The sequence below is a fragment of the Hevea brasiliensis genome, chromosome 12 (genome assembly GCF_030052815.1).
Source record: "Hevea brasiliensis isolate MT/VB/25A 57/8 chromosome 12, ASM3005281v1, whole genome shotgun sequence".
Classification (NCBI taxonomy): Eukaryota; Viridiplantae; Streptophyta; class Magnoliopsida; order Malpighiales; family Euphorbiaceae; genus Hevea; species Hevea brasiliensis.
This window is the reverse complement of record NC_079504.1, coordinates 3,481,020-3,553,108: the sequence shown is the minus strand read 5'-3', so window position 1 is coordinate 3,553,108 and position 72,089 is coordinate 3,481,020. Positions and strand designations below refer to the sequence as shown.

The 72,089-nt window shown below is 32.4% G+C and overlaps 5 protein-coding genes across 13 annotated transcripts; all 5 read left to right on the top strand.

Annotated features, from left to right (window-relative positions):
* The first annotated feature begins 14,740 nt into the window (after nucleotides 1-14,740).
* LOC110648232 (cytochrome P450 CYP82D47) lies at nucleotides 14,741-16,877 on the top strand. Its single transcript, XM_021802400.2, has 2 exons — nucleotides 14,741-15,743; nucleotides 16,075-16,877. Exons 1-2 carry the CDS (start codon nucleotides 14,799-14,801, stop codon nucleotides 16,693-16,695), a joined length of 1,566 nt encoding a protein of 521 aa, XP_021658092.2. The 5' UTR covers nucleotides 14,741-14,798; the 3' UTR covers nucleotides 16,696-16,877.
* A 4,263-nt stretch (nucleotides 16,878-21,140) lies between these two features.
* On the top strand, nucleotides 21,141-28,444 carry LOC110648233 (transcriptional adapter ADA2). Of its 4 annotated transcripts, none has more exons than XM_021802403.2 (13): nucleotides 21,141-21,414; nucleotides 22,172-22,227; nucleotides 22,314-22,495; nucleotides 22,742-22,807; nucleotides 22,945-23,070; nucleotides 23,180-23,255; nucleotides 24,052-24,112; nucleotides 24,201-24,256; nucleotides 24,397-24,498; nucleotides 24,601-24,823; nucleotides 25,207-25,417; nucleotides 27,155-27,424; nucleotides 28,100-28,444. In XM_021802403.2, exons 1-13 carry the CDS (start codon nucleotides 21,362-21,364, stop codon nucleotides 28,289-28,291), a joined length of 1,674 nt encoding a protein of 557 aa, XP_021658095.2. In that variant the 5' UTR covers nucleotides 21,141-21,361; the 3' UTR covers nucleotides 28,292-28,444. The 4 variants fall into 4 exon arrangements, with proteins under 4 accessions (XP_021658095.2, XP_057986830.1, XP_021658094.2 ...); XM_058130847.1 differs by having other exon boundaries at nucleotides 21,147-21,414; nucleotides 24,613-24,823; XM_021802402.2 differs by having other exon boundaries at nucleotides 21,147-21,414; nucleotides 24,034-24,112; nucleotides 24,613-24,823.
* An 8,032-nt stretch (nucleotides 28,445-36,476) lies between these two features.
* On the top strand, nucleotides 36,477-38,351 carry LOC131171288 (cytochrome P450 CYP82D47-like). Its single transcript, XM_058130846.1, has 2 exons — nucleotides 36,477-37,547; nucleotides 37,672-38,351. The coding sequence occupies exons 1-2, from the start codon at nucleotides 36,594-36,596 to the stop codon at nucleotides 38,290-38,292; spliced, it is 1,575 nt and encodes a 524-aa protein (XP_057986829.1). The 5' UTR covers nucleotides 36,477-36,593; the 3' UTR covers nucleotides 38,293-38,351.
* Nucleotides 38,352-62,278: 23,927 nt separating this feature from the next.
* Nucleotides 62,279-62,668, top strand: LOC131171468 (cytochrome P450 82A1-like). Its single transcript, XM_058131609.1, has one exon. It carries the CDS (start codon nucleotides 62,279-62,281, stop codon nucleotides 62,666-62,668), a length of 390 nt encoding a protein of 129 aa, XP_057987592.1.
* A 2,381-nt stretch (nucleotides 62,669-65,049) lies between these two features.
* On the top strand, nucleotides 65,050-70,612 carry LOC110648230 (inactive protein kinase SELMODRAFT_444075). 6 transcript variants are annotated; one of them, XM_021802396.2, is made up of 9 exons: nucleotides 65,056-65,320; nucleotides 65,431-65,564; nucleotides 66,480-66,574; nucleotides 67,655-67,719; nucleotides 67,804-68,691; nucleotides 68,851-69,011; nucleotides 69,423-69,499; nucleotides 69,679-70,000; nucleotides 70,155-70,612. In XM_021802396.2, exons 1-9 carry the CDS (start codon nucleotides 65,134-65,136, stop codon nucleotides 70,296-70,298), a joined length of 2,073 nt encoding a protein of 690 aa, XP_021658088.2. In that variant the 5' UTR covers nucleotides 65,056-65,133; the 3' UTR covers nucleotides 70,299-70,612. The 6 variants fall into 6 exon arrangements, with proteins under 6 accessions (XP_021658086.2, XP_021658088.2, XP_021658087.2 ...); XM_021802394.2 differs by having other exon boundaries at nucleotides 65,050-65,320; nucleotides 67,655-68,691; XM_021802395.2 differs by having other exon boundaries at nucleotides 65,056-65,275; nucleotides 67,655-68,691.
* Nucleotides 70,613-72,089: the final 1,477 nt, after the last annotated feature.

Genomic DNA, 72,089 nt, shown 5'->3' with positions numbered 1-72,089 from the left:
GACTTCCTGCAGGTGTTTCAAGAGTTGCCCCGTTTGCCACCGTAAAGGGAAGTTGAATTTGCTATTGAGACACCGCCGGCACAAAGACCCATTTCCATTGATCCTTATAGTATGGCAACAAATCAATTGAGGGAGTTGAAAACTCAGTTGCAAGAGTTGCTTGATAAGGTGTTCATACTGCCGAGTGTGTCACCATGGGGAGCTCAAAGGTGTTTGTGAAAAAGAAGGATGGGACTTGAGGCTATGCATCAATTAATGTGCTTGAATAAAGTGACTGTGAAGAACAAATATCCGTTGCCTAGAATTGATGATCCGCTTGATCACTTGAAGGAGCAGGAGTATTTTCTAAGATTGATCTCGCATCAGGTATCATCACCGAGGGTAAAGGATGCAGATGTGCCCAAGATCGCATTCAGACCCTGTATGGGCATTATGAGTTTCTCGTGATGCCTTTGGCTTAACAAATGCACCATGCATTCATGGACCTTATGAACTGTGATCTTCCATCCACACTTAGATCGGTTCGTAGTGGTCTTTATTGATGATATTTTGGTGTATTCCAACAATTGGGAAGAACATGATGAGCATTTGAGAATTGTTCTGCAAACCCCGAGAGAAAAGAAGTCAGATGCTAAGTTGTCCAAGTGTGACTTCGTTGGATGAGATTGTATTCCTGGACACATAGTGTCACCGATGGGATTAGGTGGATCCCAAGAAAATAGAAGGTTGATGGAATGGAAGCCTCCCAGAATACAATCGAGGTCAAGCTTCTTGGGGCTAGCTGGTATTACAGAGATTTGTGAAGGGATTTTCCCTAATAGCCGCTCCAATGACCAAGTTGTTACACAAGAATGTCAAATTTGACTGGAATGACAAGTGTCGCATCAGCTTTGAGAAATTGAAGGCTATGTTGACAGAGGCACCAGGTTAACACACCAGGTCGTGAAGGACTTTGTGGTCTAACGTGATTCCTCACATAATGTGCTAGAGTGTGTATTGATGCAAGAGGGGAACGTGGTCGCCTATGCTTCCAGGCAGCTATGGCCACATTAAAAAAATTACCCTACCCTTGATCTAGAGCTGCAGCAATTATCTTCGCATCAAGATATGGAGGCATTACTTATATGGTGAAAAGTGTTACATTTACACTGACCACAAAAGCTCAAATACTTGCCAACCTGTATGAGCTCAACCTCGCATGCAGGCGATGGATTGAGTTCCCAAGGATTATGACTGTAATTGACTACCATCCCGGGAAGGCAAATGTAGTTGCCGATGCTTTGAGCAGAAAATCCATGACAAACCTTGAGATCATTGAATGCACGTCTATCTTTGGTTCGAGATGGAGCTATTTTGGCCGAGGTGCAGTGAGGCCAAACTCATACAAGCAGATACTAGATGGGCAAAAGGCAGATGAGAAGTTAATGGCTATTATGAGCAAGATCTCAGAGGGAAAAGCAACTGACTATGGGGTGAAAGCAGATGGGTGTCTCAGATTACAAAGGAAGACTGTGTACCAGATGATGGGAATTGAAGACCAAGATTCTAAAAGAGGCACACACTAGTGTATATGCTATGCACCTGTGAAGTACAAAGATGTATCATGATCCAAGCTTCAGATTGGTGGCTGGTATGAAGAGGACATAGCCGACTATGTGACTAAATGCTTGACATGTCGCCAAGTCAAGGCGTAACATCAAGTTCCATCGTTTGCTACACCTATACGCATACCGAATGGAAATGGATCGGTCACCATGGATTTTGTAAGTGGTCTACCTCTCACCCGTAAGAAACATGATGCAAGATGGGTAATAGTGGATAGATTGACAAAGTCAAGACACTTTCTCGCGCTTAGGACTGACTGCTCACTGGAGAAGTTAGCAGAATTGTATATCAATGAGATAGTTAGACTGCATGGAATTCCACTTTCCATCATATTTGATCGAGACCCAAGGTGACATCGAGATTCTGGAAGAAGTTGCATGAATCCTTGGGTACACAACTCCACTTTAGCACAGCTTTCCATCCTCAGACGGATGGGCAATCAGAAAGAGTAATCCAGGTAAACAATTGAAACCAACGAAATAGATACAAATATTGAATTGAAATGATAGTAATGACATGAAAAATTTGTCAGGTCCTTGAGGATATGCTGAGGAGTTGTGTTATTGAGTTTGAGGGAAGTTGGGATAGATACCTCCCACTGGCAGAATTTGCATACAACAATAGCTACCAAGCTAGTATCCAAATGGCCCCGTATGAAGCACTGTATGGGAGAAAATGTAGAACTCAGCAGCCGGACTGAATTGGGCGAAGACAAATCAGTAGGGCCGCACTGTGAAACAGCCGAGGAGAAGGTGAAATCAATCAAAGCCAACTTAAAGGTTGCCTCGCATGCATGTAAATCTTATGCCGACCTGAAGAGAAAAGAAATAGAATATGTGGTTGGCGACAAAGTGTTCCTCAAGGTGTCACCGTGGAAGAAAGTGTTGAGGTTTGGAAGAAAAGGTAAGTTAAGCCCTAGGTTCATTGGCCCATATGAAGTCATTGAACGTGTGGGTCCAGTGGCCTATAGGCTAGCTTTACCACCAGAGCTGGACAAGATCCATAATGTGTTCCACGTGTCCATGCTCTGGAGATACCGCTCAGATCCTTCACATGTCATCTCCAGAGAAGAAATTGAAATACAGCCGGATTTGACATATGAAGAAGAACCTCTACGGATCCTGGCTTGGGAAGTAAAAGAATTGAGGAACAAGCAGATTCCACTGGTGAAAGTGCTTTGGAGGCACCACAACACCGAGGAGGCAACTTGGGAAAGTGAGGAGACGATGAGGCAACAGTTCCCTCAACTTTTGCATCAGGTAAATTTCGAGGACGAAATTTAAATTAGAGGGGAAGAGTTGTAACACCCTCCCGGTAACCATTCCGTACATTCTACTGTTCCGGTGACCGATGTCGGTCCGGACAGTTAGAACGTCCGGAAAAATAATTAAACTTAAGTGAGGGACCATAATTAACTCAAATATTAATAAGAAACACTTAGTAAAAATTTTAGAAATAAAATACAACCAAGTTAAACGAGCCGGTGCCCTAGCGAGGGGTAACCGGAGGGAAGTTGCGTTCGCAACTAGGAGCCCTAAACCAGGGTGAAATATTATAAAATATTTTTTGGGTCTCCAGAGAAGGGTCATTGAGGTTCCTATGGCATTATAATGCCAAGAAAATACCTAGAAAAATTTTTCAATCGGTACAGACGATTTTGGCCCGTTGAGCCAAACGGAGGGCATTTTGGTCATTTCGCCTTCAGAGGTGATTTTTGGCCGACTTGTCCAGTTAAGTAAATAATTAATATGACATAAAATATGAAGAAACATTACTAAAAATGAAATTTGAAATGAGTAGTGGAAAAAAGAGAAGAAAAATAAAAAAAAAATGCAAATTATGACATCAAAGTGATGCCATTTAAAATGTTCAACCAATCATAATTAATCTACCATTTGACTAACTAATAAAGAGACAAAATGAAGACTAAATAACCACAAATTGCAGCAGCCATCCTCCCCAAAAGAAACAAGCAAACCCTAGTCCCATAGCCACCCTCCATGAAAGCTCTTTCAAGCTTCAAATTTCCATGCTTCCTCACCCTAAAACCCATAAGTCCCTTCATCAAAAATTAATCTCACATCTTAACCAAGCTCTTGGCAGCCAACAAGAGGAAGGAAATTGAAGTTTAGGGCTTGGAAAAATTCTGCCACTTGAGGTTAGTGCATATATACACTTAAAACTTTTAATTTCTATGTTAAGGACTTGAAACCAACAAGTATTTGTGAATGAAATGAACCAAACTCATGTGTATGTCCAATATAGAATTCAGCCCTATTGTATGTATATTAATTAGTTTTTTGTTTGTATTAAAGTGGAATAAAAATTATTTTGAGTATATATATATATATATATATATATATATATATATATATATATATATATATATATATATATATATATATATATATATATAGGTGATGAATTGGTATGCTAACTAAGGCATCTTTGTAGAAATTATATTGTGAAGCTAGGGTTTTGGGGAGTAAAAATTAGCTTGGCTTATGAAAATTGTTAAAGTACATCCAAATGGTCAATTAGTGACCATTTGAAGGAATTTGACCTTAATTGGGACTGGAATAAAGCATGGCAAAGGGAAGGTGTGTGCTGCCTAGAGGCGTAATGGTGACTAAAAATTCAGTCCCTTTGCACTGCCATAACTTGCTGTGTTAGTCCAATTGGTGTTTGGCCAATTGGACATGGAACTAGGCTTATAATGGCACATTTTTGCTGAAGAAACCATGCCCAAAAGACAAAAGCAATATGACCAAAACTTGGACCCAAATCCTGATACCCTGCACTGATTCTGCAGAATTGACCAAATGAACAGTAAATGTTCATTTGGCCATAACTCACTGTAGATTTGGTCAATTGACCTGAAATTTTTACAGCAACAAGTTAAGACATAGATAAACAACTTTAATGGAGGAACCTACCCAAATTATGGCCAGAACCTATCCAACCAAGTGGCTCTAGTTACTGTTCATGTTATCAGATATGGTAATTCTGCAGATTTGGCAATCCGGCCAGCTTGGGTTTTGGGCCATATCTAGAGCTATAAAACTCCAAATGGAGTGATTCAAAAGGAAATTCAACTAGACAAAATAAGGAACAACTTTCATGTTTTACATTTCTTCAAATTCCCACAGTAACAGTGTCCAATGGAACAGTGAAGTTGACTCACCAAAACTGAAAATTTTGCTTGTGTTGAGTTACACTTTGGAATGGTATTAACACTTAATGCCAACAAGTTTTAAACACCAAATGTGCTGTGTTGGGAGTGCCAAAGTCAATGTATACATTTTTATTCTAAAAGTCAACATTTTTGTTGACCAATGATGAATAGTGACACCAAAAACATGAAATTCACAAATTGAAGAATTTAAAAGTTTCAAATGCCCTAGTATACCTAACAAGATTGGTTTTGATAGTTTGGCATGCCAATAGGGTTCAGCTTAGCAAGATCGCACATGGCAATATGCCATTCCGTGATTTCATGGCTTTTAGCCATTCTGACTTTGTATTGAGACTTGGCCTTGTGCCTGATATTATTTACAGCTTGTTAGCTGTTCGGTTGCACACCGGGAGATGCATATGTGACCGATGGTGTGACGGCCCGAGGTACTAGGTACCCAAAGTGCTTTACCCAAGTTATCCATCCAGTCATCTAGTGTAGGTTACTTGGGGCAACCAAATGAATAAAAGTGAACAAAGTTAATGAATATACCAACACCAAACAAAGAAAGCATACACATTCTATACACATTTATTTTCTTGCTATTTTGTTTTATTATATTATTGCACCACTAAGCATCATTGCTTAGCGCGTTGCTTTTGCCACGCGTAGGTACTGTAGATCCTGATCGTGAGCCCGCTTGACCGCAGATCGGGTGAGTTCATCCCGTAGATCTCGCATGTTGTCCGTGTCACCTCACCACTGCATTGCATTGGTAGGGCACTAGGTTTCATTTTGTCATTTTGATATTTTGTAGCAGATTTTTACTTTCTCATATGTATTTGAACTCATGTAATATATTTTGATGTTCATGTAAATAATGAAAGTTATGACTATGAATGCAAAATTTGAGCATATATTTATCGCTTGTATATGAGAAATGGATGTTGAGAAATGAAAAGATTATTGAGAATTGAAATTGAGAAATATTGTTGAGATTGTGGATATTGGAGTTTGAGATGATGGAATAAAAATATTGGAAGTGTTTTTAACAGTTCAAGAACGGTTTTCTCCATTTTTAGCCAGTACTCACGATTTTCTTTAAAATTTTGAACCTTAAATGAATAATACTTTGATAAATGGTTTAAATAAATTGTATTTCATAAATTATATGCAAAAGCATTGTATAAATTAATTGAGGAATATTACAGCAGTGTCTTGCACACGTGTGGCATTACTTACTCTGCATATCTGTACCGGTAAGGTGTCACAATAGATAAGAAAAAAAAATGATGAATAACATAGATGAAAAAAAATAATGAGGAAAATAGGTGAGAAATAAAAAATAATGAAGAAAATATATTAAAAAAGAAAAGATGGTAAATAAAAAAGACGAGAATAGAAAAAAAATTAAAAAAAAATTTAGAGAAAAGGGAATAAAAAGAAACAAAATGAGTAGTGGAAAGAAAATGAGCAAAAGCTTATATAAGTGAATTAGCAATCGATTGTCGGCTACTAATTTTTTAAAAATTGAACGGAATTATTTTGAGGAAAATTTTGTAATCAATTCACAATTGATTACTAATAGTAATCGATTGCAATCGGTTGCTGTTCGCAACTAATTTGCAAATCAGTTGCAAATTAAAATAAAATAAAAAATTAAAAAAAAATGGACGAGAATTTTTTAAGGGAAAAAAATTAGTTGCAAAATAGGTTTTCAAAAATCATTTGCTTTGCTGTTAGCAATCAATTTACAAACTTGTATAACTAGAGCCTCCGTATATCTACGTTTTACATGATCAAATCACCACATGACAAAAAAAAAATGAAAGAACAAATTTATTAAAATATTTTAAATTCAAAAAATAAATTTTATTATGAATATTTTATAAAAGAAATATATCTCTTTACTCTAAAAATGAACCCAGCTAAGTGCTTATCCTTTTTCCCAATTATTGCACCAATATGTTTGGTGGATATCATTTTCATAACACTAGTGCTTCAATTCAATTCAAAATTGTAACATCCTTAATTTTTAAATAATTATTTTATATATATGTATATTTTATTTTAATTATGGTATTGTGAACTTCACGTATGTACTTTCATTTCGTGGAAATTCGATCGTCACCCGGATCTGTAATTTCGGGCCGAGCAGATAAACTCATGGAACCATTTCAGAACCAGGTCAAGATTATATGCTACTCCACCGCTTTTAGACGTTCTGGACCAGTTGTCAGATTTGGCATATGTAAACTCGAACTCTATATTACTCAATTTTTGCCTTGTACTGGGTTAGAATAAAATTTATAAAATATTCGTGGATAATAAGAAAATTAAGATTCCTATTGCAATAGCCTTATAATATTGTTAAGGACTGCGGGACAGGTTTATAGAATTTTTAAAGTTAGTTTGGATAGTCTTTGAAAAATATTAGTTTTGAAGTCTTATAATTGAGTTGTTTGATGTTGTGCTTATTGCTTGGTTTGGAGGGCCCAAGAGGAGCCATATAATGATGATGAGATATAGGTTGGGTTTAGAAGTATTATTTAAACCATTTTGCAGGTTGGGTTGGTTATAGGTATAGGGGAGATTTTGTCGAATTTTCAGCACAACTTAGGGTGTTTTTGGTCTTTTCTAAACTTGTATTGAGTCAAATATATTAAATAATTGCAATGAAATTATCAGGTGAGCCGGGATAGCCTTCCTCCTTTGCTCAGCCGCCGCAGTGACCTCGGTTCAAGTTTGTGAGTAAAATATTAATTTTAATTGTAATTTCGGTACTATTATATGTTCAAGTATGCCCATGCATCACTTATAAATATGTATCTATGTAGTTAAACACTATATACATTTTATATTGCATTTATAATTATTGAAGTGACATGGATATTGTTTGTGGTAATTTTGAGCACTGTGTGTGCGTGGCGTGCATGTGGTTTGGTATTGGATATGGACAGGACGGGTAGACACGGCTTGAGAGACACTCGTTGGGACCCCACATTTGGTTTATTAAGCAAAAGTTCGGCTTGAGAGACACTCGCTGGCAGATGTTGGATTAAGAGGGCTGTATAGGGATCAAATCCCATATATGTATTGTTTGACAGTGTTGGGTGTGTGAGTGCTCCAAATTATCTTTTTGCTGTTATGATATGATTTGTATGAAAATTATGAGGATGTTGCATATCATTCCACATGGTGTATTAGCTTTAGATAGCTATAGAGATTACGACTAAAATTGGTATTTTACTCTTTGAGTCGAATGCTCACTTCTGTTCATCTATTTTTTCAGGCTACAGAAGGATTATTTGTTGTGGCTAACCTGTTATTCTTCTTCGCAGGTTCATTGATAGTATTTAATATATTTTATACAATTGAGTTAAATTTTTAGACTCTACATGTATTAGAAGCATTTATTTTATTTGTGCTTGTATTATAAAAGTTATGTTGTACCTGTAAGATCATTAACTGTATGCATGATGGTATTGAATGAGGGAGTTGAGCTCCCATTTGAGTTATGACCTTTTGATTATGTGGAGGTTGAGTTGATCTCCTGAATTTATTACATATTGTGTTTACAGGTCGGTCAAGTCAAAAACTCCCCGTTAAATTATCAATTTTATGACTAGACTCTGTCCGGTTGAATTCTTGAAATTGAGCTCAAATGGGCCTTAGAGTTGGGTTAAGGAATAGTTAGACTTACTAAGGACTTGGGACTTTAGGTGCTCAGTCCTAGTGCTGGTCCGGTCCATAGGTTGGATCATGACAAAATTATCAATTTTGTTGTACTTTTACAACGCATGTAATAAGTTATAAATATGAACAGTTAAATCTTAATTCAAATTAAAATAATAATAATAATAAATGGGACAGAGTTGAAATATGTATAATTACACTATTTAGCAATTTCCTATAGCCCAATTGAAGGGTGTGACTTCATAAAAGTGACATCATTTTTCACTTTCATTTAATGGGTGTGAATTCATTCATTTGATGTCATTGTTTACTTTTATTTTTTATTAAATTGAAATTTCACATATACAAATTTAATTTCTATTATTTAAAAATTTTTTTAATTAAAAATTGAATACCTTGTCAATTAAACTGAATTAATATTTTAATTTTTAAATAAAGGATTAAAGTTAAATAAGAAATTTATATTAAAAAAAAAAAACTAATTGATGGCTGTGACTTCATATACGTGACATAATTTTCCACTTTCATGGTGTGAATTCATTTACGTGACATCATTTTTGAAAATCATTCTTCTTAATGAATAGCCAATAATTAGTCTCATCCTATGATAAGAGCAGTAGCATTAAAAATAATAATAATAATAAAGAAACGATAAGATTACTCTTATTTAACTCTAAGTGGAATAATCACTTTTTTTTTTCTTCAATCTTCTTTTGTAATTTTATATTCTTAATAATTGATTTTCACATCTTACATAATTAATTATGTAATAAAAAATTTTCAAAAAACACTTAATTATAAATAAATAGTTTCATCATAGATATTCTTATAATAAAATAAAATTATGATTATTTTATTTCTTTTAAAATGACAAATATTTTATTTTTCTAAATATATAAAAATAATTTTTAATGGAAATAATAATATATTATTATAAGTTGAACGGGTCAAGAAATTTTGATTTTTAAATGCAGCAATCTAGTCCAACAATTACCATAATTAAAATCAGTCTTCTTTCCAAATTATTTATTAAAAAAAAAAATCTACAGCGCGAACGTGTTACACGTGAAAATTTTGGAGTATTATCAGATTATGTTTCCCCTCCCTCTATTGGAAGGGTGGCGTGGAGGCTATTGCTGATTGGCTGCTCATGATAATGTAATTGTGTGATGACTACACGCGTAACAGCTAAATTTGTTAATTATAGGTAATAGATGCTTCCTTCTAGCAAATTGTAATACTATAATTAATTATAATTGAAATTTAAAATTTTATAATTTTAAATTTATTGATTATAATTATTGGCATCTGGCAGATTGTTTCCGCGTAATTACCAATTCAATAGTATAATATATATATATATATATATATATATATATATATATATTCTTTTAATGTTTGCCAATCAAATGCTAGGATAATGGTTGTTGAGATTTTCTTTATATATATATTTTATTTTTTTGGCAATTGGGAAATTTTTTATTCTATAGAGATTTTTTTTTTCATTTTATAAATCAAATATAAAACAAGAATCCAGTCGGTGAGGGTTGAATGTTCTTTTTCTTCCTTTTATAAATAATCATGTAACGTTTATTTATTTTTTATTTTGATGATAAATTTTAAATTTTATATTTTATAAATTATACTATAAAATTTAGCTAATTAGATAATTCTTAATTAATTGTATTAAATATAATATAAATTTATAGTTAAATTTTTAATAATTATATATCTATTAAAATAAATTATATTTTTTATTTTTTAAATAATATTAACTATTTTTAATATTCTTTAATAAGAATGTAATAAGATAATATTTTTATAGTGTAATTACATTTTAAAAAACTATATATTATTAAAAATTTATCGACAATAGCAAATCACAATTATTAATAAATAAATTATTTTATAATAATTAATTTAAATATTAAATTTAATAACACTTTAAATAATAATTATTAATAAATAAATTATTTAATAATCATAATTAATTATTTAATAACAATTATTTAATTTTAAATTTTTGACAATTAGTAGATTTTTTATTTTTTTTTAAATTAATTTATATATATCAAGCAAGGAATAAAAAAGCAAGATAGAAAAAGATAATCTAAGTTTTAAAAATTAAAAAAAAAAAGGAATAAACTGAATTTTGGAGTAATCCATACGTAAGAGCGAGGTGGATGTTATTCTTGAGGCAGAGAGAATCATGGGCATAGTTGTTGTGTCATCGAATGATTTTGATCGAGGAACCCCTATCGTCCTCACGCGTAAGATTCTTCTTTTCCTCGTCTTCTACAACTCGTGCCGGCAAATTTCAGCTCGAAAATGATACCAATTGTTAAGGGAAAATTACTGTTTGATTTTTATATTTTAATATAATTAATTAATTAATTTTTATATTTTAAAAAATATTTTATTTTTTCTTATGAAATTTATCGTTAAATTACTTAATTTCTTTATTAAATTTTTTTATTCATATTATTTATATTATTTTTTATTTTAAAGAAACTAATTATTTAATATATATATATGTATATATTTTAAAAAATATTATTATTTAGTCTTTTTATTTTAATAAAATTAATTAGTTGTTTAATATATTTTAAAAAATATATTATTAGATAAAAATATAAAATTTGCTATGAAAATTCAATTTTAATTTATATTTTTTTAATTTTTAATTCTTTGAATATTATTTTTATGTTTTATTTAATTAGAAATAAATTTCTTTAATTATTTAGAAATTTTTAAAAATTATAACTTACACTATTTTTATTAACAGATTAAAATAAAAAAAATAAGGAAAATGAGTGATTATAGTGGAAAAAAATTAAAAAAAAAAGGATAATAAAGGAATAAGGAGGAGAGAATTATGGTAGTTTAGGTGTAAAAAATAATTATGCAACTAAATATTTAATAGAGTCAAATTATATGGACTAACTAATATATATATTTTTTTAAATATAAGAACTAATTAATTAGTTTTATTAAAATATATAAACTAAATAGTAAATTGACTAATATTGACTAACGAAAAATTTGACAGAGAAACTAAATAGTTTAATCAAACTTTTTACATAGATTAAACATTATATTTTTTTAAATACAAAGATCAAATAGTCAATTTTATTAAAATATATAAACTAAATTTGATCATTTTCATTTTGGATGATTAAATAAAATTTTAGAATATTATCATTTTGAAACCTTGATATTTTTGTGGTCACATAAGAGATTAAACCTCTGAATATTAATGAAAGAACAAGTAATGCTAATAAACTCAATTGATAAAAAAATTATTATTTATACTTGAAAATTTTAATTCTTCAACAAATTAAAGAAATCAATAATCCATGATATATTTATAACTATCAAAAAATTCATTCAAATACTAAAAAAATAAAATAAAACTCCTACTAAAATAAAACCCTAGTAATAAGAAGAATATGACCATTATTAAGGAGAAAACCTTAAATTTAATCCTAATGAATATAAATATTTGAAGAAAAACTGAAATATATTTCAAACAAAATGGATGCAAATTTAAGAGTTTATAAAAAGAAAACTAAAAAAAAAACAAATAATGAAAAGTGGTATGGGGTAGCTGCTAACAGAAAGTCACAAGTGGTCGCTCAAGAAAGAGATTTCAAAAAGAAAAAGTAAAAGAGAAGATGAGAGGAGAGAGTGAATTAAATTAATGTGTACGACTCAACAAAATCTAATACATCAAAAGTTATAAAATAAAAAATATATATTATTATTATTAATACTATTAAATATATATAATCTGGTATAAACAATTAAAAGTTATTTCTCAATTTATCACATATATAATTATATTATTTTATTTTGATAAAATTTACTATTAAAAAAGTTACAGTATAATTATAAAGTTAAATAAATTTTTGAATGCATAATATGCCTTTTCCCTCAATTAATTTTATATTTTATAAAAACAATAATTCAATAATTAAATTTATGAAAATTAATATATCCAAAGAATATTTAGAATCTAATTCAATAATAATTTAATGTAAATTTAAATTTAATATATTTCAGTGTAATAAATTTGAAAAACAAAATAATCATTTCTTATCATTTTTTAAATATTAAATAAAATAATTTTAAATCAATTTTTTAAAAACAAGCAATTTCCCTTGTATAAAACAAAATTAATTAAATTTAATTTCACCTTAAAAATTAATTTATGAGAAATTTATATAAATTTTATATATAATATATATATATATATAATATAAATATTTTATTTTAAATTAATACAAGATAATATATTTATCATATATTTAAATATAAATATTTAAAATATAAAATTTATAAATAAATATATATTGAAGCAATGTGAACTCCAATATCATATTAAAAATATATATATATATATATAATACAAACCCCACATCCAAATAAAGGTAGAATAAAATGTTGCCATATTGGAACCACGGCTTTCTGTGCTGCACGTCATGAACAACGTCATGCGATTTTTTATTTTTTTCAGAACGTGGTAAAAATAAAAAATATTAAAGAGTGCCATAAACATTCAAAACGTCTCTCCATAAACCATAAGAATAATTTATAAGCCAAATTTATTCAAAGATGGACCACTGTAGCTACATCAATTATTTAACCAATATTTAAAATTTTATTTTATTTAATTAAATATTTCTATATATTGATTAATTAAAATTTTCTTCGAAATAGTAAATAACAATTTTAACCAGGTAAAAAAATAATTTTATTGTCTGACATTTTATTATATATTTATAGCTTTCAATTTTATTTAAATTATAAAATAAGTGTTATAAACTTTTTAATTTTAATTCCATAATAAGATAAAATTTTTCTTAACATTTTATATATAATTTTATATTAAAAGAATATGATTTTTTTAAAAATAAAATTTTTTATTTGGAAATAATATTTATAAATAAATATGACAGATGGTTTTTTAATATAATATTAATAAATAATAGTAGCATAGCATAAAAAATTAATAAAGCGTTGACTAAGTGTTGAAGTCACCTTTGTGTTCATTTTATGCTTTTACTATTAGATTAATTTATTAAATAATAATAATTATTATTAAAATAAAATATATTTTATAAAAAAAAACACTCTCCAATATTATAATTGATAAGAGTTATCTTATTGTCCCGTGTCCACCACGTGACTAATGTTTTGTTTTTTTAAGGATGGGCAACATTGCTGCATCGTTGGCCATGAAATCAGCTGCACGAGGCGATTAATGAATTTTAATTAGTAATATAATCGATTTTCACAATTATAATATATTAATTAATTAAATCAAAATCAATGAAGAAAAATTGTCTGTCACGTGATTTTTTCCAAGACTAACCGCCAACCCAAATTTTATCTTTAAATTTATCTAAAAATAATTATAAATAATTAATAAATTAATCCAATAGTATTTTGACATGGAATGATATTATTGATATATTATATAAATAAGAAAATGAATTAAGTTGTTTAGCTTAACTTAATCTAATATAATTAAAGTATATTATTTAATTTCTCATTTAGCAGATGTGTGATATGCTAAATTTATCCAATTTTCATATACCATATTTTTTGATAATTTTATTTTTTGTACCGTATTTTAAAAAAATCCTCCTCATTTGTTTGTTTTTTTTAAAACAAAACTGGATATAAAAAATCAAATAGTTGAATAATTTATAATTATAATTAAACGTGCTGATTTTAAATTAAAATTTTATATAATTATAATCAAAATCAATAATTAATTTAAGAAAATTTAAATTTTATTTACTAAATTTATAATTATGATAATCAAACATCACAAATTTTAAATTTTATTACTCAAATTCATAAAAAAATCTATTTATATATATTTTAAAAGAGTTGTTTTTATTTTTTTTATTAATGTGATAATAATTTTTAAAATAATCAAATAGCTTAATTATTAAAGTGTAAAATATTTTTAGAGTATTTAATTATATGATTATAAATTTAATAAATAAAATTTAAATTTATCTAAATTAATTTTAAGTTTTGCCTATAATTATATCCAATCTCGTTAGTTGAGATTTATGATCTAAAATTAAAACATTTTAACCTTTTACGTTTATTTAAAAAAAAATATATATAATTTCTTTCTACCATGCTAAAAATACATTCGCCGGTAACTTTATTAATTAGATATTAAGAACATGGATCACGTTGGCATCCACGATTTTGATACTCTATATATGTGGGCAACTTAAGCTTCTTTCTGCACTCAATCTCAAAACAAAATCCACCCTCCCTCCACCAAAATCTTTGTAGAATGGATTATATATCTCCATATTTTAACACCACCATAGCAGCAGCAGGCGTCTTTGCCTTGCTTATCCTCCCCTACTATCTACTAAGAAAATGGAAGTCTAGAGCTTCCAAGGGCATACTAGCACCCCAACCACGAGGCGCATGGCCTTTAACTGGTCATTTGTCTCTGTTATCAGGATCCCACCCTCCTCATGTAACATTGGGTGCACTCGCTGACAAATATGGTCCAGTCTTCACTATACGAGTCGGGGTTCACCCTGTTCTCGTGGTGAATAGTTCGGAGGTGGCTAAGGAATTATTCACGGGTGCTAATGACGTGATTGTGACCTTCCGTCCAGCACTGGTAGCCGCAGAACTTATGGGCTACAACTATGGTTTGTTTCCTTTCACCCCTGGTGGTCCATATTGGAGCGAAACGCGCAAGATATCCACCTTTGAACTTCTCTCCAACAGGCGGCTTGAGCTTCTCAAGCACATTAGAATCCAGGAAGTGGAAACTTCCATAAAAGAGTTGCACAAAGCATGGGAGGACAAAAAGGTTGTTGATATGAAGCAATGGTTCAGTGACTTAAATTTGAACGTCCTTCTTAGGATGATTATAGGCAAGAAATATTTTGGTGGTGGTGCTGTTGGTGACGAGAAAGAAGGTCGACTGTTCCAGAAGGGGATAACGATACTTTTTCATTATCTAGGTACGCTTGTTTTAAGGGACGCTGTTCCATTTCTTGGATGGATGGATGTGGGTGGACATGAGAAGGTAATGAAGAAAACTGCTAAAGAACTAGACGATGCTCTGGAGAAATGGCTACAAGAGCATAAACGGAATAGGTATTTGGGTGAAAAATCTAAAGGAGATCAAGATTTTATGGACGTTATGCTTTCATTTCTTGATGGCAAAAGCCTTGAAGGTTATGATGCTGATACAATCAACAAAGCTACATCCTTGGTAACCTATAATTCGATGCTATATATATATATATATATATATATATATATATATATATATATTCTCTGAATACATAAAATTATAAAATTTTCTATTTTAAAAATTAGTTTATTATCCACAAAATGACTTCTAAAGGTGAAAATGACCATCTGTTTGAAAAAAACTTAATTAGCCCTTGATTGAAACAATCTTTCATACTAATTCTACTCCAAAAGATATTAAAATACAAAAAATTATTTAGAGAAATTATTCCAATGAAATAAGAGTAGTATAATAGAATTATGGCTAGATTTTGATTGTTATGAAATTGACAGGCCAAAATTATTTGCAGAGTATGATTGCTGGGAATGAGACCGTTACAGTAGCTATGACATGGGCACTCGCACTGTTGCTGAACAACCAGCCTGTATTGAAAAAGGCGCAGGAAGAACTCGACAAAATTGTTGGCAGGGAAAGACTAGTAAATGATAAAGACATCAGCAAGCTTGTTTATCTCCAAGCCATAGTTAAAGAAACACTACGCCTCTACCCACCAGCTTTTATCCCTGGACCTCGTCAATTCACTCAGGACTGTAATATAGGTGGCTATTACGTCCCAAAAAACACTTGGCTGATGGTGAACGTTTGGAAGATCCAAAGGGACCCTCGTGTGTGGCCAGACCCAACAGAGTTCAAGCCAGAAAGGTTTCTCACAACCCATAAGAACGTTGATGTCAGGAGTCAAAATTTTGAGTTGCTTCCATTTGGAGGTGGCAGAAGAGCTTGCCCTGCAGCATCTTATGGACTTCACATTGTGCATTTGACATTGGCCACCTTACTGCAGGCTTTTGAGATTTCTACTCCTACAGATGCTGCTGTTGATATGACTCCTGGCGTTGGACTAACAAATATGAAAACAACCCCTCTGGAAGCTGTAGTCTCGCCTCGCCTGCCTCCATGTTGTTATGAATAGTGAATGGGAATCCTGTTGTTATGAATAATAAAAGGGAACCATTGTAGAAGGAGCAATATATACGTCTCTTGCCACTCCCAATATTTGTATGCTTAAATATTTGCCACTTAGCATATATAGGTTGTCCTTTTCTGTAATAATTCCTCTAAATATATATGGTAAGTTTCCTAGTTGACAAGTTATTTTATTAACTTTTTTTTTTTTTATAAGTGATTCAAATCTTATTAAAATCAAACCAGCAAAAACTTAGTATAAACAGATTCAATTAAACCTAAATTAATAGGCTTTTTTCAAAAACACCCAACCTAAAATCTGAAGTGTTAGGTGAAAAAAAATTAAAAAGTACTACACTAAGATAAAAATCAAACTGTCATACAATAACCACGATCCTATTGCAACACAAAAACAAAAACAGAAAGCTTTTGATTTTGCAGAAGTCTATTGGGATTTGCATTCTTGAAGTGGAAATAGTTAGGTTGTTGTTTTAAAACATTTAATGCCGTTTTCGATTATTTATTCAACAAATAAGGAAAGAAAAAGAAAGAGATATATTATCAATTTATTAATATATTGCAGCCTCTGATTTTTCTAATTAATTGTTTGCTTCTCTTTGTATCTTTAGCGAACAATCGTTGAATTTAATTTGCTCATGTGTTCCTTTATCTTAAAGACTGAGATAAAAAATATACTGAAAGCTAATTATCACCTGTCCTCATCAGATTTAGGTTATTTCTTGCTGGATTATTGTAGTTTTTGCTTTCTCATCTGATTACTTTATACTATGTCAATTGATGCAATTAATCTTAATTTATGAGAAATTATTCAATTTTTTTAGCTTTTTTTTTTCTCTTAAATCAATGTAAGACTCACTTTGCATATTTTAATCAACAATTGAAAATTTTATAAGAGACGCGTTACTTTTTAATGTATTTCGAATATTTTATAAATTTCCTTTGTTCGTAGAAATAACTACTTGGATAAAAAAAAAAAGGTATTGTATAATATATTAGTTTATAAATATTTTTTTATTTAAAAGTGCTTTAATTAACCAAGCTATAAATAAACTGTAAAAGGTCACATTTTTCTTATATTATAGAAGTAGCACATGACAAGCTGAAATTGTGTATGACTATACATAAGACCATCACCTAAAATTCAACTGGTTTTGAATTGAATTTACATCTATTTAGTCACCAAATTAAGTCAAGTTAGACAATAATTCTCATTCATGCATGCTTGTATTTATTATTGTCTATTTTATTTTGCAGATATGTTCTCAAATACGGCATATAAGAAGAAATTACTTTCAAAATTTGACATTTCCAATTAATTTCATGAGATTGCTTAGTATTTGAGTGGTGTTCTTTACTTATAACGTGATTGACGATGAATCCTTGAAATCGATCAAATAGATAAATTTTGAGAGAAGTAGCTGGAAGTGTCTTCTGGCAGAAAAAGAATTAATTTATTTTATTTTGTTGAGTTATTTGTACAGCGATAGTTTGTTGAATTTTGTAGAGTTAGTGCAAGTGTATTACATTCTTTAAACATTTATGTAATCTTCCTATAATTAAGGAATGATAATCAATCGTTCAATTTTTCTTCAAATTCAAATACTTATATATATCAGAGTAAATTATAATTTGAGATAAAAAAAAAAACAGGTTGATTAATACAATAACTAGTTAAATTTAGATATATTAAGGGTTAATTTAAAAAAATTAGATTAGAAGTATAAAATCAAAATAAGATGCGAAATAATAAATGGACCATCTCCATGTCATTTAAGTGACGATTGAATTTATAAACTTAATTTCAATCAAGTGTAAGGGGTAGTTTTGAAGTCCCAAGAATTAAAGAATTGAAGAAGAATATAGCTAAGAAAATAATTATATAAATGATCGTTATTGATTAATAATAGTTGTTGGTAGTTGCTGTACCGAGTTGATGGTGAACTAATGGATATATGTTTAAGTCATATATTTATCAGTTTATTTATATTTAAATTTAATTGATAGTAATATATAAATTAAAAGTTTTAATAACATTTTTAAAATTTAAAGAATAATTAATTTTTTAAAATAACTTAATTTTATTTAAATTTTTTATTAATTAATTTTTCTAAACGCCTCATATGTTAAAAATGCATATGAAAATGTTTTCATGAAATCAATGCAATTTTTTTCTAAGTAATGGTTAAAGAAACATACTCTCTTTCTTTTTTCTCTCTCATTCTTTCCTTGTAGGTTTTTTAGGGTAACCATTGATGAGCGCTTTCATTATTGGTCCTTTCCATTTTCCTTTTTTTTTGTTATTTTTTTAATAATTTTTAGATTTGTATTATTTTATAATATATTTGTATTTATCATTTTAATAAATCAGTTTTGTTATCTTATTTGGAAAGATCTAATGTCTCTTCTCATATGAGAATTTGATTTTTTCTACTTTTCAGAATTTATTATTTTTTTTTATTGCAAGTTATTTTTTTTATTATTATGAAATTAGGTATTTTACTTTTATTATTTAAGTAAGAGTGTAATAATAAGAGAGTCATATTTTTCTCTTGATGAGTATTTCAAAATTTGATAGTTTTAATCGAACTTGTAAAAAGAACGTGAAATTAAATAGTGATAAATTATAATAAAATATAATTCATACAAATGGTCAAATTAAATATTTTATTAATAAAATTTGATCATTTAAATTAATATAATTATTATTATATTTTATATAAATATTTTATTTTAAAATTTTTTATTCAAAATTATAATAACGTTATTGCATCCACAAGCCCATCGTTATTTATTTTTTTTATTTTATTTCTAGCTAGCTTATAAATAAAAATTTTAAAAATATTAATTATTTTAATTTTAATTTAATAGAAATTAGTCGAATTTAACTGTTTAATGAAACTACTTTTCTTTCCTAAAAAATAAAGTGCTAGGTTGATTATTTAATGGTAGAATTGAAAAAAAAAAGCTTAAAAATATATCTTATATTTTAATGATTTCTTTTAGGGTTGTGCACGATTTTCAAGAGTTTCGAATTAAATAATCATACCAAACTAACAAGAATCATACTAAATTGAAATTATTATGATATTTTAATTCGGTTCTAATTTTTTATAAAGAATGAATTAGAATTATATTGAAACTAAACTATAATCATATCGAACAGAAAATTGAATTCATACATATATTTTTTTCTATTTTTTTAGATATATTATATACTTTTAATATAATTATATATATATATAAATACATAGTTATGAATTAAATACAATCATGAATTAAATACAATATAATATTATATTTTATTTTTATATTTTTTAATAATATTAATTATAAATACATTAAATTACTCTGTAATTCTTAATTATGAATGTACTATTATATATGTTAATTTATAATTATATTTATATCTTATACTTAAATATTATATAATTAATAAATATTTAAAATATATATTATATAATATATCTGTACTATTATAGTATATAATACATATATTATATATACACTTTGTAGTTAATGATGGTATAATTTAGAAACAATTAAAAAATATATTATACGATATATTATGTATTAATAATCTAATTTAAAACTTAGATGTTAATTCAAATATGATTTTTTTAAAATAATTAATTATATAAAATCATTTCAAGAACTGAGAATCAAATCAAAATTGAAATTGAAAAATTAAGAATCATGTTGAATCGAAATCAAAACAATAAAAAACCAAATTGAAACTTTATCGAAATTTTAATTTAAATATGATTTTTTTTAAATAAATAATTACATAAAATTATTTCAAAAATTGAGAATCAAATCAAAATTGAAACTAAAATATTAAGAATTATATTGAATTGAAATCGAAACAATAAAAAATTAAATTGAAACTTTATCGAAATTTTAATTCAAATATATATATTTTTTAAATAAATAATTACATAAAATCATTTCAAGAACTAAGAATCAAATCAAAATTGAAACTGAAAAATTAAGAATTATATTGAATTGAAATCAAAATAATCAAAAATCAAATTGAAACTTTATTAAAATTTTAATTTAATTTCAATTTTTAAGTAAATCCAAAATCGAATCAGAAGTGCACTTTTTTTAATATAACAAAATTATACTTTCCGAATTTATCTATTCTAATAAAGTGGCTAATTTAAATAGGATTGAGCATAAAATTGTTAAAAAAAAAAAATCTCTAGCATAGAAAATAGACAATCTTTAGAAATTTCACCTAAAAAATCGATAAATATACAATAAAATAAGAAGCAATTTTAAAATAATAAAAATTGTTTCAACATTATCATCCCCTTTAGCAATTTATGAAATGATATTGAAAATTTTAAGAAAAGAAAGAAAAAAAAAGGAAAATAAACAGGAAATTATTCCACCTCCTGCACCTTAGTCTTTAATTTTTTTAACCGTTGGATCCAAGTAGGTCGACGTGGCATATATCAACCGCCTCACCTGGAACAGCGGACCTCGACGTTTCTACGCCGGAAGAAACGAATTAGGACTTAAGCCTAAAGAAGCTCCGATCAAGCTGAGCTTTTCGATAGTTTTTGGCATCTGATTTTCTGATAGTAATTTATCTGTTCCCAGCGATTAGAGGATTTGTTCTTTGAGTCTCTTCCTCAAGTTAGTCGACCATGGGCCGCTCGCGAGCAGTGTCCCATTCTGTTCTTGAAGACGTCAACCAAAGGTCTGTACCGTAAATTATTTATTCTTTTATATTTCGAAATTGCTGCAGAAAATATCAATTTTATCCGACATTGATTGATTGGTTTGTTGCTGAGAAATTCACAAAAAATGGGAACACTTGCTGCCCTTCTGAATGAATTTCTAGTTTTTATTTCAGTGATACTCTATTAAACAGTGCCTAATCGTGACTAGCTGCAAAATCGGAGATCATTTTCAATTCCCTTTTCGTTTTTGGTTCAGTTACAAGGTTATGCACAATTAATTTGCTTGCTTAGTTTTTCTGTTGAAAAAAGAATTCGATTGTGTTTTTTATAGGCTATATTGCAAATAATCTGATTTTTTTGTGAGCGTTTATGAGGATTATTCACTTTTTAATGTCCAACTCATTAGCAAGGGTTGTTTTCAGTTCCCAGAACTCATTCTGGAAGTCATAAGTGGCGGAAAAGATAAAAGAAAATTCATTTAAAACTATTACTTTGAGGTCAAGCACTCGAGTTCAGCATTTAAAGGACTGCTCTTTTAGTTCCAATGAAAAATGAAATACAAGAAGTGCTTAATGTTTGTCCTGAGAACCCGTGCAATTGCAACCTTATGGATTCTCTGATTCATACTTGGTTTTGGAGTATTGGATAGCCTTTTGTAGCTGTTTTGGTGTTGGATCATGGCATTAGATTTGGCTTCTAGACTGTGGTGTTTTATCTTCGGCATTGCCCCACTGGATATGATATCTGTCTCTGTCCCCTTTGTTTTTTGAGCAGATCAAAGAGAAAAAAGACAGCTTCCAGTCTAGAGAGTGCACAGACTGCATCTACAGGTATATTTTTGTTGCCCTTCCTTACAATTGCAAGAGCAAGCATACATTCTTAGTTGCATTCATGTCTCTTGTCTCATAAAATGCAGTATGCCAAGAAATGAGTGAAGGGAAAGCAGCACTGTATCACTGTAATTATTGCAATAAAGATATCTCTGGAATGGTTCGCATTAAGTGTGCAGTGTGTCCAGATTTTGACCTTTGCATAGAGTGCTTTTCTGTTGGAGCTGAGGTTACTCCTCATAAAAGCAGTCATCCGTACAGGGTTATGGTAAGACATCCCTTGAACATATTTAGTTTGGTGTGACTATAATCGTGTGTGTACTGTGCTTCTGTTGATGTTTAGACTAACATGTATGAGGAGTCTTCTCGTCAATATTTGTATATGTAAAATCACATGTAGAAGAACATATTCCTCATTCCTCTATTCTATGGTCCACTATGAAATAAAATTGAAATTATGGATCAAATGTCATTTACCTAAGCTGGTATACGATTGAATTATTTCTTTTCACAGGACAATTTGTCTTTTCCTCTCATTTGTCCAGACTGGAATGCAGATGAAGAGATTTTACTTCTTGAGGTATTTCTTTTATGAATCAATTTAGATTTACTTCATGTTTTTTAAGTATTCGTCTAATCTCTCTTAAATGCTGCTAACAGTAAATGTGAATCTGCATGTTTTACACATGATGTTTGGCTGAACATTTCTTATTTTAGGGCATTGAAATGTATGGATTTGGAAATTGGACTGAAGTTGCAGAACATGTTGGAACCAAGAGCAAGTTGCAATGTATTGATCATTATAATGCTGTTTACATGAATTCTCCATGCTTTCCTCTTCCAGTAAGATTTAATATCATAGTATATGTCATTCAGCCTAATAGATAAAAGTATAAAAATATGCATGCATATCAAATGGTAATAATTATAATACTATATTTTATTTGCCTAGGACATGTCTCATGTTATGGGAAAGAGCAGAGAGGAGCTCCTTGCAATGGCTAAAGAAAACTGTATAATCAAGAAAGGTTAGATTCCCATTGATTTGATTTTTACTTGGAGACATTTTGAGGCTATAAGTGATGTGGAAATTGAATAACCAGTTTTTTAATAACAATTTTGACTAGTTGGCAATGGTATATTCTTTGGAAATTGGATAAACTATTTGCATTGATATATTCTTTGGAAATTGGATAAACTATGTGGTTGTGACAAACCATTAAGAAAATTCATAGGTTGTTGATATGAGTTTGCATTATATATGGGGGCTATTTCCTTTGGGCAAATTTAATTGAAGGGACAATTAGTTATATGTTTTTGTTAGTTGTGTCTTATATTTTAAAGCTCTGCATACATATTTTAAATCGATTCTCTTGCATTAATCTAAAGTTTTTCAATTCACCCTTTCTTTATATGGGGAGTCTACTTGTGTTCATTCTCCTAATGTTCTGTTGCACATTGCTATTGAGAAAAACACCTTGAAACTTTTTATTGAAAGCAACTAAAGTTTGCTACCTTCGGAAAGAGTGCCAGACAAATTACGTATTAATTCATTTTAATGTAGGCTTATATAAGTGATTGAGTTATTTTATATATCAAAATGATTAGCTGATTCAATGTTGCAATCCAACCACTTATATTTACCTTTTTATTCTTGTTCACTCCCGTTGTGGGACTTAGATTTTCAACAAAATGCAATGCTGAATGGGCCTTGAGTCTATTTGTTGGTATTCCTATTTTCCTTTATTTTTTTTTATTGGCATGGTATTTTGGATATATATGTGAGATAAGATGCTATATTGACAGGTAGTTTTATTGCCACAGAGTTTCCTGCCCTTGGGGAGCTTACACCGAAAGATGAGTCTCATTTATCTGCAAGAATCAAGTATATCCATCTTCTCCATTATAGAATTACGTAATTCCATTTGCACTGTAATATTAATTTGCTGGTCATCATCAATGTGCTTGATCAGAAGTGAAGAACAAAACAAAGATGTAGCTTGTCAATTGTCATCAAGCTTAAAAGCAGGTACGGATTGGCTATTGATGGTCTTGACTCTCGAGTCTTGACACACATTTTTTTTTTCTGTTGGCTGTCTTGAAGGTTTCCTTTTGTGGATGAATATGCAAGTAAATCCATGTGTTTATGTCCTTTTCTTTTTGCATCAGAATTCGGTTCTTTTATGAGTTCAAGCAGTGGTAACACTTCCACAGGTGCAGTCAAGAAGGCCTCCAATATGGCCCAGATTAAGGATGGCATTAAAGTGGAAGGTATGCTTTCTACAGTTTATTGTATATCAGAATCATTGCTGTTTGAGAACTGCATTCTTCAAGGGACTGTTCTTATTTGACAATTGGCTGAATAATTGCCAGATTCTCTGGCAGACAGGAGTATTGGAGAGAAAAAACTTAGGATTTCAGGGGAGGAAGGGCCTTCCATGACAGAGTTGAGTGGCTACAATTTCAAGAGGCAGGAATTTGAGATTGAATATGATAATGATGCAGAGCAGTTGTTGGCAGATATGGAGTTCAAGGATACTGACACTGATGCTGAACGTGAGCTGAAACTACGAGTTCTGCATATATACTCAAAAAGGTACATGGACTTGCATAAATATGCACATAAGAAATATTTAGGCAAACTGATAAACAGTCTACACTTTTATTTATTTCAGAATGAGATAAATCAGGAAATTTTATTTGGCATTAGGGCCAGAACTATCAGCATATTTTAATCCAGTCCACAAGCAAATGATGGTTTTGGTCTTGGTCTGTTGTAGTCCTTCAATAGCAAATCCACTACCCCACAATGTGATATCATGAATTTATTGATCCCTATTTTTACTGCAGTAGACTTTGGGCATTTAATGCTCAAGCTTGAAAGATCTTAAGAAAGTAGGTGTTAGACTAGAACTCAATTTCATGAAATTTTAGCTTCAAATTTGACCACTAACCTTATACTTTTGGAATTGTTGACAGGCTGGATGAGAGGAAGCGTAGGAAAGATTTCATACTAGAAAGAAATTTACTTTACCCAGATGCATTTGAGAATACCCTTTCACGTGAAGAGAGAGAAATATATCAACGTTACAAGGTCTTCATGAGGTTCCACTCAAAAGAAGAGCATGAAGAATTGATGAAGTGTGTTATTGAGGAACATCGGATTGTTAAAAGAATACAGGATCTCCAGGTTTGATGCATGCCTCACACTTGACCTTGTTAGCGAAAACACTATTGAACACACAGAGATTAGAAAATATAGAGAGAAAAATGAACACAAGCATTCAGCCCCTCATCGCAGAGCTCCTTCCCTTTGCTGGGGGCCTTAGTGAACAGTAATTTCCCTCTAAAAAAAATAACTCAACAGACCTCCATATGCTTATCTAGTTTATCATATCTCAGTAAATTTTGGCCATTGTTATAGTGCTAGTGCTATCAATAGTAACTGGCTGTTTGAGAATAAAATGATACTTTATCAAACTATTTTTCACTGCCCAAATGCTAGGATTTATATCTGTTTCTTCTTAACCAATTCAAAAAAAATTTTTTTTTTCCTTATTCATTAAATTATTATGTTAGACTTTTATGGGATGGATATATATAAATTTTTTTTTTTTTTTTTTTTGCATTCTCACTTGCTGTTTACCAGGGTTTCTTTGATGAATAATCAGTATGATTGTACATCTCTTTTGTATTAATATTAGTTTTTTCTTTCTTTTCTTAATTCCATGTTACTTTGGAGTGAACTGCAAACCTGTTCTGCCCTTTTGCAATTGCATTTCCCGTTTATGTTGTTATAAGAAAATATACATTTTCTAGGAAAAAGAGCCAGGACAACCACCCCCACCCCCACCCCTTTTAAAAAAAAAAAAAGAAGAAGAAGATGAAAACATGCAAAAAAAGCCAATTATGAAAGTACTGTTCTCCAAATCATACTGAATGACACTATAAACTCCTGTAAAAGTCCCTGAAGCATAAGCCTGTCAAAAAGCCAGGAAAACTACCTTATCCTGCAATAGATTAGGAAATGCGACCCTATCCTTGAAAATCTGGACATTTTTTCCATCATAAAACTCTTCCGAAAGCACAACTCCGGCGGTATTTGGCATAGTTTCTACCACCAAATCTTCTCATTTTTAAAGCAACAAACATCTTGAGTTACCTATACAAACCCTATGAAAAATCCAATTCCAAATAGTACAAGCTGCATCATTGTGTAATAGCAAGTGAGAAAAAACTCACAATGCTTACAACACATTTCTCTTCCATCAAAATACAATTTTGTCTTTTATGAATGATAATAATTGAAAAATATTAAAAAATGTATTCTCAACAAAATAGTAAACATATATATGCGCCATGCCGTAATAAAAGGCCTAAAGAAAACAAAAGAAGCTGTTTGCTCTTCTTGGAATTTGTAATTGAGCAATCTATTAGGGTAAGCAGAATTCAATTCAAAACCGAAAATACTGGCTAAACTGATCTAATTTGGAAATTTGATTTGGGCTTTTATTTTAAGGAATTAGGTCCATTTGGATCGGTTCGGTCTTTTGAGGAAAAAATTGATAAAACCGAACTGAATAGTTTTTAGTTTTGAATTAATTTTTATTGGGTCTCAAATTAGAATTAAAATGAGAAAATATAACTTTGATTAGTTGTGAAATAAGTCCAAAATAAGGCAAAAAAAAAGACCAATCTGAGGCCCAAACTGAAAAACACTTTTGAACTGGTTCAGTTTGGTTTGCTACAAATTTCGATTTATTTTGTTTTTCGGTTTTCCAAACTGAACCAACCAATGGTCACCCCTAATTCCTATGACAAGATATTGCTTCTAAAAACACTTTTGGTAACTGACTTGAGCCCATTTTGTACTCATACCAAATAAGATGTGGTCTCTCTGTAATGTTTGAGAAAAATAATTGTGCAGGAAGCTCGAGCTGCTGGCTGTCAAACAGCTGCTGAGGTGAATAGATTTATCGAGCAGAAGCAACAGAAGGAATCTGATGAAAGTGCCCAAAGAGTGAAAGAAAGTACAATAGCTGGTCCAGGTGCTAAAGTGTTGCAGAGGCCTAGTAATGTTAAAGGAGATGTTGATGGAAGCCCCTGTGGAGTTGTTAGGGGGTCCGCTTATATCTCAAGCCCCCTAGATGATTGGGATATCTCTGGATTCCTTGGGGCGGATTTGCTCTCTGAATCAGTAAGATGCTGTTTCAACTTATTGATAATTTTGTTATGGTTAATCAACAAAAGACTCCACCTTTGTCCAATTTGCAATGATAACTAGTTCTTTAGTCAATTATATACACAGTTTTAAATCAGTGTCCATTACAGTTAAACTTCAAAGGACATGCCAAACTCCAAAATGCTGATGTGGCACATATTTTTCATTAAAATCATGACAGTATATTTAACAGTGAAGGGTAAACTAAAGAGAAAGCATGACGTGAATTATCTTTATTTTCCCTATTTTTATTTGTGTTAAAAATAATTAATCATTTTAAAATATAGCATTAGTGTTTTTTCTTTCTGTGGGTCTTACACGACCATCTCATATTTTTGTATGAATCTTTTTTGAGTTGAATGTATGCCACGTTAGCAATTTGAGAGTTTAATGCCCGTGCAAGTTTGGTAACAATTTACAAGATTAAAAGGATTGATTGTACTTGAAATTGGATAATCTTTGGAATTTTCTAATCTTTAACTCTTAGTTGTCAGATGATGTTTATATTTTCCACTGTGCCCTTACAATTTTTAGTTCTCAGTTAATTTTGGAAGCCACCACCCAAACTGCTTGATCTAAAATATATGTGTGCACAAATTGTGTTCAAAGCTTGAGGTTTTTTTACTTCTTGTGTGGTATTCTTGCACACAGGAGAAACGTCTTTGTGGTGAGCTGAGAATACTACCTTCACATTATCTCAGCATGCTTCAGAAAATGTCATTGGAGATTATGAAGGGCACTGTTAGCAAGAAATCTGATGCACATATCCTGTTCAAAGTGGAGCCAAGCAAAGTGGATAAAGTTTATGATATGCTGGTGAAAAAGGGGATTGCTCAAGCATGACTAAGTATTTTATCCCCATTCTTGTTTACCAACTTTGTACAAATTTTGTTTGTGAAATGCCTTTGTGCTTCATGCATCTTGTACATTAAATTTCTTGTCAGCAAATGTTTATATAAGGAAATATAGAGCACAGTAATCTTTTATGGGGTCTAATTTCTGTGATCAATGGTAAAGTGGTCTAGTATTTGCTGATCTAAGGATAAGAAATCGTGGATTCTGAGCACTGGATACGTACTCAAATTGCGTTTGGCTCTAGAAAACATTACAAATGGTTAAGAGCCACAGATGGGAATGCTTCTATGATGCTCTTACAAAGAACAGGATAAACCCATCAGTTCTCCCATGATATTTTACGCACCTTAGACATGAATTAATTTAGTTATTTTTTGCAAATCTTGGCCAATTTAGGCCTTGCTTAGTTGTAGAAAATGAGGTCTGTTCTGTTTCCTAGAAAACTATTCCAAGGAAAATGTAAGTAGGAGTTTGGTGTTCAATTATATAATTTTCCCAAGTGGAAGCCTGGGAATCAATTTCTCAAGTTTTCCAAATTTATGCTAACGTTTGAAAAGAGTGATAACTCTAATTTGTTTTTCAATAAATTCGGTGCTCTACTGTGAATGTCGCAAAAATTTGTCATTAACTTTATTCCAGCAGTCAGATGCCTTGACGTGACGATATTAATAACAATTAAGCTTTAATTTTAAATTAATTAAAATTGATTATATGAATTAATTTTTTCATTTAACTCTAATACAAAGCATACCGAATGAAGAGAATGTTCATTGGTGGAGATTTGAATGGACATGTAGGAAGTAATAGGCAAGGTTATGAGAATGTTCATTGAAGTTTTGGTTTTGGCAGTCGAAATGAAGAGGAAAAAAGCATCCTGAATTTTGCTATAACATATGACCTAATATTAGCAAATACCTACTTTATAAAAAAAGCGTCACATTTAGTGACTTTTAAAAGTGGGAAACATAGAAGCCAAATTGACTTCCTCTTAACCAGGAAGACAAATAAAACTCTATGCAAAGATTGTAAGGTCATTCCAGGAGAGGTTTTAACAAGTCAACATCGGTTAGTGGTCTTGGATATCAAGTTTAGGAACAATTCAAGTAAGGTTAAAAAAAATAGTGTGGCTCGAACTAGGGGTGGCCACGGTCCGGTTTTGAACCGGAACCGGTTCGATTAAAATCGATCAAAATCGAAACCGGCTTCGAACCGGACCGAAACTGTCATTCTGCGGTTTGGTTCAGGTTCATATTTTTTAAGAACCGTGAACCGGCGATTCCGAACTGGATTGAATCGACGATTTCGAACCGGATTAAATCTGCGATTTTAATATAAAAAAATTCAATAAATATGTTACCTCACTCCTAATTCATTTATATATATCATTAATTCTCTACACAATTATTCTCTGCATTTTTTTCAATTCTTAATATTTTTTCAATTTTTTTCAAATTCTCTAAATAATTATTTTCTACACTCATTTTAATTTTCAATACTCTCTCAATTTTCCTACTTTATTATTTTATATACTTACTGAAATTTTCAATACTATCTCAATTACTTTGTTATTACTTTAAATCCTCAATAAAATTTTCAATACCCTCTATTTTAATTTTTTTTTTCTTTTATGCCTTTTAATTATCAATTATTATATAATTTTTAAAAAAAGGCAAGTAATAGAACTAAAAATTTTTATTCCTCTAAATCCTAAAGGGATATTTAGGCAAAATTAAGTTCATACACTTTTTGCTAATTTCTTTTAAAAAAATTAATTTCATCTCTAGTTTTTTAATCAGGTTCAAGTCTTTATTTATTAAATTTTTCTTAAAGATAAATTATTTTCTTTCTTTTTTTTTCTTATTTTATTTTGATTGAATAATTTCTAAGAAAAATTAAAATATTTTTACAAATATAACTTAAATTTTGAATCAATAAAATTTTTCATTAATTTTTTTTGTCTAAACTACTCTTAAACCATCTCTAAACCGCTTCCAAACTATCCTCCAAACTGTCTTAAACAGTTCTTTTTCGAACTGTCTTTCAAACTGTTATAAACCGGGGCTTAAACCGAAACCAGCGGAGTTGGAACCGTCTTCTAAACCGTCCCCTGGCGGTTTAGTTCAGGTTCATGATTTCATTGAACCTAAACCGGCGGTTCAAGAACCGTAATCGGTAGTTCCTGAACCGTGACTACCCCTAGCTCGAACAAAGTGGTGGGAGTTGAAAAGAGTAAAGCAAGTGAAGTTCAAAAATGAGCTTCTGGAGTCCGAAGCATGGAAGCTGAATGTGGAGGCCGATGATATGTGGATACAGATGGCATCAAAGATTAGAGAAGTAGCTAGAAAAGTACTTAGAGTCTAGAGGACATAGACCACCCTCAAAAGAGAGATGGTGATGGAATGAGGAAGTACAAAAGGCGGTGAAGAGAAAGAAGAAATGGTAAAAGAAATTATCTAAGTATGATAATAATGAGGCATATGAACAGTACAAGATAGCAAAGAAAGAGGCAAAAAAGATAGTTAGTTAAGCAAGAGCGCAGACCTTTGAAAAGTTATATGAGAAACTTGAAACTAAAGAATGGGAGAAAGATATTTATAAATTAGCAAGGAGGAGAGAAAAGAAATGTCAAGATTTTAATCAAGTTAGGTGCATTAAGGATAAAGAAGGAAAGTGTTGGTGAAAGATGAGGACATTGAAGAAAGATGAAGAAATTATTTTGATGATCTCTTTAACAATAGTCAAAGTGGTAATAGCGTAAATATAGACTACAGAGCAATAAAAAGAAATGTGAATTATACTAGAAGGATTAGATCTTTAGAAGTAAAGAAAGCACTTAAAAGAATGAAAGTGGGTAAAACCTGCGGACCCGATTGAATACCAATTGTAGTGTGGAAGTGTTTGGGAGATATGGGAGTGACATGGTTAACTAAATTGTTTAATAAGATTTTAAACTCAAAGAAAACGCCTGATGAACGGAGGAGGAGTATTTTAGTATCTATTTTTAAAAAATAAGGAGACATATAGAGTTGCTCAAACTACAGCGGAATTAAACTCATGAGCCATACTATGAAGTTGTGGGAGAGAGTTGTGAAACATCTACTACGTGATGACACTTCTATTTCTCCCAATCAATTTGGCTTAATGCCCGGTCGTTCAACTATGGAAGCGATCTTTCTCATTAGAAGCTTGATGGAGAAATATAGAGATATGAAGAAAGATCTATACATGATTTTTATCGATTTGGAGAAGGCTTATGATAGTATTCCAAGAGATGTCTTATAGAGAGTGTTAGAATAAAAGAGGGTATCTATTAGGTACATACAAATGTTGAAAGATATGTATAATGGAGCAACTACTATTGTGCGCACAGTGGGAGGGAACACAAGAAATTTTCCTATCTCAATTGGATTACACCAAGGTTCAATTGTAAGCCCTCTGTAAGCCCTTACCTTTTTACATTAGTTTTATATGAATTGACGAAACATATACAAGAGAGTATCTTTTGGTGCATGATGTTCGCGAATGATACAGTTTTGATAGATGAGATGCGAGAATGAGTCAATAGAAAGTTGGAGCTTTGGAGAAGTACTCTAGAGTCAAAGGGTTTTAAGTTAAGTAGAACGAAAATAGAATACATGCATTGCAAGTTCAGTGAAGGCCGAACTGGTGATAGGGAAGGAGTTAGTTTGGATGGAGTAGTACTGCCCCAAAGTAATCACTTTAAATATCTAGGCTCAATCCTTCAAGTAGATAGGGGATGTGAAGAGGATATTAGTTATAGGATTAAAGCCAGATGGTTAAAGTGGAGAAATGCTATGAGAGTTTTACGTAATTGCAAAATTCCCAATAAGTTGAAAGAAAAATTTTACCGTACAATCATACGACCCACCATGTTATATGGTATTGAGTGTTGGGCATTGAAGTAGTCATATATGTCTAAGATAAGAGTTGCGGGGAAAAGAATGTTAAGGTGGATGAGTAGTCATACTAGACTAGATAAAGTCCGTAATGAGAGTATTAAAGAAAATGTAGTAGTGCCAATTGAGGATAAGTTGATAGAAGGAAGATTGAGGTAGTTTGGTCATATGAAGCGTAGACATACGAAGGCTCCAGTTAGATAAGTAGAGCACATTAGGTTAGAGGATAGAAAGAAAAGAAGGGATAGACCTAAACTTACTTGGAGAAAAGTAGTACAACATGACCTAGAAGCATTATACATTTTCGATGATTTAATCCAAAATTATTTAGAATGGAGAAAGATAATCCATATAGCTGACCCCAAATTATTGGAATAAAAGTTTAATTGAGTTGAGTTGAGTTGTATCCCTATGAATGTTTAAAAAATTTATCAAGATTCAACTTTCAAGCATGTGGTTGGACCCTTCTGAGTTTTGGGATGTCGAGGCTAAGGGTTAAAATTTTGAGCCAATACCACTTAGCTCTGTATACCATTTGGCAACGAAAGGGCTTAGGTGATGAACTTTTATTTTTTAGTCTCTGACTAATCCTCGTCACAATATGTGATTAGCAACAGAGCTTAAGGCGACAATTTTACAATTTCTAATGACGAAAATATGGTTAGCCAAATACCAAAATTTGTTGCATCAACTTGCAAATAGTAAAACGTATATAAGGATTTGTTTGTAATTTTATGTGAATTAATATTGTTTAGCTACCTAGCTGTATATATATATATATTCAATCTAATAATATAATATTTGTCAATGAATTATTAGCACCAAACACTGATTTGTATCATATTTTAATTAATGTCACACATCAAAGATTATAAATTTTAATTTGATTGATCATTTATGTATATTATATTTAACCTGATATTTGAAGAAAAACAAGTAAAATAATAATAATATGGAACATTGATGTCTTAATTTTTGACTTCCAGCAGGAACAGATATAATGGAAAGCGATGGCCACATATTCAAAGCTACATGGTAAATTATGGCGGCTTCGGAGCAATCAAGTTAAGTGGGCTGGCAGCAATCCATTCGGGGTTTGAGAAATTTCAAAAAGCTTCACTTGTAAAGCAAAGAATATCTTATATGGAAAACTTTTTCATAAAATTATTTTTTAATTATAATTTAAAATTTATAATATATATTTATATTTTATATATGTAAATATTTTTAAATTTTAATAATATTATTAAAATTTAAAAATTATTTTTTCTTTTTATCAAAAAAATTTTTCATTGATTTATATTTTGAATGTTTTAAATATTAAAAAATATAAAAATATTTTTTACAAAACAAATAGTGCCTAAACCTCAATTTTCTTTGAAATTGAAGATATAAAAAATAAAAATACTAAAAATAAAAAATTGAATCCGTCTCAACAGAATGGTTATTATATATATATATTCTTTCATTTTATAATTATATCAAAATTAAAAGTTTTTGCTAAATTATTTCCTATAACATATATTAAAATTATATTTTACTAATCAATATAACATAATTAATAATTATTAAATAGAATTGTATTTCTATTGAGAGTCGATCCCGTAATAATTATAAATTAAACAAAAATAAATTTTCCTTCACCTGGCTAACTTTAGTTTGATTAATGAATAGTGTTAATGAATTATATAATTATTTCTTCTTATTATCTTTTATAATTTAAAAATACATGTGTAAAATTTTTGTTTATTATAATTATAAAATTTTTTTAATTATCGAAATTTATTTATTTCATTATCAAAATTTATTTTTTTATTAATATTATAAAAAATTTTCTGAATACCTTTTTACTATAAAATATTATTGTCGAAAAACTTAAATTTTAATTAAAAAAATATGTGTACAAAACATACATATTAAAATTTAACTATATTTATTTAAATATTAATTATAAAATATATCAAATTACTATTTACGATTATGTATTATTTTTATATTATTATTAATAATATAACTTATATAACATGATCGTACAATTTATAGTTGTTATTATTATTATTATTATTATTATTATTATTATTATTATTATTATTATTATTATTATTATTATTATTACTTAATTTTATCACTTAGTAGATTTAATATTAACATGTGTTTATGATTTTTAATAATCATTATATAATAATTAGAATATTTAATAATTAATAAATGCTATAATTTACTGTCAATTATAATTATGCATAAAATAATACAAAGTTTAAATAATTTTTTTTAAAGAGATTTAATTAAAATTGTTATATATTACATATAAGTGTGTGTGTGTATATATATATATATATATATTTTTTTTTTTTTTTCTTTTTACCATTTGTCAACGAAATGATATGGATAATTTATAAGAAATGATATTGGATCATTTATAAGAAATGAAATGGATCATTTATAAGAAATGAAATGATACTCAAATTATAAGAAAAACAAGTAAAATAATAATAATATAGATCATTGATATCTTAATTTTTGACTTCCAGCAAAGAACAGATCTAAATAGAAAGCGATGCGATTATTGATTAGGCCACATATTCAAAGCTGCATGGTAAATAATGGCGGCTTCGGAACAATCAAGTTAAGTAGGGGAGGCTGCATTCCATTCGGGGTTTGAGAAATTTCAAAAAGCTTCACCTGTAAAACAAAGAATAACTTATACGGAAAAATTTATCATAAAATTATTTTTTAATTATAATATTAAATTCATAATATATACTTATATTAAATATGTTTAAATATTTTTAAATTTTACTGTGTATTAATTTAATTAAATGCAGAACATGACCTGTTAAACTTTAAAATATATAGCTCTCTAAAGAGAGGAAAATTAACATCCAAAATTAATAATCATTTTGTGATGTGATTGATTATTTGTCTATAGATATGGATGAGTATAAACTGTATAATGTTTACTGTTGAATGTGTAATCAGTTTGTCTATAATATAAAAAAAAAAAAAACATTATAATTCATTTGTGATGTCGTTGATTACTTCGCTTTGTAATAAATTAATGATTAGTGGTATTTAATCCTACGAAGTAAGACAAAATAATGGACCCTTTATATATATATATATATATAATATCTTTGAAAATAAATAAAATCTTTCACTTTTAAAAATAGATAAAAAATGACTGAATTATAATGTACTTTTAATATAAATCCAACTAAAATTATGCATAAAGTATGCTAATGTATAAGGTACTTATCAATAATATTGTGTATTTGACTTACAACATTTGGTTGATACTTATTATATTTGAAGTAAATTGATAAATTATTTTTTATCGAATAGTTTGAAAAGTTTTTTTATAAAAACTATGGCAAAAATAATGAACTCATAAAGAAGTTTTTGAAATTATTCAGCAAATAACAACTTATCAATCTGCTTCAAAATATAATAAATAATTACAAGAATTTGCAAATCACATTCAGAAATTACTGAGATGAATTATGCGCACTAAAAGATTTTCATGTACATTACCTCAATTTATATTAAAGATAAATTATGACATATTCATCCAAAAAGGATAAAAAAATTTATTTGATTTTTTTTTTAATTTGAAGATTTATTTATACCTCAAAATACTTGACATATTTTAAGGCCAAAAAAAAAACATTTTATTGGGTTTATTTAACTTACACAATGAAAAAAAAATTAAAATAATTAATCAAAAATACAAAAATTAATTTTAATTATATATTTTTTTAATTATCTTGTCTCGTTTTATTATATATTTTCCACTTGATTGATCATTGGTGACATATTCAATGTAATAAAAATCACTGAATCCTCTTATACATTATTTTCCACTGCATTAAAAAAAATAATATAAGAGATTTGGTGTTATTTATATCACAAATAATAAAAATTATATTTTTAGTAAAAATTATATTGAAATACTAAGATTTGAAGTAAAAGATTTAAATTTAATTTTAATATAAATTATTAATGAATTATGAATTTTAAATAATTAAAAACTAATTTTTCAAGTAGACTTAGATTTCAAATAATAATATTTCATAAATTATTTTAAATAAGACATTTTCACATTTATAATTATAAATTTTAACTAATTAAACAAATTTATGACTTATCAAATTTAAATTTCACATTTTAAATTCTCCGTAAAAAAGTTAATGTATTTAATATATTTTTTTTCATTGCATACCTTGAGAAAAAAGAAAACCTCATTCTCTCTTGAGGGAAATTGGATTTCATTTTCCTTCCTCACTCTTGCTTAGACGCAGGAATTTCCCCACTCTATAAATGGTCCCCTTTTTTGTTTAATGCCAAACATCCTCCCAATTTTTTAAGCTAGCCACATGGAGTCTGTTTCTCCCTTCTCAGCAAGTGTTATGCTCACCATACTCGCCCTTGTAACTTGGTTCATCTACTCTTCGTTTTGGACTTCGACTAAGGCATGTAAGAAGAGAGTACCGCCAGAACCCACTGGTGCTTGGCCTGTTATTGGCCACCTTCATCTCCTAGCAGGCCCACAGCCACCTCACATAATCCTTGGAAAATTGGCTGACAAGTACGGTCCCATTTTCACCATCAAGATTGGCGTCCATCGAACAGTGGTCATAAGTAATTGGCAGATTGCTAAGGAATGTTTCACTACCAATGACAAAGCTTTGGCAAATCGTCCAAAGGCACTTGCCATGGAAATCTTAGGCTACGATTATTCCATGCTTGGCTTCAGTCCTTACGGAGAATACTGGCGCCAAATTCGTAAGATAGTCACTCTTGAGCTTCTGTCCAATCATCGGCTTGAGATGCTAAAGCATGTGAGGGAAGCTGAGGTGAAAGCTGCCATAAAAGGGTTATATCAGGAATGGATCAAGAACAAAAGTAATTTCGATAAGCTTACGGTAGATATGAAGAGATGGTTTTGGGACATAACTTTAAATGTGATATTAAAGATAATTGTAGGGAAGCGATATGTGGAGTATACAAATAGTAGCGAGAGTCAAGAGAGTGACGAATGGCGAGATGCTCTGAGGGAATTTATGGATTTGTCAGGGGAATTTGCGGTATCAGATGCGCTTCCATATTTAAGGTGGTTGGATTTTGGGGGAGTCGAGAGGAAGATGAAGAAGACCCTCAAAAGCCTAGACCATGTTGTTGTACAGTGGTTAGAAGAACGCAAGCAGAAGAAAGGAACCACCATAGCAAAGGGAGAGGAAGATTTCATGGGGGCTCTGTTGTCCATTCTGAATGACGCAAAAGAGCTTTACAGACAAGATGTTGACACTATCAACAAAGCTACGTGCCTGGTACGCCTCTCTTAGTATTTTCGGAACTATAGATTTGATTCTCCACTCTCCTACTGAAAAAATTCTTAAAGACGATCTGAGTTTTATTTATTTGTCCTGTTATTAATTGCTTGAATTCACGCAGAGTCTTATTTTAGCAGCCTCGGACACCACAACAATTACAATGACTTGGGCTTTGTCTTTACTACTAAATAATCCTGATGTCTTGAAGAGGGCCCAAAATGAATTAGACGTTCATGTTGGTCGAGAAAGGCAAGTGAAGGAGTCCGACACACAGAATTTGATTTATCTCCAAGCTATTATCAAGGAAACCTTCAGATTATATCCTGCTGCACCACTATTAGTGCCACATGAATCCATGGAAGAGTGTGTTGTAGATGGCTACCATATTCCACCAGAGACACGCCTAATCGTAAATGCTTCAAAAATTCAGAAAGACCCAAGCGTGTGGTTGGACCCTGAGAAATTTCAACCAGAGAGATTTCTTACCACCAATAAGGACGTTGATTTCAAAGGCCAAAACTTCGAATTGATACCATTTGGCAGTGGAAGGAGAATTTGCCCTGGAATCTCATTTGCTCTTCAAATTTTGAACCTGACGCTGGCAACTCTGCTACATGCATTTGAAATTGAAACTTCGTCAGACAGTCCTATTGATATGAGTGAGTCAGCTGGTTTAACCAACGCCAAGGTCACCCCGGTGGAAGTTGTTCTTACTCCTCGCCTTCCTGCTAACCTGTACTAGCTAGAACCTACCTGATATGTAACATCAAACTTATTATTAAGTTTTCCCATTTGAAAAATGTTGCTCCATCCCTTTCTTTTACCTAATATTTGTAACTTATACCTATCATGGACCTATACTAATTCGAGTATCGTATAATTTGTGCACAAGTTCTAGATTTTCAATTACCCAAAATAGGTATAGGCCAAAAGCAATTCCAAATATGTGCATAAATTCCTCAAGATAATCAAAAATTTTTCTTACTTGAGTAGATTCAAAATATAAAATATATAATGAAATTCATTTATTAAACATATAAATTTGATATATATTTATATTTTATATTTATAATGAATTAAATTCATACATTTACACAAATATATTACATTAAATTAATAAATAAATATGAAATACCGATAAATATATACATATATCAAATGAGTACATAATTTTAAATATTTATTTATTAATAAAATATTAAAATTAGAGGTTAAAAGGATAATTTTTTTTATTAAATCTAGACCATGATTTATGATGACCAAAGTAATGGAATATTATTACCTAAAAGTTGGAGTAGATTTTTTTTGGGCTAAAAAATTTTGGTGAACTTTTGTCTCTCTAATCTTGATATTAATTATTTAATCTACTATAATACTATATCATTAATGATATTATAGTTATTACGACAAAAATGTCACATTTTTTAAAATATTAACCTTTCATTCGCTTGGTTGATCCATGAACATAGACAATAATTTAATTTTCATACGTGATTTTACGCAGTAATAACTACTTATAATTTTTTTTTCTTAAAAAAAAATTGATAATAGTCTCTACATATATATATATATATATATATAAAGGGATCAATTGCCAGCAAAAGAATAATGCATTGGCTAACGTGGTTGCTTCATGTAGCGCCATACCCTTCCCTGCTCTAAGGTTTCCTGATAGCTACACCGTTTTCTAGACTAGAGAACCATTATTATTAATTTCTGAATATTATTATTATTATTATTATTATTGTTAATTTCTGTTGTTTAGATGCTAAAAAATTACATTAATAAATTCTATTTAGTTTCATTGTTTAATGTTATAAAAAAATTATTATCTTTTATTGGTTTCATCAATTTAAATTATAAAAAATAAAAATTTAAATTTCCAATAATAGAAACTAAAAATTAAAAAAAAAAAAATTGATACCAAATACTAATTCTTTAAACGTTCTTCCTCAATCTTGCCACACGTGATTAAAGCCACTCTCACACCACTCCAGAGACCAGACTGAATCCCAAGGGAGACTGCGCAACAGCACCGTCATTATGTAAAACAACGAAGTCCAACGTTAGGCACACCTACTAAAGTACTTGAAATTGTGTGTATTAATTAAATTAAAAGTCGATGTGCAAACACTGGGGACGGGCTGTTCTCGGTCTGATTTTGAATTGAAATTATTGGTTTGATCGCTTTTACGGTTTAGATTGATTTCAATTTGAAATTGTTTTGATTGAAGAGGATTTTGTGTCTTTTTTTATTCCACTCATGGAATTATCAAATTATAGTAAATTTTTAAATATTATTTATTTAGTTTTTAATATAAAATAATTAAAAAATTTTAATATAAACTTAATATAAATTAAAAAAATAATTTTTTTTTTGAGTTGGACTGATTCTAATTTAAAATCCCCTATTCAAATTGATAATTCTAAATCGATTCTGATTTAAATTCATGGAAGAGGACTACAACAGGCCCCTATATCGATTTCTTGGTCGGTTCATGAATTAGGAGCATTGACTCTAGCCAATTTCGAATTTGACCCATTTGGATCCCAATTCAATTTATAATTTGAACCGCCCGTGTCCGGGTCTATGCATAAACAATTAACATTATGATATGTCCTTTGCTTTCGTGAGATTTCAAATTTCTACGACACTTAATCTGACTTCAAGAAACAGACCCCACACTTCAAGTAATTGGAAAAAACAAGCTAGGACAGGTTCTACTAATCAAAATATATTTATCAATATATATACTAGATCTGTCTCACCTGTCTTACTTATATATATATATATATATATATATATATAATTTAACCTCAAAATTTTTAGACTCTAAAATTTCAAAACATTAAACCTTAAAATCTAAATTAATTTTAAAAATCTAAACCCTAAATTCTAATATTCTAAATCCTCAATCCTAAATTTTAAATTTTAGAATTCTAAATTTTAAACTTGACAATTTAAAATTTAAATCTTAATTTTAAAATTCTAAATTTAAACAGCTAAATCTAAACCTAAAGGTGGAACAAAGTTGAAACATATATAATTGGGTGATTTAGTATTTTCTTTATTTTTTTAAAAATAAAAAATACTACTTCTGTCTAATTTCAAGTGCTCTTTAAAATTTTAACACAATAATTAAAAAAAATATTTAGATAGTCTCATTACAAAAAATATTTAAAAAATTTTCATCAACGTATATTTTGTTTTTAGAATAAGAACACGTATATTTGAGTGATTAATCCATGTCGAATTACAAAAGCCTTTGCCAGTCGTCCTAAGGCCCCTTCCATAGAAATCTTGGGCCACGACTATTCCACGATCATTGCCCATTCTGAAATCTAAATGACGCCAAAAGAGCTTTCTATGCAAGTGAAGGAGAGTCAGACAGCAGAAGAATTTGATTTACCTCAGAGCCCTTATCAAGGAATCCCTTTGATTATATCCTGTTGTGCCACTATTTTCTGCCACATGAATCCATCGAGGAGTGTGTTGTAGATGCATGGTTACCTTATTTCACCAAAGGTATAGATAATCCTAGATGCTCCAGAATTTCTCAAAGACCCCGCATGTGTTTGGATCTTGAACAGAGATGTTTCTTCTGACCCATAAGAATGTGAATTTCAGGGGCCAAAATTTTCTAATGGATACCATTTAATAAACAGTGGAAGAAAAATGTACCTACAATCTCATTTGCTTTTCAAGTTTTGAATCTAACAATAGCTACTTTGCTAATACGTGCGTTTCAAACTGAAATCAGACAATCGGATTGATATGAGTGTGTTCACAACCATGCCGTCATAGAGTTGATGAGTGGTCTGAGAAGTCATCTGACCGAGCTTATATCTGGTCTAGCAGCACAAGATTCGGCTCGAATGTAGTGATCATGGGTTTGTCACATAACCTATCTTCATACAAACTAAATTTCAGTCATATGAATTGGATGTGAACCATGTTGCTAATATTATCACCTGCTACTGCCTTTTTTTTTTCTTTTATTTAATAAAAAAAATTTGCATGCGTTGGTGTTGAAATCAGTTCATCTATATAATCCATTGGTATGAGAAAAGCTGAATTTTTTTTTTTAAATATTAATTTAGTAATCTAAGGCTTATTGGAGAATTAAAACTGAGTTCCCTTTATTGTTAGGGGTTTTTAATTTGTTTGCTTTCCTCCTTCTTTACACGTGTTTCATTTCTGATGGGAAATATATTTTTGGTCGCTTGAATATGCGAATCTTATGGCATGTTTTGATTGAAAATGGTCTAGATTTGATTTGTGTAGCATGGAAACTTAAATTTTGTGGATTGTAGTTACTTTTTTTGCATCTATTTTTTGTAGTTTCACTAATTATAGCTTAATACAGAGCTTGGCTTCCTCTCCAGAGCTGCCCAGAGTAATCAGCAACAAGTGGACCCATTTAATATATTTTTTTTAATAGGTCACAAGCATAATTTCATGCTTCATGCTGATAAGGTCAAATTTAATTTATATATTAAAAAAAAAGTAAGGTGTGTGATAATTTTAAAAAATTGAGGGATATAATAAGTGAATTCCAAATAAGTTAGGTGTCTAAAAATATGTGTTTAGCTTGGTTTTTAATTACTCTATTCGTTCATTTTTATTTATTATTTAGGCTTTTATTTAGTAATTAAAAAAATAATTAAATCACATAAATTATAATAAAATATTTATTAATTTGATTAAATTACTCTTTATCTCATCTAATTAAGAGAGAGGAAAAGCAAATGTTAAAATGAGTTTTAAGAAATCATACAAATAATTATCATATTTAGTAAATATAAAGATAAAATTAGAAAAAAAAATGTAATTTATACTTCTTCATCTACCAAAATAAGTTAGGGAGTAAATATGCATTTAGCCTAATTTTTTTTTTTATCACCTGATTGTTTTTTTTTTTTTTTTTTTGTGTGTTCTAGAGAAATGTCTGCTAAATTGTCCAAAGAAGAAAAAAATCCATTTGCTACAAAAAGCTGATACAATTATAGTTAACATGACAGCTAATTATTGCATATATATCAGAAATATAAAAAATAATAATTTTTTAAATAAAAAAAATTAAATTTTTTTAGTTTTAAAAAGATAAAAACCATATTTTTTAGAAAAAAAGCTGTGCTTTTGCATGAGTACGCTTAATAATTTCTTATGTATAACTTTATTTTCAATTACCAAAATTATGTCGTCATCTTTTTTCATGATGCCAAAGTCCCAGACAAATAATTACGAGGCTACATGATTTGAAATTTAATTTGGAGTCTTATTTTGTCTTTAAAGTAAAAAATGAGATGCTAATAAACCATGCAGAATCTTGCATTCTTTTGGCTTATTGCTGCAAGAAGCATCCAATGCTAAAGCCAGTTCTTGAAATATAAACTACAGCCATGAACTTCTCGATAAGGAGCCCTTAACTATACTTAATTACAATTGGAAAATTCTCTATTAATTAGAAGTCTTGGAAAACTTCCTTGATTGATTCCCAGCTAAAGCTGTTATGGTTAGCTTGTTTGCATTCCTCCTATTGCTCTACTGTTCATTACAGATTTTGAAAGGAAAAATATCTAAGAAAAGAATCCCACCACAACATAATGGCGCATGCCCTGTTGTTGGCCACCTTCCTCTTCTCATAGGAAAGCAGCAGCCCCACATAATCTTGGGCAACGTGCCTGACGGGTATGGTGCCATTTTTACTATTAAGATTGGAGTGCATCGGTCTCTTGTTATAAGTACTTGGGAGTTGGCTAAGGATTGCTTCACTACAAATGACAAAATATTCGCCAGCCGTCCAAATTTTCTTGCGGCAGATCTCATGGGCTATAACAGTGCCATGTTTGGATTTAGGCCATACCGCCAGTACTGGGGCCTGATGCGCAAGATAGCCATGCCTGAGCCCCGCTCCAGATGTTCAGGCACGTAAGAGAATCAGAGATACAAGCAGCTATAAAGGGCATATATCATCTATGGGAGAAGAATAAAGCAGAGAATAGGGAACTGATGGTAAAAATGAAGCAATGGTTTGGAGACATAACCCTAAATTTTGTTTTAGGATTATTTTTGGGAAGCGATATGCTAATTATAAAACATTTCAGCAAGATGGAGAGCGATGAGTGGCGAGAAGCCATGAAGAAGTTCTTCAATTTGTCTGGGAAGTTTGCGGTGTCTGATGCGCTTCCATATTTGAGGTGGCTGGACTTGGGGGGGATATGAGAAATCCATGAAGAAAAGGGCTAACTGGATATTGTCGTTCAAGGTTGGTTAGATGAGCACAAGAGTAAAAGAAAACTCGGCAGCAACGTGAAAGGTGAAGGATGTAAAATAAATCTTAATAAATCATAACAATCATAAATATAATGTGAATCATAAACGTAAGATTCAATTGTAACACCCCAAAATTTTAAATTTTATGAGCATTTTTGGTATTTTAATTTTATTTAAATTTTAGGAATTTTTTTGAGATTTTTCGGATTTTAAAAATCGGATTCGATTTTCCGAAAATATAAACTTTGATGAATTTTAAAAATTTATTTAAAGACCACGTGGCAAAACTAAAATATATTTGGAGTCTACGTATTTTTCTGAGTTTTCTGAAATTTTTTCGGAATTTTTGGACCTCGAAAATTCAAAATTTTGTATTTCAATCGAACCGAATCAAACCGGACCGGATCGGACCGTCGAATCGGTCTTCTTCCCTTTTTCTTCCTCCCTCTCCCTTTTCTCTCTTTTCTCTCTCCTCCCCTCCCCCCACCACCCCTCCTCCCCCACCCCCCACCTGCGGCGCCGCCCCCACGACCGCCCACGCCCCCCCCCCGCCTTGGGCCGCCGCGCACGGCTCCCCCTCTGCCGCGCTTGTTTCGCCGCTAAAATCCGCCGATCCGGCCACCAATTGGACCGGTCTTGTGTCTAAAATCATCTACTCGAGAGCTTTCCATAGACACTAAGAACGCCAAAATCCATCGAGCGGTTTGTCCAATTTTTACTCGGGAAGTTTTTAGCCCATTTTGACTTTTGGGCTAGATTTCTCGAAAACCGTGAATCCCACAAGAAAACCGAGGCTACCAGCACGCTCCACTCGTCGAGAGCTTCGCAACGACATAAATTTTGAATTTTTCCGACACCGCTTTTTGGGGGTCCTAACTCTTAGTGTTTTTCCGAGCATTAAATGAGCTTAGAAAATTCTGAAAAATTTATGTAATAACCCCTGTGATGTGGGCTTCGTGTAGGTATCCTCAATTCGCGGAAATTCCGTGAATTTCAAAAGTCTTCGAATTGGACCGAGGTTTTGGCTACCCCACCATTGTCAGACGTCCCGAGTGCGTCCTCGAAGTCGGAATCGGCAAAGGTAAACCCGAACCTTGCTTTTTCGTAATTTTCTAGTGCTTAAATAGGATTAAAAATCCATAAAATATTCGTGGTAGCTTAGATAATTATGATTCTTTGCAATAGCTTAATAATATTGCTAAGGACGCAAAGTTTTAGAATTTTTAGAGCTGATTTTTGCAAATATGGTCAATTATAAGGACTAAATTAAAATTTTACATATTGTGATGGATGATTGATTTGATGGGCCGTGTGATGGGATTGAGTTGTGGACATATGGATTGTGAATATAGAAGTGTGTTTTGAGCCCTTTGGTTGGGTTGGTCCTAGGTATAGGGAGACTCATTTTCGCACGACTTAGGACATATTGGTCTTTTCTTTGTTTGTATTGAGTCAAATTTATTAAATGATTGTAATAAAATTGTCAGTGAGCTCTTCCTCCGGACCATCAGTAAAATATTAATTTTAATTGTAATTTCGATATTATTATATGTTCAAGATGCCCATGCATCACTTATATGCATATAATTATGTAGTAAAAACTCTAAGCACGATTTATGTTGCATTGATAATCATTAAAGTGCCATGAATGTTGTTGCGGTAATTTGGAGCAGTGATGAGGTGTTGACTATTGATAGGACGGGTAGACACGGTTTGAGTTCTTCACGACCCGATCCTTTGAGGGGTAGTCACGGCTTGAGTTCTTCCCTCGATTTGGTTATTAAGTGGAAGTCCGAAATGAGTTCTTTTGGATTTAAGAGAGTCAGTAGGATCGGCCCATATATTATGATTGATGCTACAGGTGCGTGAGTGCTCCAAATTACCTTTTGATGCTATGATGTGAATTTATTGATGTTGCATTTCATTCCACAGGTTGCATTAGTTTTAGATAGTTATAGAGGATTATGGTTAAAATTGATATTTTACTCTCTGAGTCGAATGCTCACTCCTATTCAATATTTTTCCAGGCCACAGGAGGATATTTTTGAGGTTAACCTGCTTCCTTTCCTCGCAGGTTGTTTATCAATATTTGTGTAATTTTATTTACTCTTAGAATTTCCGCATGTGTTAGAAATGTTTATTTGATTTGGGTCTGTAAACTAAATTATTATTGTGGACCTGTAAAATTATTATATGCATGTTTGATGGACTGGATGAGGGAGCTGAGCTCCCATTTATTTTTATGATGATATGAGTATGTGGTGGGTGAGCTGAGCTCCCTAATGGATTGTTTATTGTGTTTACAGGTCGGGTGAGTCAAAAACTCCCCGTTGGTAGGTCCATTTTATGGCCGGACTCTGTCCGGTTGGTTTCTTGAAATTGGGCCCAAATGGGCCTTAGAGTTGGGTAAATGAATAGTTAAGGCTTACTACGGGCCTCGGGGGCTTTAGGCTGGCCCAGGTCCTAGTGCCGGTCCGGCCCATGGGTTGGGTCGTGACAGATGTGGTATCAGAGCCAAGGCTCCAGATTCTTAGGGAATGTTTGTCTAAAATATCGTGAAGAGTCTAATAGGAGTCACATGCGGAAAAATAGGGTCCACATTCGTCTTGCATTGTCGTCTTTGCTTCTAGTTTCTGCTTCATATATTGTGTATAAATATGAGTCTATAGAGTGTAATGTGCGCTTTAAATTTTGTGGGCTAATGCTGAATTTCGTGAAAATGCGTAGAAGGTGAGAGCCGCCATCGCACGATGTGCTCGACGAGGTGTCAAGACAGATGAGGCGCCTACCTCGAGGAGGCGGGGTAGAGGCCTAGAGTCGCCAAGTAAGAGCAGCTACCACCAAGACAGATCGCTTTTATGGCATAGGGTCCCATGGACCCCATGGCGACTAGCCCAGAGAACCATCGATATGATAGCGCAATATATGGTACACCCTCCACACGCACCAAGAGGGGAACCTTATAAACAGATAATTAATTTCAAGAAGTTGGTGCCTGGAACTTATGATGTGTCAGACGATGCATATCGGTTTTTGGATTCTTGCAAACAGAAATGATTGGATGATAGGAGACTGATAGAGTGTATGCAGCATGTCATGGGGCCTATGCCTAGACAATGGATGAATGACTACGTGTTACCTCGGATGGAGGGTTTGTCATGGGCTCGCTTGTTGAACTGCTTATCAATCGGTTTGTGCGAAAGCTTCAGAGATCGGTGGGCCTTTGAGGCCTTAAGAATGGCAGTGCAGCAGATGAATATGCGAATTGAGCATATATGCCCCTACGGCGCATCTACAGAGACTATGAAGGTGAAAAGATTCCTAAAGGGGCTTGACAGAGGTATGCAAACTGCCATGATGTCCGATCACTTTTCATGTGGTGGTTGATCGAGATTGAGATTAGCTATGCTGTGGATGACAGCGGAAGAGCAAAGAAAAACAGAGCAGAGGGTTCTTCAGGTGTTCCCCAAATGGGTACTCCGGATAGTGGTGGCCCGAGTAATTACAGAGGAAAGGGTAGGAGCAAGAGAAGTGGTTTTAGACACGCATCACGAGGGATTGCATCGTGATACTCATCCAAAGAAGGGGTCACGCCTCAGGGTCAGCAGCGGTTCAGATCCTCCTTGGCACCTTGTGCTGGAAGAGGACATTCAGGACCTGGTTGACTGGGATCAGGAGTATGCTTCAGGTGTGGCCAACCAGGTCACTTTGCTAGAGAATGCCCCGTGTTCAGCGAGCCACAGATGGGGTCACAAGGTTCTGTTGCGAATGTTCCTCGACAATTGTATCCGGGTGCTTCCAACATGGCAGGCAGTCAGTTCAGTGGCCAACAGGGCCGAGGACAAGGGGGACGTGGAATTGGAGGCAGATCAGGAGGTAGAAGTCAGTATCAGGGTTCTGCCACTCAGGGTAGGGGTCAAGCTCGAGTTTTCACCCTGACCCACCAGGATGCTCAAGCTTCAAATGCGTATTCTTCTCTTATGAGGCTCGTGTTTTGGTAGATCCGGGTGCTACGCACTCATTTGTCTCCCCTGTGTTTGCCATGAGGTTGGGTAGAAACCCTACAACTTTAGAATGCCCTTTGTCGGTAGCCACCCCACTTAGTGACAACATAGATGTAGATATGGTTTTTCCGGGTAGCCCAGTATTAGTGGATGGAAAGATCCTCCCACAGACTTGGTTCCTCTACCAAGAATGGACTTTGATGTAATTTTGGGGATGGATTGGTTGGCAACTCACTATGCCACTTTAGACGAACAAAAGGTGTATTTCCACATACCTGGTGTTGAAGAGTTTAGCTTTGATGGTGACAGGAGCGTGGCTCCATATAATTTGGTGTCAGCAATTAGTGCTAGAAAAATGTTGAGGCGTGGAGGCCAAGGGTATTTGGCATTGGTGAGAGATACATCCGTAGAAGGTGTCGGCATGGAAAATGTTCTGTTGTCGAGAATTAATGGATATCTTCCTGCAGGAGCTTCGGGGTTGCCACCAGAAGGGAAATAGAGTTTTGCATTGACGTTGTGTACAAACCCCATATCGATGCCACCTTATGGCACCAGAATTGAAAGAGAAGGAGCAACTACAGGAGCTTTTGGACAAGGGTTTTATACGTCCGAGCACTTCACCGTGCTCTGCTCTATTCGTGAGAAAGAAGGATGGGTCGTTGAGGTTGTGTATTGACTACGCATACCGAACAAGGTGATGTTGATGAACAAGTATCCACTTCCTGATCGATGATCTGTTGATCACCCAAGGAGCTAGATTCTTTTCCAAGATAGACTTGCGATCGTGCTACCATCGGTTGAGAATCGGGAATGAGGACGTGTCCAAAAGGCTTTCAGACAAGATATGGTCATTATGAGTTCTTGGTGATGTCTTTTGGACTCACTAATGCACCTTCATGGACTTGATGAACAGGTGTTCAAGTCATTTTTAGACCGCTTTGTCATCGTATTCATAGATGACATTCGTATACTCTCGGACCGAGGAAGAACACGTGGCACTTGAGGATGGTGTTGCAGACGTTGAGGGAGCACCGTTTATATGCCAAATTTTCAAAATGTGAATTTTGGCTAGAAAGCATCTCATTCTTGGGACACGTGGTTTCTAGTGACGGCATTCAAGTGGATCCCAAGAAAATTGAAGTCAGAATCGATTGGCTTAGGCCTACAAATACCGAGGTGCGAAGTTTTCTGGTTTAGACTATAGGCGTTGTACAATATTTCTCCGGGATAGCGGCTCCCTAACTAAGTTGACCAGAAGAATGTTCCATTCATTTGGACAGATGAGGTGAGTTTCTAGAAGCTTAAGGAGTGTCTAACCATGTTGACACTAGAGTGGTGAAGGATACACTGTATTGTGACGCCTCGAGTTGGCCTAGGGTGTGTCTTGATGCAGAATGGAAAGGTAGTGGCTTATGCTTCAAGGCACCAAGAGGCATGAGCAACTACCCCACCCATGATTTGGAAATGGCGGCTGTAGTCTTTGCACTAAAAATCTGGAGACACTACCTGTATGGTAAAGTGTGCGAGATATACACCGACCATAAGAGTTTGAAGTACATCTTCCAACAAAGGGACTTGAACTTGAGACAGAGGAGATGGATGGAGCTTCTGAAAGACTATGATTGCACCATCCAGTACCACCCTGGAAAGGCCAATGTTGTGGCAGATGCCTTGAGCAGAAAATCTTCCATTTGAGAGAAGAGACCATTGATTCAGAGGTACATGAGTTGATGGACCAAGGTTTAATCCTAGATCTTTCGGATGAGGGGGTATTGTTGGCTCACTTTTCAGTGAGGCCAGACTTGAGGGACAGAGTTAGAGTTTCCCAGCATAGAGACCAACAATTGATGAAGATCATAGAAAGAGTACAACAAGATGAAGGTGGTGAGTTTGGATTTGCCAATGATGGTGCCCTAGTACAAGGTTCTAGGATATGTGTGCCCGATGTAGACAACCTCAGGAATGAAATCATGCGAGAGGCACACTACACAGCATGTGTTGTCACCTGTGTTCCACCAAGATGTACCATGATGTGAAGGATAGCTATTGGTGGAATGGCATGAAGAGAGACATAGGACTTTGTGTCCAAGTGCTTGACTTGTCGAAGGTGAAGTTTGAACACGAGACCGTCAGAGCTCCCTATCCCGAATGGAAGTGGGAAATGATCACTATGGATTTTGTGTTGCCTCGTACCACGCGAGGATATGATTCGATATGGGTAATTGTAGACCGCTTGACCAAATCACCACTTCTTACCCGTGAAGACTACATATTCGACGCTCGACTCTATATTCGAGAAATAGTCGATTGCATGGAGTTCCGCCCATAATATTCACTTCTCGGTTTTGGAGAAAGTTACAGGAGGCACTTGGCACGAACTTCCTTTCCACCCTCGATTGAAGGACAATCCAAACATCAAAGACATGCTTCGCATGAGTGTTTTGGATTTTGGAGGTCAATGGGATGAGCTAGCTTTGGTGGAATTTGCCTACAACAACGATTACCATTCCAAAGATAGGATGGCACCCTATGAGGCACTATATGGAAGAAAGTGTAGGTCTCCTCGTGTTGGACAAATGGGGAAGCGAAGGTGCATGATGTAGACCTAGTGCAAGACACTTGAGGTAGTTCCTTTAATCAGGAACGACTTTCGAGGCGTAAGAGTTATGCAGAGGGATGTGGAGTTTGCGCGACTATGTATTCTGAAGGTTTCTCCAATGAAGGAGTCATGAGATTTGGAAAGAAGGGCAAGTTGGCACCTCGGTATATTGGACCTTTGAGGTTACCGATAGAGTTGGAGCAGCTTGCCTCGCTGAGCTACCACCCAACCTCTCTCACGTTCATCCGTGTTTCACATCTCCATGCTCAGAAATACATTCCGATCCTTCTCATGTATGTGATAGAGCTAAAAGAGAACTTGACATTTAAGGAGCGCCATAGTGGACTACCAAGTGAGACAAATGAGATCCAAACAGATCCCTATGGTTAAGGTTTTGTGGAGGAGTCGGAAGAGTGCACCTGGGAGTTAGAACGGGACATGCGTAGCAAGTACCCTTATCTGTTCAATGTATAATCATGTGCTTTATTCTGCCTTGTGTAAAATTCAAGGACGAATTTTCTGTAAGGGGGGAAGAATGTAACACCTCAAAATTTTAATTTTTATGAGCATTTTTGGTATTTTAATTTTATTTATATTTTAGGAAATTTTTTGTGATTTTTCGGTTTTTTAATATTGGATTCGTTTTTCCTAATATATAAACTTTGATGAATTTTAAAATTTTATTTTAAGACCACGTGGAAAAACTAAAAATATATTTGTAGTCTACGTATTTTTCTGAGTTTTCGAATTTTTGAATTTTGGACCTCGTTTTCCGGTCCAGTAAAAATTCAAAATTTTGTATTCGAATCGAAGAATCGAACGGATCGGGCCGAATCGGACCACTTCTTCCCTTTTTCTTCCTCCGCGCGACGTTCCTCTCCCTCTTCTCTCTCCTCCTCCCCGCCTCCCCTGCGTCCCCACCTCGGCCTCCCGAACGCACGCGAACGCCCCTCCCTGGCGCTTCTCCGGCCAAAATTCGGCCGATCCGCCACGAATTGGACCGGGTCTTGTGTCTAAAATCATCTACTCGAGAGCTTTCCATAGACACCAAGAACGCCAAATCCATCGAGCGGTTTGTCCAATTTTTGCTCGAAGTTTTAGCCCATTTCAACTTTTGGGCTAGATTTCTAAAATCGTGAATCCCACGAGAAAACCGAGGCTACCAAAGACGCTCCACTCGTCGAGAGCTTCGCAACGACATAAATTTTGAATTTTTCCGACACGCTTGGTCCCACTAACGTTTTTCGAGCATTAAATGAGCTTAGAAAATTCTGAAAAATTTATGTACTAACCCCTGTGTTGTGGGCTTCGTGTAGGTATCCTCAATTCGCGGAAATTGACCGTGAATTTCCGCCAAAAAAAGTCTCGAATTGGACCGAGGTTTTGGCTACCCCCCCATTGTCAGACGTCCCGAGTGCGTCCCCGAAGTCGGAATCGGCAAAGGTAAACCCGAACCTTGCTTTTTCGTATTTTTCTAGTGCTTAAATAGGATTAAAAATCCATAAAATATTCGTGGTAGCTTAGAAAATTATGATTCTTTTTGCAATAGCTTAATAATATTGCTAAGGACCGCGGGGCAAAGTTTTAGAATTTTTAGAGCTGATTTGGGCAGTTTTTGCAAATATGGTCAATTATAAGGACTAAATTGAAATTTTACATATTGTGATGGATGATTGATTTGATGGGCCCAGGAGGGGCTGTGTGATGGGATTGAGTTGTGGACATATGGATTGTGAATATAGAAGTGTGTTTTGAGCCCTTTTGCAGATTGGGTAGGTCCTAGGTATAGGGGAGACTCTGTGATTTTCGACTTAGGACGTATTGGTGTTTTTGTTTGTTTTTATTGAGTTAAATCTATTAAATGATTGTAATAAAATTGTCGTGAGCTTCTTCCTCCGGACCATCGTCAAGTCTGTGAGTAAAATATTAATTTTAATTGTAATTTCGATATTATTATATGTTCAGCATGCCCATGCATCACTTATATGCATATAATTATGTAGTAAAAACTCTAGGCACGATTTATGTTGCATTGATAACTGTTAAAGTGCCATGAATGTTATTGCGGTAATTTGGAGCAGTGTGCGTGCGTTGGCGTGCGTGTGATGTGGTGTGGACTATGGATAGGACGGGTAGTCACGGCTTGAGTTCTTCGCTGGGACCCGATCCTTCGAGGGGTAGTCACGGCTTGAGTTCTTCGCTGGGACCCTCGATTTGGTTATTAAGTGAAAGTCCGAGCTGAGTTCTTCGCTGGCACCAGGTTGGATTTAAGAGAGTCAGATAGGATCACCCATATATTATGATTGATGCTACAGGTGCGTGAGTGCTCCAAATTACCTTTTGATGCTATGATGTGAATTTATTGCGATGTTGCATTTCATTCCACAGTTGCATTAGTTTTAGATAGTTATAGAGATTATGGTTAAAATTGATATTTTACTCTCTCGAAGACGCTCACTCCTGTTCAATATTTTTCCAGGCCACAGGAGGATATTTTTGAGGTTAACCTGCTTCCTTTCCTCGTAGGTTGTTTATCAATATTTGTGTAATTTTATTTACTCCTAGAATTTCCGCATGTGTTAGAAATATTTATTTGATTTGGGTCTGTAAACTAAATTATTATTGTGGACCTGTAAAATTATTATATGCATGTTTGATGGACTGGATGAGGGAGCTGAGCTCCCATTTATTTTTATGATGATATGAGTATGTGGTGGGTGAGCTGAGCTCCCTAAAGGATTGTTTATTGTGTTTACAGGTCGGGTGAGTCAAAAACTCCCCGTTGGTAGGTCCATTTTATGGCCGGACTCTGTCCGGTTGGTTTCTTGAAATTGGGCCCAAATGGGCCTTAGAGTTGGGTAAATGAATAGTTAAGGCTTACTACGGGCCTCGGGGGCTTTAGGCTGGCCCAGGTCCTAGTGCCGGTCCGGCCCATGGGTTGGGTCGTGACATCAATCATCATTTTAATAATGGATCTTGAATAAATAAATTCTTATAGATCTATAAAATGCACCTAATACGGAATTTAACTGAGCCATAGTAATAATTGAGAGGGACCATTTGATTCAATAAATTAATTTCTGTCTCTTGACCCTTCTTGATTCACACACAAAAATTTCTGTCTATTGACCCTTCTTAATTCACACATAAGAATTTAGCGATTGAAGACTTTCTTGAGATGACCCTATTATCTCTGACTTTATGAAAGAGAATGTTCGTGACCTTATGGGTAGAGAGAGGACCAGCTTATATATATATATATATCCAAGACTTAATCTGATACGTCCATCAAGTATCCTTATACAATTAGAATTATGATTTATTTTAATTAGAGTAATCCTTATACAATTAGGATTTATATTAATTAAAATAAATATTAATTAATATTGGGCCACATTAAAGGAATTAATTTTGGCCCATATGTAATATTAATTATTGGACAACATCTTACATTCTCCCACTTAACACAATAATTAAGTGATATAAATTTTAATAGCATAAACATTAGGCACGCATAAAATAAACAAATCCTTTCCATAATGTATTTCATAATTATCTTCCTATAACAAATTACTAAGTATGGGTTATGACGGTTGTCATTGTTTAATCATATACTTCCTTCCATATACCACAATACTAGCAACTTACTATAGTAGGTACATAATGGATATATGTTTATCACATCATAGTCCACAATAATGTCTCCAAAGACTTTTCCTATTATCATTCACTCAAAATATTATGTGTACACAATTATGAGAAATATGAAATACTTTAATGTATATCAGAAACACATCAATGAGCTCAGAGTGTCAAAACCAATACATCATTAATTAATACAACCAAGACCCATTCTAAGCACATGTTCTTTAAATGTCTTAGGGTGTAAGCCTTTAGTCAATGGATTTGCAATCATAAGATCAATATTAATGTGCTTAATAGACACTGCAAAATACTTTAATTTCATATGTTTAACAACCTTCGAATATTTGTCGTTCTTGGAGAAAATAATGCTGCATAATTATCACAATAAATTCTTAGCGGCTTGCTAATGGTGTCGACTACCCCAAGTCCTGAGATAAAGTTCCGCATCCATAATGCATAAATTATAACTTGAAAACATGCCATAAATTTTGCTTTCATAATAGATGAAATAATGACAGACTATTTTTCGGCATTTTTTCGTAATACTATTCCTTCAACTGATAAGAACAAGTAGCCGAAATAAACTTTTATTGTCAACACATCTAGCTAAATCTGAATCTAAATATCCAATCACTTCTAAATAATTAGATATCCTGTAATTGGCATGAAATCTTTAATTTATTGCAGGTAACATAAAACTTTCTTTGCAGCTTTCTAGTTATCAATTCCAGTATAAAGAATTGTACAGGTTTAAGCATACATCAAATTGTCCACAATTGAAGCATAAGGAATTGATTCCATTTATTTACGTTCCACATCATTCTTTGGACATTGATTGATATTGAATTTGTCCCATTTTTGTATGAGAACAATTCCTGCTGAACATTTATGCATATTAAATCTCTCCAGAATTCTATCGATATAGGCTTTCTGAGATAATCTCAACAATTCTTGTGATCTATTATGGAATATTTCTATTCTAATCACAAATGATGCCTCTCTTATATCTTTCATTTCAAAATTCATTGAGAGAAAATCTTTAGTCTCATGTAATATGCACAAATCATTTGCAGCAAACAAGATATCTTCAACATACAGAATTAAGAAAATAAACATACTCCCACTGATCTTAAGATATATGTACATCGATTAATGACTTTTTCTTAAATCAAAAGACTTTATGGTATCATTGAACTTAATATACCACTGGTGGGAAGCTTACTTAAGTATGTATATTGATTTCTTAAGTTTACACACCATAGGGCCTTTTCCTTCAACTGAGAAATCTTTAGGTTGGTTCATATAAACTTCCTTTTCAAGTTCTTCATTTAGAAAGGCTATTTTTACATCTATTTGGTGTAACTCTAAGTCATAATGAGTCACCAATGTCATGATAATTCTAAATGAGTCTTTCTTTGAGACTGGTGAAAATGTTTTTTTTTTTTTTTTAAAGTCAATACCATCCTTCTGAGCATAACCCTTGGCAACAAGTCTTGCTTTATATCGTTTGATTTTGCCATTCGAGTCGCGCTTGGCCTTAAAGACCCATTTACACCCAACTCGTTTAGATCCTTTAGGCAATTCAACAAGATCTCATACTTTGTTTTGTTCCATAGATTTTAACTCATATTTTATAGCATCTAACCACTTATCAGACTCAGTACTTTCTATAGCTTGTGAAAATAAAACTGGATCTTTATTAATTCCTATGTCAAAATCTAACTTCTACAAGTAAACCACATAATCATTAGCAATTGCTGATCTCCTTTCTCTTTAAGATCTTCTTAATGGCATTTCTTGTGGTTCACCTTCATTAGCTCTTTGTGGGTTAGCTTCTTCAGGATGTGTTTCATCATTATGTTGTGTAGCATTGTTAGGTCCTTCAACAATTGCTGGAACAACATGTGGAGCAGTAGTGGATATTGGAACTTTAATAGGCACATGAAAATCAACTTTATTTTCTTGTATATCCAAATCCTGTCTCTCAACACTCCCACTAACTTCACCATTCTCAAGGAATCTTGCATTACCAATTTCCGTAATTCTTGGACTATGGTTTGGAACATAAAACCTAGATCCTTTAGATTTCTCTGGATAACTAATAAAGTATCCACTTATCATTCGGGAATCTAATTTCTTTTTATGTGGATTATAAATTCTTGCTTCCGCTCGATAATCCCAAACATGCAGGTGCCTTAAACTAGGTTTCCTTCCAGTTCATAATTCATAAGTTGTTTTTGAGACTGTCTTTCTAGGAATCCTATTTAACAAGTATATAGCAGTTTTAAGTGTATATATCCACAAAGATATAGGTAAAGAAGATTTACTCATCAAACTCCTAACCATATTTATTAAAGTCCGATTTTGCCTTTCCGCTACCTCATTTTATTAAGGAGTACTTGGCATAGTATATTGTGCACATATGCCTTAACTTTCTAAGAACTTTACAAATAGACCATGATGTTGTCCCATTTCAGTGTGTTTCCCATAGTATTGACTACCTCTATCTGACCTTACTATTTTCAGTTTTCTATTTAATTGCCTTTCAACCTCATTTATGTACACTTCAAGTGTATTTATTGATTGAGATTTTTCATTGAGCAAATAAATATGTTCATAACATGAAAAATCATCAATAAAGGTAATAAAATATTTTTCTTCACCTAAAGATGGAGTATCAAAAGACCTACATATATCAGTGTGTATAATTTCAAGAAGCTTACTGCTTCTTGTGGCTTCTTTCTTATTGTGTTTGATTTGCTTTCTCTTAATGCAATCCACACACATCAAGATCAATAATATCTAAACTCGGTAGAATCCCATTCTTTATTTACCTTTCTAATCTTTCTTTGGGTATGTGACCCAAACGCTTATGCCACAAGAAAACAAAATTCTCATTCAGTCTACTATGATTAATTCCAATATTGCTATAAGTGACAAGTAAGGATTCAACAAAATTATCATCAAGTTTCAGTATGTATAGATCATGAGTAAGAATTTCAAAAATAATAATGAAATTATCATTATTATTAAATAAACTGAAACATTCATGCCCAAACTTAACATTGAACCCAAATACATCAAGTTTTAAAACAAAAATGACATTCCTAGAAATTGAAAGCCCATAGAAGTTTTTTAATGGGTCTAATTGATAGCCATTAGCTTAGACCAAACAGTAAGTCTCTATACCTTCAATTAGAGCCTTCATATGGTTCCCCATAAATAGGAAGTCTTAGTTGGGTTTTCTGTTTGAACCATAAGGAATTCTTTCATCACATTAGAGATATAAATAGTAACATCAAAATCAAGTCATAAATTATTATTAGGAACTTCAAATAAGTTTGATTTGAAACATACATAAGCATAAAGATTACCTTTCTTTTCAAATCAAGCTTTATCTTTCAAGCAGTCTTTCTGATAGTGTCATACTACCATTTTTTTCCTATCCTTAACTTAAGTAACATTTGAAGATCTATTCTTTTTCTTCTTAAACTTGTAGGCTTTAACTTTAAATCCTTTATTAGCTTCTTGACCCATAATGTTGACAGAATGAGTCCCTTGATTTTTCAGTCTTATTTCCTCCTATACTAGCTTGCTGGTCAATTCATTACTATTTTACCTATCCTTAATAGTGTTGTAATTAATTCAAAATAACTCATATTCAGGAGGTAATGAGTTCAAGATGAACTACACCAATAAGGAATCATCAATTGTCATTCTTAAAGTTTCTAATTTTACTGCAATATCACTCGTTCCAATAATGTGTTCTTGCATACTTTTCGACCCATCATACTTCATGATCGTGAGTTATGCCATTAGAATACCAGTGAGTGACTTAACTTCAAAATAGAACATATCTTTCATGAGTTTAAGGTATTCTTTTATATTTTCACCCGGTGGAATTGTAGTCCTAATGTTGTTAGCAATAATTATTCACAAAAAAACATAAGGCTTAATTTGCTTAATGATTCTCATTGCTTATGGTATAACTTCTCTTCCTCACTACTTATATCCATAATAGCAGCGAATTAGCCAAGTTAAGGTCCAAAACACTAATTGGAACTTGATTTGTTCACACCATTTAAAGAAGTTCAATTCATTAAAACAATAAGAGATTAAGCTTGTGAATGAAGAGAAAAAGCTGCAATATGATATTTATATGCTCAAAATAGATTCATATAACTTTAACAATTAGAGTATACTATAGTTCTCCTTTGGGTAGATACTATAATATACTATCCTGAATTAAATACCTTTAAACTTGATTGGATAATAATTAACTTATATCAAATATACATGTTGTCTTTGGACATCTAATATATATTTGATAAAATATTATTGTCCTCATAATTTTCACTATCATAGAATAATTGATTTACCTTTGGGTAAAATCTTTAAGTTCTGATGACTAGTAAGTATCAATTAATCCACTTTTCATCATAGGTATCTATTAGCACGGATAATTGATAATTTTTATATGCATGTAAACATCATTCATAGTCTGGCTACTTTGGTGACTAACAAACTATTATTTTTATTTTATTTTAATTTAACCACTTTGGTGACTAACAAATTCAGACAAATATCATAAGGCATGCATATAAATTATGTATCTAAATAAACCTAATATTTATTCATTCATTAGGTTTAATTATAAATCTTAATTAGATTGGGTAGAAAACATAATTTTTTTTTCTTTTAATTTATTTCTTTTGAGAAAATATGATCTTAAATTTAAATCCTTTTATAACAAGATTTTTCGTCGTGTTAATAATCTTCATGCCCAAAATTTAATTGGGTCAAATTTTAATAATATTATTTTAATTATTTTAATTATTAACATTAATCATAAAACTTTTACTATCTACACTTTAATCCTACCCATATCTAACAATAAATAAGATATCTTTAATATTATATTCATATGTTCATCACCATAAATTTAATGGAGAAATTTAATTATTCAGAACCTAGGGCTTTGATACCACATGTAAAATAAATCATAACAATCATAAATATAATGTGAATCATAAATGTAAGATTCAACCATCACCCTAATAATGGATCTTAAACAAATAAATTCTCACAGATCTAGAAAGCGTACCTGATGCGGAGTTTAACTGAGCCATGGTAATAATTGAGAGTGGCCCTTTGATTCAATAAACTGATTTCTCTCTCTTGACTCTTCTTGATTCACACACAAGAATTTAACAATGGAAGACTTTCTTGAGATAACCCTATTATCTCTGACTTTATGAAAGAGAATATACGTGACCTTATGGGTAGAGAGAGGACCAGCTTATATATATATATATATCTAAGACTTAATCTGATACGTTTATCAAGTATCCTTATACAATTAGTATTATGATTTATTTTAATTAGAGTAATCCTTATACAATTAAGATTTGTATTAATTAAAATAAATATCAATTAATATTGGGCCACATTAAAGGAATTAATTTTGGCCCATATGTAATATTAATTACTGGACAAAATCATACAAAGAAGACTTCATGGATGTGATGCTTTCCATTCTCGACGAATCAGAGGAGCTTCCCCCCCATGATGCTGATACCACCATTAAGGCTACATATCTGGTATAAATAAATCTTTTTCAAGTAGATCATTTATATATATATATATATATATATATATATATATATATATATATATAAATTATTTGGGGTGATTTCATTTTAAGAAATCTATTCTTTTTATTAAAAAATATTTCTTCTTATTACATTGCATGGTTTGGTGAAATTATCCTAAATGGCGATTCAATTCTTGTTTCTAATGGTTGGTGTCAAATTTTTAGGCTCTAACGCTAGCGGCCTCAGATACGACGAAAGTTACAATGACATGGGTTCTTTCTTTGTTGCTAAAAAATGGAGATGTCCTGAGGAAGGCATAGCTTGAATTAGTGTTAGAATCATGATTCAAAATCCTAGTAGAATTTAGAGAGACCTTTTCTTAATTTGAATGGGAAAAATATTCCTTTGTAGGATAGAGCATATAAAGTAGAACTCTTATTTTAGTGTTATTCTTAAATTGAGTGGGAATCCTAATTAGATTAAAATTGAGGAAATTAACAATATAAATAGGAGAATGGTAGAAAAAGTTATTAGACTTTTAGCTCATGGAGTGAGACTGTCGTCCATTGTAGAGAGGAGCCTTGCCAATTACTGTGGATTTGGCTCTGCCCATTGATGAGGAGTTTTTGCCCATTGCAGTGGAGAGAGGCTTCGGCTTAAGTTGGAGAAAGGACATAGAATTTAATAAGAAGGGATTCTTGTCCATTGGTGAGAGGGCTCTTGCCCGTATAGTTGAAGACACTCTTTATTGTGTAATATTATAATAGTAAATATATTGAGTTATGTCTAGAGAAGACTGAGAGGGACTACCTAATATATTTACTATGAGCAGTTTGATGTAATAAGGGTTCTCTTGGGTGTAATTGAGTTTTTTTGTAGTATAATTTTAAGCTTGTAATGATGATTTATTACTATTGATAATGGAAGATGGCATGCCCCTGGATGTAGCCCTATATTGAGAGGGTGAACCATGAAAATATTAGTATTTTGTATATTTATTTTATTTCTTTACAGTTTACACACTTCTACGGTGCACAATAAATTGGTATCAGAGCATGGAGATGATCTTGGTGAGTTTGGTTGAAGATGGAGCTGCTGCGATACGTGAAAAGTTGCACATGCAACAATGGTGATGGTGGAGAGTTAAAATTTAGGTGGAGCTCTTGATGCGAAATCAAGATGGTTAATAACGCGAAGATTTTTTAAAGAAATAAGCAAGTTACACCCAATATGAAGATTGGAGAGATTGATGATGTGAAGGGTTCAAGCTCAAGCATGAAGATGTGATGATTGAAGGCACTAAAAAATTTGAGGTATGCAATAGTCGATGAATTTTAAGTCAATGTAGAGAATGTTAGAATTATAACTCAAAATCCTAGTAGGATTTGGAGAGACCTTCTCTTAATTTAAGTAGGAAAAATATTCCTTAATAGGATAGAGGAATATTTCTCATATAAAGTAGAACTCTTATTTTAGTGTTATTCCTAAATTTAGTGGGATTCATAATTAGATTAAGATTGAGAGAATTAACACTATAAATAGGAGAATGGTGGAAAAGATTATTGGGCTTTCAGTTCATGGAGTGAGGCTGTAGCCCATTGTAGAGAGGGGCCTTACTAATTACTGCGGATTTGGCTTTGCCAATTGATAATGGGCTTTTATCCATTGCAGTGGAGAGAGGCTTCGGCCTAAAGTAGAGAAAGGACATAGAATTTAAGAGAAATGGATTCTTGTCAATTGGTGGGAGGGCTCTTGGCCTTTTGATACAACGTCTTTTGGTGGAGAAAAGTACTTTATTACATTTATTGATGATTTTTCACGTTATGAACATATTTGTTTGCTCAATAAAAAATCTCAATCAATAAATGCACTTGAAGTGTACATAAATGAGGTTGAGAGGCAATTAGATAGAAAAGTGAAAATAGTAAGGTCAGATAGAGGTAGTGAATACTATGGGAAACACACTGAAATGGGACAATGTCATGGTCTATTTGTAAAGTTAAAAAAGTATAAAATTTAATTGTTAATTTATTTAATATATAATATTATTAAAAAAAATTGAATGTACACAGTTTTTTTTAGTAATTTACCTTAAAATTACTAATAATCTATTTTAGTTTATACAAATTTTCAAATTATTTTTAAAATTAAGAGTTAATTAACAAATCAATTTTGATTAATCAAATTGACTTTAAAATATTTTAACATGAAAATATAATAAATTAGTGATAAAATAAATTAAAAATGAAGACACTCTTTGTTGTGTAATGTTGTAATAGTAAATATATTAAGTTATGTCTAGAGGAGAATGAGAGAGACTAACTAATATATTTACTATGAGCAGTTTGATATTTTAATGTAGTATGGGTTCTCTTGGGTGTAATTGGATTTATGAGTAGTATAGTTTTGAGCTTGAAATAATGATTTATTACTATTGATATATAGTGAAAGATGATATGGCCATAGATGTAGCCCTAAATTAAGAGGGTGAATCAGAAAATATTGATATTTTGTATGTTTATTTTGTTTTTTTACAGTTTACACGTTTCTGCGATGCACAATAATTAGATACACAAATAAGCAGAGAAATGAAAGTACAAGAATCAGACATGAGGAACTTGGTCTATCTCCAAGCTGTCATCAAGGAAACGCTTCGTCTATACCCAGCTGCACCATTGTCAGGGTCACATGAGTCAATGGAGGACTGCACCGTAGGTGGCTTTCATATACCAAAAGGAGCAAGGCTTCTCGTTAATCTCTGGAAGATGCATCGTGATCCACGGGTCTGGCTAGACCCTTGCGAGTTTAGGCCAGAAAGATTCTTCACAACCCACAAGGATTTTGATGTTAGGGGCCAAAATTTCGAATTTTTAACATTTGGTAGTGGCAGAAGAATGTGCTCTGGAGTATCATTTGCCCTTCAAGTGATGCAACTTACGTTAGCTAGCTTGCTATATGCATTTGATATTCAACTCCATCAGATAAACAAGTTGAATTAGATGAGAGATTTGGAGTGACCAGCCATGAAGCCGCTCAACTGGAAGTTATTCTCATTCCAAGACTTCCTGCTCATCGGTATAAATAACTAAAATGTCTAATATACCACAAATGCAATCTTTGAGATCTGATAATAATTAAAACTAAGAAATTTTAAGATAATTTTGCTTTTGAATTTATTATTATTTTTATTTTTACTATTTATTCTTATTAAACACCCTTTGATTTGTTAACTTTTATTCTTAATTGATTTTGATTATCATAAATAGTACTTTTGATTTATTGATTAAGCTTTTCATCACATCTGCCAAGTGCCAACATATGCAATGGATTACTTCTTCAATAAAATAATCTTGTCAATGTCAAAATGATTTGGATATTAATTATATTACTATATTTCCAATATATGAGTGGAAGAGAGCATCGAATATGTATGTATGTATGTATTTTTTGTTCAAAATTCATTCATTTCCTATATTATAATGAGCTCTATAAATTGAAAAAGTTGGCTTGCCGTTTGGCTATGCGATTAAAATCATTAGTTTGCTGGTTCATGCAATTTTGCTTTTTAAATAAAGTGTTTAAAAAAATAAATATAAACATTTTCTTTTAATAATTATATTAATTTTTTATTAAATAATAATAATTAATTAAGAGTAACTTAGTTAATTTTTCACTACCTTTAAAGAAGAAAAAAAGAAAATATTTAAAATTAGTCTATTCAAGTTATTACTATTGCATACAATTTTGTATACAATGGGAGCATTATTTTAGATATAAAAATTTAATTTAACATTAATTTTAAAATTATGAAACTAATATATTTAGAGAAAGAATGCATATGTACTGAATGTACTGAATTATTTTTCGCATCTAAATGAAATGAATCAAATTTCTTATTGGTTAATTAATTTTTTTATATTTTGAAAATTAGAATGAAGTTATTTGCACTATCATAAATCGACAAGGCCACCTCTTAATTAATTCCCATTGGACCAAAATACCCTTTTTCTCTTCCTCTTCATTAACTAATGGACCCTCTTTCCACCGGTGCACCTAATAGGTGGCCCTTTTCCCCCTCTTAATTATCCATGACTTTTACAAATCGCCATTGCAGATTGTATGGCATAAAATTGATGAGAAAGCATATTCTAGAGTCTTGTTAGAGCATTTGCAGTTTCTGAATTCAATGGAAGTTAAGCGGTTGAGATAATTATAACTGTAGATTATATAGCGGAAGTTATACTTCATTTACAATTTTATCTAATAAAAACATTCCTTTTTATTTTCAATTAAATTTTAATCTCAAGGATAGGGCGATCAACGACCTTGCTTTCAATTCCACATCCAGCTTGGGAGGGCACCTATGTGGGCCACTAGACCAGCCATGGTTAGACATGAACATGATCAACAACTAATAAGTGGTCCAAGAATGGCCAGCACAACTCCTGTAGATCATGACCATTTAATGTAACCACATGCTTTTTGTGCAGTCTCCTCTCCTATACACTATTCCATGCATATGATTGGTTGTCAGTGCAATTCGCAAGATCTTAACCGTCAGATTATATTAACACATCATTGTCTACCTACTCACCATCACCCTTGTGTGAGCCTGTGAGGGATCCTCTTATCGGATGTTTTTGATGCTGGTCCACTCTGCCTGGCCAAGGATGGTCACCGTCATACCACTTTTATGGGAAATCCGCATTTTATCTTTTCCTTTTTTTGCATATAAAAAAAATAGAGGATCAAAAATAAAACTTGAAATCTATTTAATAATTCAGCTTCAGCAGAAGGGGATTGAAGGGAAAGAATGGTTTCAAAGAAAACAGCTTCAACATTCGTCTCTTTGCGAGCAAAAGTGACCTTATGGAGCTAGCCAAGAGCAGACGAGGCACGACACCGCTTTCCGATTCTGTGGACAGTTGCATGGGCGTCTCTGTTATCTCTATAGTCAATTGGTCCACGTTACCCACACCCTCACTGTCACACCCACTTGAAAGTTTTATTATTTTTTTCCCCCAAAATAGGAGAGATCTTAATTATTTATAATTAAGAAAAACTGGATTCTTTCGTTTTGTTATAATTATGCTTTCCATTGAAAGAGTGTTTTTGAGGTTACGCTGTAAAAATATTTTCATTTTTGTATCAATTTAATCAATTATGTGTATTTATAAACTAATTATTAATATTGTTTTAATAATTTCAATGATAATTTAATTAATTTTTTTTTTATAAATATATATATACACACACATAATACGTGGTGGTTTGCGCTAAAGCGTTAATCATAGTCAACCACCAAGAGTTTAAATTACAAAATTACCCTTCAATTTTTCGAGCGCTTATATGTCAGCCATCTGCGCGCGATAGCATATAAATATAATAAAACGGGAGAGCTATAATTTGTAGTTCAATTGTAGGTTCCTCCTAATTTTCCCGGCAACAATAACCTCACGATCAAATGTTTCCGGGGAAAAATGAACCCCGTGTTATCCAGCGCGACGACTACACAGCGGCGGATAAAGTGGTGGTCGCCGTGAAAGCAGAGAAAGTGATCTCCAAGACTGCACTAGCTTGGGCTCTAACTCACGTTGTCCATCCTGGTGATTGCATAACCTTGCTCGCCGTCTTTTCTAACTGCAAAACCGGTGATTATGCAATTTAAACTTCGGTTCATGCGTAATTTGAAATTAAATTTCTTTTTTGCACTTTTGTTTTATGAATTGTGGATTAACACTCGCAAATGTGTGTTTTTTAGGTAAGCGATTCTGGACCTTTCCGAGATTTTCCGGCGATTGTGGGAGCAGTCAACGGGACAGGTTGCCGGATCGCATTTGTCAAATCTCCGAGTCTTGTTCTCAGATGGTGCTTCAGTTTCATAACCAAGTTGAGGTAAGCTCGAATTACGCATTTGCTCACGTCATCAAGTTCAATACGGTTGCCGCGGACTATTTCGTATTATTTGTTGCTATGTCTCGTTAACCAGTGAATTTTTCTTTTATTGTTAAAATACCAATGTTTATCGTCCTTGCCTGAACGGATCCAAACAGGCAAGAGAATTAGTGATTGATATTGCAACCGAGTGCAAGTGATTGGGCTGGAGGGGGGGAGGATATGGAAGAGGGAGGGGAAAGCAAAGTTTAAGTATGGAAAAACTGGCACTGGATGCTTGGACTATTATCAATTATATCACTACTGTTCATAACATTTGCCTGAAACAGTCCTTGAAGGCAAGGCCTGCTGTCAGATGCAAACAAATTAAGTTTAATGATAGGAAAAGCATGTGCTCTGGAATTTCATGTTTCAATTTTCGAGATCAAGTAGGGGCCCGGGAATCTTACGGTGCGTTTGGGCTCTGAGTGGATCATTATTTATCATATTAGGAATATGCATTTCAACTCTAGTTATATGGTAAAGACACATCGTCATATTTTCCCAATTTTTGTACATTTCTATGTGTGATTGAAAATTACTGTGACAAAGAAGAATAAATTATTAATCTTGGTTTAACTTATTTCAGTTCAAAGATGTCGAGTGATGAGTGCTAATTGCTATAGCAATGCTTTTCTATTTGCTTATTAGTATTTTGAAATGGTAGAGAACTTTATTAATTGATTTATTAAAATAAAAAAGAAAGAATAGAAAGAAATTTCTTAACAGGAAAAGAAATGGTAGAGTGTCCGAGAATAAAGGTTTTTTGCCATATTGATGGTTGTATTTGAGTTGAGCCTCATCTGTTGATCCCTTTCTTGGCAAGATTTCTTTTGCAACTCTTTGAAGTAGTTAATGATTGTCTGTTGATTGTAGGTGGGAGTGAGGATTAAGGTTGTGTCGAGTACATCTGGCAGTGCTGTTGCAGCTGAAGCAAAACGTAATGGAGCCAACTGGGTTGTACTGGACAAGTAATTATACATTAAAAAAGTATTATTTTCTGAACTATTGACATAATAATTGATTTGATAATTTATCTTTTATGCCCCTTTGATAAATCCCTTATGGAGGTAGTTTTTAATAACGCAGCCATGCTACTTAGTAATAGAACCATGACTTGGATATTAAGATTCTGCTGACTGTCAACTGACAGAAGATGTTCTTTTTTTAAGATGCATGCCTAAGAACTAATCTAAGTGATAACATGTGCATTTAGCAAGGACAAATAATATGAAAATCATTTTAAGCCCATCTAAAGACAAGCCAGCCAATGTGACTTTAATTTATATAAATTTGGCTTGAGGTCCGCATGGTTGAAATATACCTGCCAATGTGCCTCTTAGTCTTCCCACTGTAAACAGCATTAATGTATTGTTATGCAGATCATGCCTGATGAAGTATGGCACCATTGTAATTAGCCTAGATTAGATTAAGGATGTAAACGTACCTAACAAACGCCAACTTATTGTTTTCTTTTCTATTATCAGATTGTATTTAGTTTTTACAAATTTTATTATTTTAGTCTTGGATAATCCCACAGTAAGTGGGATACGTGCTGAGTTTGCTTCTTAAATAGAATTTCCTAAGGGATATAGCTGTACAGATTTGTGCTAATTGACACTTGGCCTGGCCATTATTATTTCCAGCGTCAATGCAGTCTACTGGGCAAGTGTGGATCCTTTACAACTCTTTAGTGGTGAATTGTATATAATGAGTTTATATTGATAAACTGTTTTCTTCTTTGGTTTGATCTGGTAACCATGATGAATCTTCACTGCCTATAAGACGCTAGTACCTTTATGTTACAGTGATCCTATTACTCAGATTGATTTCAATAAGCTCTCAATGAGTTTCTATTGTGTTATTTGCAACATGTACAACGGTGTTCCAAATTATCGGCCATGAGAAATCTTGATCCACATTTAGTTGTTTAATCACTCCTATTACCAACTTACATATTACCTGAAAGCTATGTTTCTTTTTTCTTACCGTGATGAGAAAGGTAGAGATTGAAGAGCATTTGATGCCCATATATTTATGTGCTGAAACAGAAAATTAAAGCAAGAGCTAAGGCATTGCATAGATGAGCTTCGCTGCAATATTGTGGTGATGAAAGGTTCTCAAGCAAAAGTCCTTAGACTTAATTTAGGATGCTCAGATGAAGTCCAAACCCCTTACTATTCTGCTGCCTCTTCGCCAGACAGGAGTTTTGAAGGACACAGGATGAAGCATTCTACGCCAGTGAGCAGCCCTGAGGAGTCAAGTACTTCCTACTCAAGAAACAGAGAAGATTCATTATCAAGTTGCGGCTCAACGACACCCCTTTTTCTCATTTATGAAAAAAATCCCCTTTTTGAAGGAACAAATAAAGGAAATTCTGCACCAGAAAATAATCAAATTGACTCTGATGACTCACTTACAGCTTGTTGTTCAGATGATAGGCTAATCACACTTTCAGCAAACCTAACATCTTCTGTAGCTAGTAATCAAAATAGTATATTTTGGATTCCCCAAAACCACATTTTTGATGAAAAAAGCCCAACAACCCAGAACCAACATACTTCAAAAAGTAGATCCCAAACTTCTTCAACTCTGCTTGATAAATTTGTGCAGTATGATCAAGATGCTAGGGCTGGTATAATTGGGCTCAGCCTGAGCCATAGAAAGGAATACACTGCAACCTCAAGTATAAGAAACGCAGTTTCTTTAGGTAGAGCATCTTCAATGCCTCCTCCTTTATGCTCACTGTGTCAACACAAGGCTCCAGTTTTTGGAAAACCTCCGAGACAATTTTCTTACAAGGAGCTAGAGAAAGCCACAGAAGGATTTTCAGATATGAATTTCTTAGCTGAAGGAGGTTTTGGCAATGTTTATAGAGGGGTATTAGGGGATGGTCTGGTGATTGCAGTGAAGCTGTTAAAGTCTGGTAACTCACAAGCAGATGCTGATTTCTGCAGGGAAGTGAGGATATTGAGCTGTGCACAACACAGAAATGTTGTGTTGTTGATCGGGCTTTGCATTGATGGGAAAAAGAGAATATTGGTCTATGAGTACATATGCAATGGCTCCCTGGACTTCCATTTGCATGGTAATCCCATTCTCTTTTCTTTACACTGAATTATGTACAATTACTTTTCTTGATGGTTTATTGCGATTTCATCTGCTCAATATCTTCTGCTAGCATTTAATTATTCTGGTCTTAAATTTGGCTCTGTAGATGGATTGTCATTTTGATTATGATTAACAGGAAACAAGAGAGCACCTCTAGATTGGCACTCACGGATGAAAATAGCAATTGGGACAGCTAGGGGCTTAAGATATCTTCATGAAGAATGTAGAGTGGGTTGTGTAGTACACAGAGATATGAGGCCCAATAATATCCTCGTAACGCATGATTTTGAACCCCTGGTATTTTGTTTAACTAACTTTTGTTTTTTCAGAGCAACATTATTCTTCTACCATTTAGGTTAACAGAATCTCGAAGCCATGTTCTTCAAATGTGATAGAATTAGAATATGCTATTTGAGTTTTCAAATTTCTCGCTGTGCTGCTTTAGGCACTATAGTTGCTATCTGAGTTTTCAAATAACTTACCTAAACACTGACATTTATCATTAGAATATCTTATTGCAAAGCTAGTTTTTTTGAATGCCAACATCTCTTTTCTTTCAGTAACTTATTGTATGATGGACTCAAATTTAAAACATGAAATGCTCTTCAATATAACGAGGACTCCACTTGTTATCATGAAATTGCACTGCCATAATTGTGTTAACACTGATGAAATTTTTGCCATGCTCTATTGTTCCTTGGTGTTTAGGCTGCTGATTTTGGGCTTGCTAGGTGGCACTCTGAATGGAACATTAGTACAGAGGAACGAGTGATTGGAACTTCAGGGTACTTGCATATCCTGCTTTCTTTTTGGGGCCAGTTCTGTTGAATCTTCTTTGTAGTATTTGTAGCCTACTGTCATATTGATTTTTCCAATAAGCTTTAAAGGATGCACTTATCATATATTTGTTAAGAATTCAACTAATTTAACTGTCAAATAATTTTTGTAAATTGTTTGAATTAAGGTATCTGGCACCAGAGTACATTGATGGTGGAAAAATTACACAGAAAGTTGATGTTTATGCATTTGGAGTGGTATTGTTAGAACTAATGACAGGCAAAAGAATAAGTGAGCTCTATTTTTTTGAGGGACAACATTTCTTATCCGACTGGTACACTCTTGCTGCACTACATCCAAGCCATGTCTTGACAAAAATTTACCGATTACTGGATCCATACTTGGCCACTGAGCAAGTCCATGAATTTCCCCATCAACTAAAGGCTATGGGTCAAGCTGCTTTCTTGTGCCTACATCCAGATCCAGAATCCAGACCTGCAATATCACAGGTTTGCTTGCTTACCACATTGTTTCTTATTTATTTTCTAACACATTCGGTTCCTTCTATAAATAATTAAATATGTGTACTTTTTTATATCTGCTTCATAGAGCCGTTCTCTGAATTGAGGAATGAAGACATTTCCCTTATTTGTGAATTACCAGGTCCTAAGAATACTCGAAGGAGGAGATCAGGTACGTCCCTTGGGCTTGGACATGAATGCAGTTGGTAGTAGAAGTGGCCATTTGCGTGGTCTGAGGTTGCACAGGGAAGATAAAACAAGTCACTCTCGTAAGCTTTCTCACTAAAAGTTGATTATACAGTAACTGCCACATACCAAATATGCAGAGTTGAGAGGGTGTTCCGTTGTGTATAGTTCTGAAGTTCATTTTTCTTCCATAGTAAGTTGCTTTCTCGGTTGCAGGCTTGCTAACTGATCTCACTGTTTTCTTCCTTGATGCAATTCTTTTTTCACCATCATCATTAGGTTCTTACATGGATCATATTGCAACCCATAAACTAAGAATCACTTGCATGTTTTTATGTGTATTTCAATTATTCTTAACTGTTAATGTTCGAATAAAAGAAGCGTAAATCCATGAAAAATAGTAATTGTAGTGTTCTTTTGTGCTTTTGCAACTGCTCCTTGCACTTTGTGCTTAAACACTGCTCTTCTTTGGTCCAATGACTAGGCTACACCACAACAGGCAGATAGCCTCTCTATTACCTCACCCCTCATCCCAATGATTTGAAAATAAGATTTCTTAGTTGAAATCTAAAGGTTTACCATTGAGTTATGCCCTTGAAATATCCTTTATGTTCACGTTCAAGTGGTTGCCGTATTAAATCACTGACAATAAATATTATAACATGGATGATGGATCTACAGCTACTTATTTATGGGCTTTACCCATACCCATTGCATTTTTTTTTAATTGGATACCCATTGCAATTGAAATTTTAACGCCATTAATTCTACATCAAATTGAAAACACAATTGTCTACAAAATTCATATAAAGAAATTAGAAGTAGGATGGCAATCGGTGAGTATTGTGAATACCCAATCGAATCAACTTTGAATTTTGAATTTCGAATATTTGTTATTCAAATTTATTTATGTAAATAATTAATTAAATATAAAATATATATTTTTTATAATAATATTTATAAATTTTTATATATTATAATTTAAATAAATAAAATTTAAATATTTTATAGAATTATCAAATTTTTAAAATATAAATTATTAATTAAAATATAAAAAACTAAATGAATTTAAATTTTTTAAATAATAATAATTAAATTTAGAAGTGAATTTAAATAATTAATGATAAATTTTAATTAAACTGAAAACAATTTGAGTATTAATAATATTAATGAAATTCAACCAAATGATTTCCTCCAATACCCATCGCTTACCTTAATTCGTTTGGAAGGGTCTTAATTCGTAAGATTTTGTAAAGTAAAATTTTTGTATAGTTTTTTTTATAGTTTTCAAATATTCATAATTTTTTTGTGTTTAATTTAAAGATTTTAAAAAAAAAATTCATTAATTTACTAATTTAATAGTTAAAAAATAAAACTTTTAAAAATCTTTAAAAATCATCCTTTAAAAAATACTTTATCCTTCCAAACAAAAATTTAAAGTTTTTTAACATCGAAAAATCTTCTATTACTTAAAAAAAAAAAAAGTAAAGTGTGACGAGTTATACAAAATTAGGCGGGCACGTAAGCATGCAAAACTTAAAAAAAAACAAGCAAGGTGCCCTGCAACCGACGTCCTAAAGAAACTAAAACCATGGATTCTGCTGCCTTATTCAACTGTTTCCACAGACCACCTCGAACACACAGCACCGACAAATCCCGAATTAACTTCCTTTATAAACACACGAATTCTTCAATCTTTACCTACACTTCCGCTTTATCCGTTGCTAAGTTCTCTGTACTGCGCTATTTAGTAATGTCTTTCTTGTTATCTAAAACCCAACCCACTCTCTCAGAAGCGGAGAACAAAACCACCAACAGTGATTCCAGAGAAGATGAAGACGACCCAGAATTCTTAAGCTCAGTGCCCGTGACTAGTCACGTCCACTTAAAA

Coding starts and splice junctions, on each gene's coding strand:
- LOC110648233 (XM_021802401.2), top strand. CDS start 21,362: ATGGGCCGCTCGCGAGCAGTGTCCCATTCTGTTCTTGAAGACGTCAAC. Junction 23,071..23,179: donor CTCCATGCTTTCCTCTTCCA/GTAAGATTTAAT, acceptor TTATTTGCCTAG/GACATGTCTCATGTTATGGG. Junction 24,257..24,396: donor GTCATCAAGCTTAAAAGCAG/GTACGGATTGGC, acceptor TTTTTGCATCAG/AATTCGGTTCTTTTATGAGT.
- LOC110648230 (XM_021802394.2), top strand. CDS start 65,134: ATGTTTCCGGGGAAAAATGAACCCCGTGTTATCCAGCGCGACGACTAC. Junction 65,565..66,479: donor AGTTTCATAACCAAGTTGAG/GTAAGCTCGAAT, acceptor TGTTGATTGTAG/GTGGGAGTGAGGATTAAGGT. Junction 69,012..69,422: donor CGCATGATTTTGAACCCCTG/GTATTTTGTTTA, acceptor CTTGGTGTTTAG/GCTGCTGATTTTGGGCTTGC.
- LOC110648232 (XM_021802400.2), top strand. CDS start 14,799: ATGGATTATATATCTCCATATTTTAACACCACCATAGCAGCAGCAGGC. Junction 15,744..16,074: donor TCAACAAAGCTACATCCTTG/GTAACCTATAAT, acceptor AATTATTTGCAG/AGTATGATTGCTGGGAATGA.
- LOC131171288 (XM_058130846.1), top strand. CDS start 36,594: ATGGAGTCTGTTTCTCCCTTCTCAGCAAGTGTTATGCTCACCATACTC. Junction 37,548..37,671: donor TCAACAAAGCTACGTGCCTG/GTACGCCTCTCT, acceptor GAATTCACGCAG/AGTCTTATTTTAGCAGCCTC.
- LOC131171468 (XM_058131609.1), top strand. CDS start 62,279: ATGAGGAACTTGGTCTATCTCCAAGCTGTCATCAAGGAAACGCTTCGT.